This window comes from Mytilus edulis, chromosome 4 (assembly GCF_963676685.1).
Source record: "Mytilus edulis chromosome 4, xbMytEdul2.2, whole genome shotgun sequence".
Lineage (NCBI taxonomy): Eukaryota > Metazoa > Mollusca > Bivalvia > Mytilida > Mytilidae > Mytilus > Mytilus edulis.
Window position 1 is genome coordinate 43,872,539 of NC_092347.1, and position 72,089 is coordinate 43,944,627.

At 31.9% G+C, this 72,089-nt stretch overlaps 1 protein-coding gene across 1 annotated transcript; it reads right to left on the reverse strand.

Annotated features, from left to right (window-relative positions):
* Positions 1-2,801: 2,801 nt before the first annotated feature.
* On the reverse strand, positions 2,802-47,198 carry LOC139519739 (protein mono-ADP-ribosyltransferase PARP6-like). Its single transcript, XM_071311983.1, has 23 exons — positions 47,025-47,198; positions 37,550-37,645; positions 36,641-36,730; positions 35,404-35,564; positions 34,290-34,384; positions 33,005-33,068; positions 32,648-32,738; positions 32,163-32,232; positions 31,676-31,774; positions 30,839-30,988; positions 29,519-29,777; positions 28,452-28,547; positions 27,630-27,722; positions 25,214-25,339; positions 24,339-24,472; positions 23,115-23,163; positions 21,382-21,494; positions 19,971-20,043; positions 19,476-19,580; positions 17,868-17,931; positions 16,216-16,300; positions 15,083-15,199; positions 2,802-3,245 (listed from the first exon to the last, which is right to left on the reverse strand). The coding sequence occupies exons 1-22, from the start codon at positions 47,110-47,112 to the stop codon at positions 15,118-15,120; spliced, it is 2,283 nt and encodes a 760-aa protein (XP_071168084.1). The 5' UTR covers positions 47,113-47,198; the 3' UTR covers positions 2,802-3,245; positions 15,083-15,117.
* Between the last annotated feature and the right edge of the window lie 24,891 nt (positions 47,199-72,089).

Below are 72,089 nucleotides of genomic sequence, written 5' to 3' on the forward strand. Positions count from 1 at the left end.
CTCACCTTGCACCTGAAAACCAGTTCAATAGTTTGAAAAGGGATGTCACAAGATTTTGAATGTCTAACAAACTTAATTAGGTCATTCAAAACATGAGTTGACAATAGCTACTCATAGAATTACCATTATTTTTAAGAAGTTATCCATGTTTATAAAGGTAACAATTCTGTTAATATTTAAATTTTGTCAATTCAAGATTTCACTTTAAACAACCTTACAGAGAAACTTGAAATTGTCAAAGACAATATATAATACTTAAACATAACAATTCCAAATAAGTTCACCAGAAAAAAATACCCTATTTGAACTGTTTGCCAACTGTCTAAAATGATATCAAAAGAAGGTCAACTACGTTCACACTTATGATCTCACAAAAATACCAGCTCAATATCGTCAGAAATGAGTACAATAAATGTGAAAGCTGGCATTGATCTAATAACAACAATTAACACTACCCGTCTATGAGTCACTATATGAAGGTTTTTAGTGAATGACCTGACCACTTTAATTTAGTAAGATTATGTATAAAGTTCAAGAAGAAAATATGACCATGCATCACAGATGCCTCTATCAGAGGTGGATTTAGTTAGGGGCTGGGGGTAAGGGGTAGGGTGTCGGTCCCCCTTTTCTGGGAAAAATTTGGTTGATCATATAGGGAATCACTGAAGGTTGACTGGAAAGGGCCCCCTCTCAGACAGTCAGTGGGCCCCCATTTAAAGTTTTGACAAGGTGTACACTAATTTAGCTGAAGTAAAAGATACAAGGTACAAAACATCATAATCTCTATCAAAATTTGTAATTTGTCAAAAAATTAATAAATTAATGTTCCCTTTTTATTTTGATAGTTCAAATGACGTAACACTAAGATGATCCCTTTTTGCTACCAAAGAAATATGCAGTTGTAGGATGAACAAAATCTACAAAATTATATGATCAACTGTTAACAAAAGATCCAAATAATTTTATGACCTACTGTTAACAGAGATCTACAAAATTATATGATCAACTGTTAACAAGAGATCCAAATAATTCTATGACCAACTGTTAACAGAGATCTACAAAATTATATGATCAACTGTTAAAAGATCCAAATAATTTTATGACCAACTGTTAACAGAGATCTACAAAATTATATGATCAACTGTTAACAAGAGATCCAAATAAGTTTATGACCAACTGTTAACAGAGATCTACAAAATTATATGATCAACTGTTAACAAAAGATCCAAATAAGTTTATGACCAACTGTTAACAGAGATCTACAAAATTATATGATCAACTGTTAACAAAAGATCCAAATAATTTTATGACCAACTGTTAACAGAGATCTACAAAATTATATGATCAACTGTTAACAAGAGATCCAAATAATTTTATGACCAACTGTTAACAGAGATCTACAAAATTATATGATCAACTGTTAACAAAAGATCCAAATAAGTTTATGACCAACTGTTAACAGAGATCTACAAAATTATATGATCAACTGTTAACAAAAGATCCAAATAAGTTTATGCCCAACTGTTAACAGAGATCTACAAAATTATATGATCAACTATCAACAAGAGATCCAAATAATTTCAGGACTATGTGTTATTTAATTTATTATACTGAATGTCTAATCATTATTGTCTTTTACAGATTATTCTTATTTCAAAAGTATTTTCTATGACGTCATGTACATAACAACGTTGTTACAGGTAGAAAATATATTAGGAAAAACAACAAAAATTAAGCAAGATGTTTTATTTTTTTATTTTGACAGTCAAATAGGAAAATCTGAACCAAAACGTAGAACTTAAGCCTTGTTTTAATTACTTGATGTAAATTCAATTCATTTCTTTAAAATTATCGATTTTGTCTGGATGAGAGGGTAACATTAAAAAAAATAGTCACCCGCTCAGCCATGTGATAGAGTAAATTAACACCCTTGTATTAGCCAATCAAAATATGGCATTTTAACGTGAAAATAATATGTTCAACTGTTAACAGACATCAACACACTAATATGATCAATTGTTAACACGAGATCCAAATAATTTAATGACCAACTGTTAACAGAGATCCACACAATAATATGTTCCAGTGTTAACAGACATCAACACACTTATATGATCAATTGTTAACAAAGATCCTACAAATATATAAATAAATATATGACCTACCAAACTGTATAACTATAGAATATTATAGAAATGCTCTCAAAAATGAAAATTCATTTTTATAAACAAAATTGCTTAAAAGCTATTGCACACTTTACGAAAATTATGCCTAAAAGTTAAACATCATATTTCTTAGAACTAATAAATCTGTAAATTAACCAATTGATAAAAAAATTATAGTATCTTGCAGGGTATTTTTTTGGGGAAAAGGGGGGGGGGTAGTAGCTTATATTTATTTTGTATCTTAGAGTCTTCCTGATTAAGCATCATTTTCTCCTTAATCTAAAAAGTTTGAAGCCTAAGGAAAATATATCAGACAAGCTATTTACGTTAACACATTTGTCATTTAATGTATGTGGACATGTTGGTTAATCAACACGAAAAATATCAACTTTGATGGTTTCATGTGAATTCAAGCAGACTTTGAAAAAAGTCAGCAACAAAAATATCTTGCACTTTTATTTGGACCATTTTAGGTAGAAATTAATCAAACAATGTAGTGGTAAGGCAAAATAAAAAATATTTGTTTATGCCACATAATTTTTACATTTATAGTTCTGGCTTTTGGTTACAATATAAGGGCCCATCACTGGTATTGGTAAATTCTGTCACTTTTGTTTATTGTATAATTAATCAGTAGCAACTACTGATATGTGGGTGAAAAGTGTGTGGAAGAAATTGTCATAAAACATAAGATTCTGTCGGGGAAACCTTAAACACATATATATTTTGTTTTGTTTGGCCTTTTGTATATATCCTCATGGAGGAAGAAGGAAAAAAGGAACAAGCTTGTAACAATATTGTCAGTCTCTACTTGAATTTCTATTCATGCAAGAGTAGTTTTACTGTGACAGCACTACTTGTGAATCATTACAGAGACATTTCCTGCATAAATTAATACATTAAACTGAAACAATAATCCTGGTTTATTTGATTCACTGCTTTTGTTATATTCTCTATATTTGGCCTTAAAATCTGGTGCAACCTCATCACAAAACAATCGTTAGAAGCAACACCATGATGATGAATTTCTGCCAGCAGAGTACATTGTATCACTTACACACCAAACGTCCATTTTTAAACCTAGAAAATAATGAAAAACATCATGAAATACAAGATTTAATGACAATCTGTTCAATTATATGTAATTTAAAACTTAAATTTGCATTAAAATGTATTGACAGATAGTTTAAGTGTGATAAGTGGTGACTTTAATATCCTAAAGACTTTTACATAGGTTCAATGGCTGGTATAAACATAAAATTAGATGTTGATTGCCAAAGAGACAACTATCCAGCAGAGAATATAGCTATAAGTCTAGTAATAATCTGTATTTACAAATCCTATATGGGGGAAAATATACATTTACGTATATGGCAAACAAACAACACACACAATGTGATGAGGAAGGCTGTATATCACAGACATTGCCTCGTTATTAATAAAAGTGTAGGAGCTTTTGACTAATTTGTGCCTCTTTTTTACAACTTTTATGATCACTGCATAGAAAAAAAAACATTGACTTCTAATTTCCATATTTGCTGATATTTCATTTTATGTCACTGACATTTACCATACATCATCAGTCATGTTTCAGACCCTGCAGCATTTTGTTATTTAGATGAACAAATCTGCTATAATCCCAATGACTAATTCTCATTCTCATCCAACAGGCCCACAGAAATATTCAACTGAAGTCCAAGTCCAATGCATTATCATTTTCAAAATTTTAACAAGACCTTTGAGCAAACTGCAGGCTAGGTAAAAATGTTATATCGCATGTATTACCCTTAAGCAGTCTTCACTATTAACTTCTAGTCCAATATCCAAAACTAGTAAAATGCTATTTTGACTAAATTTGCAAAATTTATATAGACACATTAGACAAATGTTGGAATACTGGTCTCTGGACTTAGACGACTTATAGTTCGAAAAGATTTTGGTGTCAAATGCTTAAATTCAATAGACTATAAAGATGCTAAACACTTCTCAAGTAAGTATTTCTTGCTCTTTGACAGTATCTGATGCCCAACATTTAAATATTGGTAATTGTTATGAAGTTGTATTATAATCTTATCAACATTACTAATTATTTGTTTATTTCAAATCTAAAACTTAATGTTGTCCTTTGAAATAAACTATAACCTTTTTCTGAACATTTAAAATCGTCTGTGTTTAACAATACATTTAACAAGGATATTGCTAAGTGGAAAATTTTGCCTGGGGTTTATTTTCACTAATTTCATGAATAAGATAAAATCATAAAAAAAAAGTTTCTCCAATATTTTTGATTTATTGGGCAGATAAGATTACCAGGAAAAGATAAACATGAAAATAAAACCTGGCGAACAGGATTGGTACCTTTAATTCAAGAAATTGAATTTCTGTGAAAAAAAATATTTTAGAGTATGGAAGTTAAAAAAGATATACTGTGAATTCATTTATTTTCGTGGGTTTCAATTTTCTTGGATTGTTAAAAACTTGCATTTTTGTGGATATTTGATTTCGTCATATTGTCGATCTCTATACAAACTCATTGAAAATATGCTATTCGTTGAACATTTGAATTCGTGGTTCACATGTACCCACAGCAACCTAACAATACAATAAAATAGACAACACATTGTAAGGGATCACATGATCTTTTAAACCAATAGATAAGCACATAAATATTAAACCGTATTAGACCTTTCAGAAATGTTGAAATACCATTAACCAAGTAAGAGATCTGACATGTACCATTTTATGCCAATTTTTGACAATCATACCTCTTAAAAAATTTATCTTAGAAACTTGCCACTTCACTAAAAGTCAACAATTTTGTAATGAAATCTATAAGTTTCTTTCTGCAGAGAATGGAAACTGGTAATGTGTCCAAGAGACAAAAATCTGACCAAAGAGCAGAAAAGAGTCCAAGGCCACCAATGGGTCTAAGATGAATTAACCCTACAAGAAAATTACCCACCGAAGTAGGCTTCAGCGGGCCCTTAAACAATAATGCAAAATGGTTCAGCGAAAATAAACACCATGCACACTAAACTTCCAAACAGTATTTGTATTTGTAACTTTTTGACTGTACTGTATATGTAACTGTATTTAAGATTTATATAATTATTTACATAAACAAATATATTAACCTTAAAATATAAGTCCTGTTGATAATTATACCAGGGAAACAATGAAAACCTGTGAAAACAAACTGTAACCTTTCTCTTAAATATCTAAAAAAATATTTTTGTTAGATAAAACATTGGACAAGCTTATGCAGTGTATAGAAAACTTTGAAAAATTATATAACCTTTGGACTGCTGTAAATACCATTACCCTAAGCAACAACTTAAAAATAATTGAACTTGAACTTGGTATAATGCATAAAGTTACTACTAATTGAACTTAGTAATGTAAATGTCCAGTAAAGTGTACAGTAATGACTAATGTCAATGTCCACTATAAAGATATGAACAGTGACCTTGTTTAAATCGGTGAACGGGTAAGCTTATATAATTACAACTAATCCTCTTTTGTTGTATTATCAGAAATGCGGAATCAGGACAATATTCTAACATAGATTTTTAAAGGAACACATCAAAATTTTTCCTGTCTTTTTATCTTTTAAGGCACCCATATTGACTTAAAACAATTTCTATTTTTGATTTTGATTTTCTAAAAGATTGATATCCTGTACTTTTGAAAAACGATAAAAAAACTAGAAATCGAATAAAACTTTTAGGAAACAATTAAATATTAAAAAAAAATTATACAATAATTTGCATAATGTTTAAGAATTATGATAATTAAAATTAAAATAATTTCTTTATGCCAAACAATTTTCTCCCAACACTGAAATCATTTGAAAAAGATTCAAAGAATCAAATGTTTAAATGTAATGTTACTCTTATCAACAGGATCATGGCACTTATTAAAACAGCATTATTTAATATACAATTTAAATGATTTAAATGTAACAACCTGTAATCAAAAATAAATGTTTGTTTATTATTCAAAACATTTACAATCACTTCAAATTAAAGTTCATTCAGGTTCATTCTTCATTAGCCCTTAGTACCTAATATCTACCTTTAAGCTCCAAGGTTTATAAGCAAACACAATGTTGATTATGCTAAGCTGGCCATAATACAATTTGGTTATGTAATTTTATAGGATTAATAAAAAGAGTTTATTGAAGGGAAAGGTGTATCACTAAGCCTGGAGCTAGATTATAGGTCAAGTACAAATTACACTTATCTAGTACATAAGTCAAAATTCAACATATCTAAGAGAAAAATTGTTGTTTACAAACAACAAACAAATGTATATTTTATTGTTTAATAAACAGATTTGTGTGACAAAATAAATATAATACTGTGGATTCATTATTATTGGTGTGAAACCATTTTTTGTTGCTTTGTGGGTACAGATTAACAACAAAAAATGTTCTCTATTAGCTAAGTTTGTATGCAGAATTTTGCAAAACCACCAAATCAAATATCCACAGAAATGCAAGTTTTCCTCGATCCACGAAATCTACAGTTGATGACTGAAATAATCATAGCAACAACAAAACAAGAATGTGTCCCTAATACACCGATGCCCCATCTGCATTATCATTTTCTATATTCAGTGAAAATGGGGTAAAAACACTAATTTGGCATTAAAATTAGAAAGATCATATCATAAGGAACATGTATACTAAGTTTCAAGTTGATTGGACTTCAACTTCATCAAAAACTACCTCTACCAAAAACTTTAACCTGAAGCGGGACAGATGGACAAACGAACGGACAGACAAACAGACACACAAACCGGAAAACATAATGCTCATAAATATGGCATAAAAATGGGGCTTAAAAACTCAGAGAGAAGCTATAGTATAAAAGTTAAATAATTTATTTGTATAACAGCCCCCCTGTTTTCAGTTCTAATGCCTCTTTGATAAAGTGTCTGAAGCTTTCTACTTCTTTTGACTTTTACAGACTGTTATGACAGATCACTGAAGCATATCTCTCCTTTTGAAATATGTAGGTGTTTGTGTATTTATTGGGTCATATTTATTTACAACACAAGGTAAAAGAATTTACAAATTTCCTGTAAAGTTTTACAAATGTTTGTTTCAATACACTTAGTCATCTGACTAAAAATAACACTTTAATTTCCAGGTAACATGTACAATATATCTACTATTACATGTGATAGTATTTCGGTGGGTTTTAAAAGTACAGCAGATTTACCTGAAGAATATTTAATTTAATTGAATTTGGAGAAAGAATCTTGATATGAATAAAAGGAAATATGACGCCTACCTCGACGACAAAGCAACCCAATGCCACAAAAAACCAAAAGATGTTTTGAATATAAAAATAAGAAGATATGGTATGATGGAAAATAAGACTACTATATATCCAGCAGAATTTAAATGACATGGATATATTTAAAGCAATTACAGGTCAAAGTACGGCTTTAACATTGAGAAAAATCCATACCTATAGTCTGCTATAAAAGGCCCAGATATTAAAAATAACAAACAATTCAAACCAGAAACTAAATGGCCCAAATTTTACAACAACAAAAATATGACAGACATGAACCAATGACAACCACTTAATTACTCTACTTGGGACAGGTACATAAAGATAGAATGTGGCAGAGTTTAATATGTTTGCAAGTGCTCAACTGTACCCTTACCTGAGACAGAGGTGAAACAGCACAACAAAAGTCATTTGCAAATTATGCTCAATGTTACAGTGTTAAAATGTCTGCATACAAGTCTATTTGTTAAACCTCTACCCACCAAAACCACAAAAAATTAATTTTCTATATATTAATCCACAGAAGTCCATTATTTTCGATATTTCCGATGCCATTTTCAAAATGCTCCAAAAGACAGACCTTGGACTCTATTAATTACAATAGTACCTAAATATCTAACGTAAACAAGGAGAAGATGTTGAAGTTTGATACAATCTATGCAAGCATGCATACATTTTGTAAGAAAAACAATCCTAGGGGGCGTATAAAAACAATAGTGCAAAAGAGAAATACTTATACATTTTAACATTAACCACATATAAGATAACATTATACAACAAAATAAGATTTCCTGAGATAATTGTACTATTGTTAAACTAGGATGTAAAACTTGTAAACTGCAACTGACATATTGAGATAGAAAGCTTGCAATAGATTCTCATAAGAATATCTACAAAATAAATCGCACTGATCAAAAACATGTATGCAGAAAATTATTTTCCCTCCAAATAAGGTAGTGTTATTTCTTGAAACATTACTGATTGGGAGTAAGTTTCCCAGACTTTCTTTGATGTGCACATCAAAAGGGTATAATTATATTTATATTAACTTAAATGCATATCAGTCATTATTCAAGCTACCTTTTCATTGAAATGTTTACTTCTCATGTGCACTTTTAAATTTGATTGTTCTGAAGACCCAAAACATAAAATAGATTGGTGACAGACACTGGCAGAGGTTATTGCATCATTTATTTTGTTCCCTTATATAGTAAAGTGTACCATGACAAAAATACAGACAAATATGATAATGTTTTTTTAATAGTATTAATCTCAACAGGGGACAGTCTAAAATTATAAAACATCCCGATTTATTTGAACATGGTGTAACACGACATTTCAATACTGTTTGGTCACAAACTGTTCACACACATTTTCTCTAATTGTTTGATTGACTGTTGCTGTATGTCCAGTGGCAACTATTTCATGAATATTCAAATCATCAATATATATGTATGATATGAAAAGAAGCTAAATTAAAAGCAGGTGCAGATAATTTTAGCTGTCACTGTGAAGTGAGGTTGTACGTATCATGCAAGATCTGAAGTTTGATTTACAAGTAACCTTCATATCCCTCCTATGAGTAAGTCCAGTACCTCTTTTACAAGCAGCGACCACATGAGCATGGGCCCGACTTTCAGATGAAAGTATAAAAAGAGTCATATTTCTATATATAGTTTTGAGGTCTTCTCAGATTTCCTGATTTCTTTCCACAAATTATTTCTTTTTCCATAAAGGTTAAACATGACCAAGCTTTCCATCAACTTTGCAAAATATAATGTGGTGTCATTTACATTACATGTACATGTATAATAATAATATTGCAAAGGTGACAAAAGGACATTATTAATGATATGAGTATAATAATAATATTACAAAGGTTACTTTAATAAGTACATTATTAATGATAGGAGCTAGTCAAGGTCATGAAAAATATTTCAATATACATTTTCTAAATCAGAGACAATCTATATAAGAAACTGAAAAATCAGTTCTGATCATTTACTGATCCAGAACAATCTTTACAACTATGTCATGTTAAAATTTTTAAAATAAATTACATTATTTCATTAAACTTTTCACAAATATTTCTAGGAAAGACAAACACTATTGAAGAAAGATAAAATCACAAAAATTACTTGGCTTTCTTATGCAGGTAAAGCACGCATATGTTGACACTAAATCGTTATCACAGAATTGGTGATGATGTACATGTACATGTATCATGAAAGCAATCTCCTATCAGCATGTAATTCACTAATGACTTGGGGGCCTTCCATTAACTAGGTTCAACAATCTGGTACACATGGCCCCTTACCTGATCAATAACAGGAAATCAATAGATTCATGTACCAATTACAGTTGATTGTCCTTGTAAGTACCTTAGCGACACTTCTCCATTAAAACAAATAGGGAGTGTAGATAAGTGTACCCTCGCATCTCTAAAGGGGTGGTACAAATAATGAAGGAATCTACCAGTAGAGAAAGAGGTAAAAACAGATAGGGAGTGTAGTTCTTCTGTACCCTTGTAGCTCTAAAGGGGTGGTACAAAATGATAATGAAGGAATCTACCAGTACAGACAGAGGTACTTATATGGTTTGTATCAGATGACGAAAACTACCACAGTAACCAGATATTGTAAATAAGATTTAACAAACCCATAATTTCAAGTCAATTACAATCTAATTATTAATTTACAGTAAGATGAGGAATTAATCAATGAAACCTGCAGAAATTAGTTAAGGTCATACATGGTTACAGTTAGAGAATCATGTACAGAGGAAACACATATGACTAGAAAGGATCCCAATATATCACCTCAAACTCACGGATGAAAAAGTTACAACCATGTAAAACATAGTTTAAATTCAGTCAAATAATGAAGATAGATTGATATTTTAACAACATAAGTCTGTTTACAACTATATCATTATCACTGAACTGGTATATATTTGTTTAGGGGCCGCCTGAGGGACGACTCTGGGTGCGGGAATTTTTTGCTACATTGAAGACCTGTTGGTGACCTTCTGCTGTTGTTTTTTTCAATGGTCGGGTTGTTGTCTCTTTGGCACATTCTCCATTTCCATTCTCAATTTTATATCAGTTTTTTTCAGATTCTGGACTTCAAATATAGACTGATCAATTCATCTTTCAATAAAGATTGTATCAGTGTCACAGGAAGATAGAATCAGGACAAAAACACAGTGTGACTAAAACATTAAAGCCTGGATAGTTTTTATCAAACAAACTTCTACATCATATGGTCTCAAGGGGATAACTGTCTCCCTGACAATCAAACCACATCATCTTATTTTCATATTGTAGAAACGATTAAATATATCATGGTAGGAGAGAACTGCTGGAGACAATTAAACACACTTAGGAATATAAACCGTTTCTGATTGAAGGGATTGAAGGACAAAAAATATCGGGAATGATAAAATTTACCTGTTACATGAGTGATACATGCATATTTTAATCTGATTTAATCAATTATACAAACAAGTCAAAACTTGTACTAGCAGATACTATCAATATATGACTGAGCATAAAGCATACTCAAACTTTCATTTTTATACAAACAATATTGATTAATATTTGATTAAATCATATTTAGTCTGAAATTCATTATTAATCAGCCTATTAATTTGTCATCTGCATAATTTGTGGTCAAGATGATCTAAGGGCAATTACTCTAGATTTATTTTCTTTAAAGATACAGATATCTTAACATTGTGACAACCTCTAACAAGGATCCTGACTTAGACAAAGGTATATATATACATAAAAATAATAGGGCAGGGTTATACTATTATTATAAGACTGTAAGACTGTCTTTTTACATGGTCTTAATCAGTGGACTATCATGAACATCATCTTCTTAGATATTAAAGACCACATATCTTACTTTGCTTGATACCTTTCTTGAAAAGAGGTAAATGAGTCTTAAAGAAATAAAGTTCCTTTTTTAGTCAATCATAAAAATGATATGCATCCCAGTTTCTTATACTATTTGAACAGAAATAGAAATGTTATTACAAATGAACATCTCTTGTGGAGAGTTGTCTTATTGGCAATCATACCACATCTTCTTTTTAAGGTCTTTCCTCTACGCGAGGAAAGACCTTATTGTTTTTTTTTATATTTGTATTTCTATTTGTACCTGTCTTATCAGTTAAGCCTTTTTCCCCTGATTTTCATAGTTGGTAGCTTCAAACTAGTTTAACCCCGCCATTCTATATGTTGTACTGTTACACCACTGACCCGGTTTAGGGGAGGGTTGGTTGCTTCAAACTAGTTTAACCCCGCCATTTTATATGTTGTACTTTTACACCACTGTCCCAGGTTAGGGGAGGGTTTGTTGCTTCAAACTAGTTTAACCCCGCCATTCTATATGTGCCTGTCATGAAACCTGTAATTTAGTGGTTGTCATTTGTTGCTGTATGACATATTTGTTTTTCATTCATATTTTGTACATAAATTAGGCCGTAGGTTGTTTAGTTTGAATTGTTTATCATTTGTTATTTTGGGGCCTTTTAATGCAGACTATGAGGTATAGGGTTGGCTAATTGTTGAAGGCCATACTGTGACCTAGATGTTGATTTCTGTGGCATTTGTTCTTTCTTCTCACTGGCAATCATACCACATCTTTTTTTTTATATTTAAACCATTTTTGACCTCCCCCCCCCCAAAAAAAAAAAACAAAAAAAAAAAGAGAGACTTGGAATTATTTTTTATTATGGAATTCGCATAATTTCTTGTGTTTAAATTTTTTTTTAATTTCCATGTTTATTTTGTATTATGATCTTTTGAGCGGTTAATAACACTTTCCATAACATGTATTTTGGTTAGATAGTGTTGTGCACGGCACAGTACATTCTATTGAAAATATACTATTTTCTTTGTAATAGAAAGTGTTGTGTGCAGCAGTACAGAATAATCATGGAATTTATCAAAAATTTCAATAAAAAGAAATCAAGCAAATTCCAAAGTTAAAAATAATTCCAAGTTCAAATAATAGACTGTTATTTGTAAAAACAAATTCAATTTTACTGAAATCAGCTTAAATATCTTACCTTATAGTTGTATAAATTGTTCACTTTAATATCTGAGTTTAATTTTACTAAACTGGCCTTAATATCTTCAAATTAAACTCCTTTTAAGTTGTGCTAATTGTGCATTTTAAAATTAATATTTTAGTTCAATTTATTGCAGTGGTGGAATCAGACCCCACCTCTATAAAACCTCTTTCTCCTACTTCTAGGGAGTGCTCTCTAACAACAAATCTTGGCTCCACTCCTGGCTACAGTATGTATGACTATGTATCTCAGAATACTAGTGAATGTAGTAGTCCTGCAGCTGGAGCATGATAATCATTATATAAAAACATCAAATGATCAAAACAGAACAAGGAAAGTAACAGATGATGAAAGAAATACCAAGGAAATGCATGACTGCTGGTTTTAAAATGAAAATAAACTGGATAAAAGTTTACAAATAGATATATTTCTCTCCTCCATAACCTTAACACAAACTTTAACAATCATTGATGCCTTATAAACTGACCCTGATGCATATTTTATTTTAAATTCCCAAAATCATGACATGGATTTAAACAATCTATCACTTTAAATGGTAGCTCCAAGACCCAATCTAAGTAATATGCAAAGGTTTACTGTTTACAGTTTATTGCATAACAGTCTCCAAAACGTCAAAACGTCAAAACACCTGTTTACTATCATGTTATTTAAATATTCCTTCTCATGTACAAGGGTAAGTTCCTGTTAAATGTGGAGAGACCCCTGTGAGACGGGTTATATGTGTACAATATATGTCAATTATCCAATCAAAGTGAAAAAAAAAAGAACATGTTTAATTATTATATTTGCATGTACTACAAATTTTTATGCCTTGTGTTATGTTAATCACAGAGCTTGTGAGCATTGAAGGGTAAAGTTTGCATTCATTTTGCAGTGGGAATTAAACATCACATTGTATAAACACTGAAAGGCAATAAAACAACAACAATTATGAACCAAGGAAGATAACTCCAATTTTAAATATCATTTAAATAATAACAATGATATTTTTAGAACAGATACTAGTTGATGCACAATGCAGACTTTTGGTAATTTTGTTAAACAAATATGGTTTTACATATTCGTTCACATCATTTAGTAACTTGTATATCTGTGTATATATTTCATAGATAAATTTCTCGAAATTTTAATGATTAAGAGTATATTTAAACTCCTCATATAAACCAGGATTAAAATTTTGTAGCCCAACAGATGTTTCTTCTTTAATTTATCAGTGATTAGATATAAGAATATGTGGTATGAGTGCCAAACGAGACAACTCTCCATCCAAGTCACAATTTGTAAAAGGGAACCATTATAGGGTAAAGTACAGTCTTCAACACAGAGCATAGAGTCACACATAACAGTAAGATATTAAGGGCAACAAAATGACTACAAAGAGGAAAACCAAAGGTCTTATCAATAATAAAATCCAGAAACACTTCTTACTACAACAACAAACGACAAACACTGAACATCAGATTCCTGACTTAGGACAGGTGCAAACAAACGCAGCAGGTTTGGTACCAACCTTCACCCTTACCTGAAACAATAAGATGCCCAAATAATGCTGTGCTGAATGCACTATGTTTTGTTAATCTTAGTAGGTGTGATAAAGTTGAGAAAATTATTAACTATCAAGCTAGCCATATAAGGCTTTTGATAGCATGAATTCAGTTATCAGGAATTCTTTGGGAATAACAAAGCATGAATTCAGTGATGAGGACTACTCTTGGAATAACATAGCATGAATTTAGTGATTAGGACTTACTTGGGAATAACATAAAGTAAAAAAATAGTTCATATATTTTTCAAACATTAATTTTCTTCCAGAATACAACATTAAAGATTCTGTTGTTAAGATTTGATGACTGAAGTGCAAAAAACACCTAGATGTCAACATTTTTGGGGTCTTTAAAAGCAACTTCTAATTTCAATTAGTTTTTAGCCTAATTCTAATACTTTTTTGCCTCAAATAACATTTGCCATAAGCATGGACACCCATAAAAAATACAAATACATAAGAAGCTGTCAACGTTGTAAAAACAAACAGCAGAGAGAAAATGGGTGAATTTCACATAAATTTGAATTTCTAAGATTGTAAATATGTAAATATAGAATTTCCTAAATGATCTTACAAATTTTGATTTTAAGGTCAAATTTAGGCATTCATGGCCATACTCCTTTGGCCAGTGGTTTAAGAGGAGAAGATGAATTTTCTAAGGCCGAACATATGGGCTACAGACACAAGTTGATGACAAAAGCTCACATGGCCCTATAGGCAAGGTTAGCTAATATATAAGTACTGTAAATTTAGAAATTAAAAATGTTTGTATTAATTATTGTGAATCCTTGAAAAAGTGAAAAAAGTTTAAATTCAATAAATGTGAATGAAAAAGTTTTAAGAATGATCACTTCTGAAATTATGACTGCAAGTTTTTATTATTGCTGACCTGATACTACCATATTTTTTGGCATCAATAAAATCATTGCAATAATTTCTGAATTTACAGTACTTTTGTATACAAAACCTACTTGTCTGTATTTTCCAAGATGTCTATAAATAATTTTTATTTCAATGCCTTTAGTATAGCCTCGTTATACTGTTTCTGTTGTGTGTCTATATTTTCATGTCCTGTTGCTTCTTCGTATCTAAAAATAAAGAAAAATATAACTCCTTAACTTGACACAGAGAAATATATGTCTCACAAGTGTTATTTTGATAGTCAAATGCAAATGTTGATATTAAAAGAGGGGCACAAAGGGGAGTATCTGCACGGAAGAACACGAAATAAAATTGCTATTTCACGATGAACGTACAATTAAAAATTTCTTGCACATTGATCTTTTTTACCGATTTCACGTAATACACGTCAATAGACCATGAATGAAGGTTCAGGGCCAAATTTTGTTCTAGAATTATAGATTATCGTTGATCATCTCAACGAGATTGATATTCTCGCTTGAGCCGGGACGGCGAAAGCGAGAAAGGCAATCGAGTTGAGAAGATCAATGATAATCTGTTTATCGCTATTTTACCTATGACAAGGTTGTCAATTTCATGTCAATTTCGTTAGCAACGCCACGTGCCTGCTTAGTTTCTAGCAATAATTTTCCATCTCAAGGGAGGAGCATGATATGAAAATTATCACAAAAAAAGATCAAAGGAAAAATGCACAAAATAGCGATAAAATAAGATATACTACTGCTAATACAACTGTATATCAATTATCATTGACCTATATGATTCTCTTAAAACTGACCTAATTTCAAACTTCAACAAGTATTGACTTATCATTAGTGGTTTGGTACAAACTGACCTTATCAAAAACTTTAATTAAATTATGTAAAAATTTGCGAATCTGTAGTCCATAACTGAAGGAGGAAAGTTTAAATAATCCCTATGGATATGAGATGTGCTAATGCTTATTAAACTACATGCCAAATATCATTGACCTTATCAGAAACTTTAACATTTGTAAACTAAGCAAAACTTTAAGTCAATTGACAATATCTGCAAAGGAAGGTCAACTATTTTCCATGTAGTTGGGAAGTTACAATGCCATTCCAACTGCATACCAAAAATCAGTAACTTACAAGTTGATACTGCTGTGAACTTCATTTATAATAATTCAATTCTATTTCTGTCTTTTGATTGCTATACTTACACAAAGAAAAATCTTGTACAAACGTAATCACTCTCCGGACAAACCCAAATCTGACCTGATTTCTTCAACTGTGGCCATGTTATCACTGCAAATAAAATGCAATTTTTCTTTGATATACAATGCATTCAAATACTGTGAATTCATTTTTTTCTCCTCTTGGATTGAAGAGTGAATTTCAATGTTTAATGGAGCACAATTTGTTTACTTGTGCCAAAACCACAAAATCAGGCCTGTAAAAAAATTGCGCTCCATTAAACAATGAAATTCACGCTTTACCTTTCCCCATAAAATCCTAAACAACTGGTATTACAAGGATATTAATAATAAAACCATAATGTAGGTTTTGTGAAATTTTGTTGCTGTGCATTTCTGCTTTTAAACCATAAATTGTAAATGATATTGTTATACATATACAATATAAAAACAAATCTGCTGGACCATACTGCATAATTTGTGAAAGTGTTACAATGGACATGTAATGATATGACTGTATTATGTTTTTAAGGCTAGGCATTTTTTTCTATTTTGTTTTAAATCTGTTGGATGTGCATGTATTTTTTGCTTGGGGAAACATGATTTTATAATTATTTGTTGTAGTAATAATTGGTTTTTGACTAGGTCTTAGCATGGAAGTAATATTGGAAGGAATAACATCGTCGTCACTTCAAAGGTTTCATCTGCGTTACCGCCCATCTTTCAATAACTCGTTAATTGGTTCAATATCTGGCATGGAAGTTTATTCTCCGCATGTGATCGATCAAATCACTGACACTTATCGGTTCAATCTCGATTAACTTTGCACATTTCAACAGTAAAAAAATCTATGCCTACATTATTTTGTTAAACATCATGTGAAACCTGATCGATTCATCGGTATTTAACTGTTTAACTCGGGATCCGCTTTTAACCGGAAAATACTTTTAGAACAGTTTAAAACAAACGGTAAAAAGCAAAAATATGCTAAATTAAATACAATTTTCCATGTTAAACTGCTGTAGTTTGAACAATTCTCGTCCGTTTTTCAAGTTTTTTTCACCATTCGATTTCTTTCTAAAGGTAGATATTCTATGTGATACAGCGCTACCTTGTTATAAATAAACTAGGGATTTCCCACAGGTGCGCTATAATTACCGGACTCGATAAAACCACGTGACTGATAAGAAATTCCAGATGCCTTTTACAACCGCGGTAATGCAGATAGTAACCAAAGGCGTCTTACCGCTGAGACTATAATTGGATGAAATCGTATGACTTTAGTACAGAGCTCAGCATGCTATAAATACATGCTAATTAGTCGTTGTTATTCCTTCTAAATATTACTTCCATGGTCTTAGTAAATGTCTGTTATTTTGCATTTATATAGAAGTTGTGTTTTTTTGTCCTTGAGTTGATTTTTGTGTTTTAAGCAAATTTAATAAGTTAAGCAATTTAAAACTGACTTTTACAGAATTGTCTTATATTGTGCTCTTACACTACTGTCCAATGAAAAGGGGAGGGGTTGAGTACTTGCAATTATGTTAAACCCAGCACATTCTGTATGTGCCTGCACCAAGTCAAGACTGTAATTTAGTGGTTGCCATTGAATGATGTTTATCATAGTTCTATTGACAAATCTATTCGTATAAATATATGATTAAATACTAGAGACTCACCTTCACATAAAGCTATACAAAACAATGTGTTATTATCCCCTCTTAAAAATCTTTCTGATCTGTTCTGAAATAAAAAACATGCTATACTTGAAAATATCATTAATTTGTATATTTCTAACTTATTTGATTCATTCAGAATTTATATAATAGTCATATGTTAAACTTCCCCCTCAGTGAGCACTGAGTCAGTATACTTCTTTCAGGTCAATATATCCATATATATTGACCTCAAACATACTCTATAATGAATACAAAATATAACAGTTTGTCAAACTTATTATTGAACAATTTGTTATAAAATTAAAATTTCGGATTACCTATTCTTCTATCTTTACCCTTTAAGGAATGACTGTAATATCTTTTCTGTCTTTGAAGATATAACATAAACCAGATGCTCCGCAGGGCACAGCTTTATACAACCGCAGAGTTCGAACCCTGAACAGTTGGGGCAAGTAAAACCCTGAACAGTTGGGGCAAGTAAGGACACAACATTCAAGCTTGATACAGCTCTGAATTTGGATTGTGATTAAATAGTTGACACAACATAGGTTTCTGACACAGAATGAATGTGGTCTACGAACTTAAACTTAAAAACTTAAAAATTTTAAATAGCACATTTACCTTTTATGGTCCAATATCCAAAATCTAAATACATGGTTAGATTCAGCATATCAAAGAACCCCAAGAATTCCATTTATGATGAAATCAAATAAAGTTCAATTTTGGACCCTTTAGACCTCAATGTGGACCAATTTGATAACTGGGCCCAAATATCAAAAATCTGAATACATGGTAAGATTCAGCATATATCAAAGAGCCCCATATATTCAATTTTTGTTGAAATAAAACAAAGTTTAATTTTGGACCCCGATTTGGACCAACTTGGAAACTGGGCCTATAATAAAAAATCTAACTACATGTTTAGATTCAGCATATCAAAGAACCCCAAGGATTCAATTTTTGTTGAAATCAAACAATTTCAACAAAGTTTAATTTTGGACCCAGATTAGGACCAACTTGGAAACTGGGCCTATAATAAAAAATCTAACTACATGTTTAGATTCAGCATATCAAAGAACCCCAAGGATTCAATTTTTGTTGAAATCAAACAAAGTTTAATTTTGGACCCAGATTAGGACCAACTTGAAAACTGGGCCCATAATCAAAAATCTAAGTACATGTTTCGATTCAGCAAATCAAAGAACCCCAAGAATTAAATTTTTGTTGAAATCAAACAATGTTTAATTTTGGACCCTTTGGAAACCTTGTGTTTTTTTAAATTTCATAGATTTCTATTTACTTAAACTAAAGTTTATGTGCAAAAACCAAGAAAAATGCTTATTTGGGCCATTTTTGGCCACTAATTCCTAAACTGTTGGGACCAAAACTCCCAAAATCAATTCCAACCTTCCTTTTGTGGTCATAAACCTTGTGTTCAAATTTCATAGATTTCTATTTACTGAAACTAAAGTTATAGTGCGAAAACCAATGTGTCTTTGAAGGACGACAACGATGACGACGAAGACACCAACATCATACCAATATATGACTGCAAAATGTTTTAAAAACATTGTCTTGTTTCATCCATTACTAGTTTTTCTAACTTACCTCTTTCTTTTTGCCTCCCCCACTAGCATACATTCTAGAATAACCAAATGATGTCCCTGCATTAGGACTTAAGTAGATTCCTTTACCATAAGCTGCACCATTTACCTATAATAGTAATTTATACATAAACAAATATCATCTCATGAAATTTTAAAATATTCCCTAAAAGAACAAAAATAAACATATTGGCATTTTAGTTAACAGGAAGTATGTGTATGACTTTATGCGCTCATCTATAACAAATCATGGAGAATGTGCATCTAGAGAACCACTGACCCACAGTAGGAAAACTGTCAATCGGTAGTCAATTAAGATTGACTTCAAAATCTCAGTGTTTACAGGCTAGCAATACAATAGTTACACTAGTTAGACCACTTGGTCACAGAGGCCTCATTTATAGTACTATATTCATATTCATTCTTTTGATCTACATTAGGTTGTCCTGCATTAAGCAATGATTTCATGTTATAATTTATACATAATTGTCATACTAACCTGTTTACTGGTTCCAGATGCTACTATTAAACCCTGTCGAATTATAGAATGCCAGTTTTCTACAGCTGAACCACTGCAAAAATATACACAGATTTTATTACATGGTTTCTTTTTATCATAGGAAATCATGTCAATTTTTACATTCAGTATTACCCAAGAGCAACCATAGTAACTGGTATACAGAATGCAAATGCCAGTTATTTCTGTTACAGTTTCATTAGTTATCTTTACCAATACTCATATATATAACTTAATATTAAATTGTTTTTGAATTTTTGGTGCGAAGAATCATTTATACAAAATAGATACTCTTACTGTTTTGTACTTTTATAAAGCAAATATTCCAGCAATAAAAAAAATCTTCTTAATTTCATTTTATAATGTATCATCTATTCAAGAAGAGCAGACAAATTTCTGTTGAACTACCATCAAAAGTTTTCAATGTATTAATATGATATTAGCATGCCTTCCTATAGATGTGTTATGCTGAAAAGAAACAGTGTTAGGGGATTAGAATTTAACCTAATAAATTCCAGATTTATTATACTTCATGCATTTTAAGTATACTAACTTTTATAATACAAAGATGACAGAAAATACATCATAATATCCGCCATTACATCCATGTAATGTATAAATGTTTTATTCATTTAATTCTACAAAATTGTACTGAAATTAAATTTGAAAACAGACTGCATGGGACTCTTCATCTTTCATTGATTCAAATAAAAGTTGTCTCCCTTATAGTAAAATTATCACATTTGAATGTGTTTAGATTTCTAAGTTGATTTAAGATTTTCGGGCCAAGTTCTTCATCAAAGTTTAAACACATATCATTTTCTCATATAACATTTATCAGAAGTCATTCATATAAACACTTTTATTTCAAATTTTTCTTTCATTAAAATTCCATAATTCTTTTGGTTTTTTTTTTACTATTATTAAACAGATTGTATGGTTTTAAAAGACCCCAAACTTTAAAAGTAAAATTATTATAAATTTTATAGAACATCAAAAGTGAATTACTTTGACTTGAAAATTTGCCATAAGAAAGCAAAATTGGCAGTTACAATAGTTTTAGAATAAATATAGAACAGAGGTGACACCTGTTTGTATCGATCTGTTAGCTGACACCTATCTCACCAAATTATAAATAACTGTGCATTTGTTTGATTTTGTGTGTAATGACTTTTGTTGATCAAAGAATTTTTTTTTATTTTTATGCTTTCTTCAAAGTCTGCATATAGAAAATATATAGACTACCCATATTAATTTGAGAATGGAAATTGGGAATGTGCCAAAGAGACAGCAACCTGACCATAGAACATACCCATGCCCATTAAATCCATGAAGATGGGTACCCCACAAATAAAATAAATCTACAGAATACTACTAATGATAATCTACATACTGAAAAGCAAAAGTACTGCCATATTTTTCTTTAGCTTCTCTAAATGCAGCCTCTTTTGCAGGTGGACTGCTGAGTAACAAATACTGGAATGGTGTCTTCATAAATGGTATTCTCTAACAATAAGAAAAACAAAATAATTCTACAATATGACAGTGGATCTGAATTAACACATAAAACAATATAAAGTAAAACCTTTATCTATCTTATGATAACCTTTTCTTTATAATGTAATATAATTAATTTGATAAGTGTTGTTGTTTTTTTGTAAAAATCACAATACCTGCAGGATTGTGTAAATTACTTGCAAGAATGTTCATGATAATAAAGACTGAGGAGACGGGATCTTTTTATTCTAACATTTACCATACATTTATAATCTGGTTTTAATAATTCTAAAATGGACATATTAAAAAAACTATGCACAAATTCCCAGTACTGCCATTGTAAGTAAAGCATTTGCCTCATTCCACAACATACATTGATTTTTTTAAAACTTGCAAATGATTTTTAGGATATGTAAATATGTAAGACTCAGATCAACGTCCAGTTTCTTATCAACATCTGTTCCTTAAATCTACGTCCAAAGCTGACGTCACAATAAAATATGATTCCAAATCAACAGCCAATTGTATCCCTCTCTAATTGACGTCCAATTTTTAGCTTCTCTAATCAATGTCTGTTTTAATGGACCTATGGAAAGATCCAAACGCCGAGACATTTTGGGCTAAATGCCATTTAAAACTGAAAAACATCTAAAACAAATGAACAAAACTGCCGAAATGGGGACAAAAAAGTTTATAACAGAACTGAAACATGGATTGTCCGAGAGAGTTGTAAAGACAGTTCTAGGTCAATATTTTTACAACCTTAACATACTTTACATGGCAAATAAGATATATTATTTTTCTTTTTAATGTATTACCAATGTTTACAGGTTGTGATATCAATTTTTATATAATTAAAGAGCTTACAAAAAACAATGAGATTTGGTGTGATTGCTAACTTGACAACTATACATGGGAGTGCAAATGAAGTGAATGTAAGCAGTTATACATTGTATATTCCTTTATCTTTATAGCTTGCTGTGTGAGCCAAGGCTTAGTGTTTAATACTGTATTTTGACCTATAATGGTTTTCTTTTATAAATTGTGACTTGGATGAATTGTTCACTCATACCACATCTTCCTACATCTTATAGGCAACTGTACATCCTTCAACAACGATAAAGACTGAAGTTAAAGGCCACGATATCAAACATGTAAAACGATAGAAACTAAATTTTAACTTATAACAAAAGAAGTCCAAAAAACAAATATGCCAACGATAACCACTTGACTACAGGCAATTACATGTATAAGTGTAAGTGCAGCAATTTATTATTTTATCATTAATTGATATTGGATATCGATTAGAGAAGACTACAATCAATTGGACGTTGTTTTGAAAATACATGTCAGAATATTGGACGTCAATAAGAGGATAAAACAATTTGACTTAGATGTGTGAATGTGATGTCAGATTTTGACGTCGTTTTGAGGAATGGGCGTCGATTAGAGACAGGAAATCGATCTGAGTCTAACAAATATACATCTGAATTGTTATAGCACAAAGCTTGAAGTTGTAAATGTGCTCAAATACTGCAAATATTTTATCATGGTAGTGACAACTTGAAAGCTTAATTCAAACGCGACTTAAAGCTTAATTCAAATGCAAGTATAATTTATACATCTTACCTTTTCTGGGGTTAATTTTACAATATGAGACCTATTACTGGTAATAATCCTGAAAAAATAATACATATATTAGATCCATTTTATGTGATTTGTCATATAACAGAGTTTGGAGGGGATTAACAGAATATAGAACAATTAGCCAAACAAATTAACAGCATAACATTGGTTTTAGAATTTACAGAATAGAGAGTAATGGACAACAGAAATGAAGAATAAAGAACCCAGTGTCTTGCCTATTTTAAGAACCTAATAAATGTATTAGACCCTTGGTTTTGCTGTTTGAATGGTTTACACTAGTAATTTTGGGGCCCTTTATAGCTTGTTGTTCGGTGTGAGCCAAGGCTCCGTGTTGAAGGCCGTACATTGACCTATAATGGTTTAATCTTTTTAAAATTGTTATTTGGATGGAGAGTTGTCTCGTTGGCACTCACACCACATCTTCCCATATCTATTTAAGAACTTTAACTGCAGACTGTATGTAATGTTGCCTAATATTAACCAGAGTGAATATTTGAGCACGCTGTCAACAACAGAATGTAGGATCGCTATGTCTCGCTTTTGCAACAAAAGTAGCAGGCTCGACATAAAATATAACCCCATCCAGTCCCTCATATAAAGTTGTGACAGAAAGTTGAATTTACCTCATGTAAGTCTAAACTGAGGGCATGGTTGTTGCTTATGGTTTACCATAAAACAGATCATCAGCAACATTGTAAAAAAAAATTGTTGCTTGTTTTTAACCCATTTATGTTATACATGCTATAAATACATATTCTATAAATATTTATTTTTTAGTAAAAGTGAAAATATTAAATTAGAAATGAAAGGAAGTGGGGAATGAGTTAAAGAGACAACAACCGGACCAAAGAGCAAAAAACAAACGAAGGCCACCAATAGGTCTTCAACACAGCGTGAAAATCCCACATACAAAGACTTCTTCATCTGGCCCCTCAACAAAACTGTGCACTAGCTCAGTCATAATGGAGGCCATACTAAACTCCAAAACATATGTATTTATAGGTTACATAATGAATGAGAAGAGGATATCGCTTGATATCAATTTGAGTTATTCAATATCAATTTAATAGTAAACAAGTAAGTAAATCATTAAGGATATATTATATACTCAACACTGAAGTAAAAGATAACATAATTTATTTTCAGAATCTGTACTTACCATTGAAGTAAAGGATAACATAGTTTATTTTTAGAATCTGTACTCACCATTGAAGTAAAGGATAACATAATTTATTTTTAGAATCTAATGTTTTCTTGATATCACCAGAAGACAATGCTGTCATTTGTTCCATTGACATAACATGCTTCAATATTTTATCTACAGCATCATAATCTTTATGCTGCAAAATAAAGACAAAAAATCTCAATAAGTCTGATAAAGCCATAAAACAAATAAAAACTTGTTTGAAATATTTGAAACACTTAAGTTTGTCTACTCCCAGGCATATATTGCCTTAGCTGTACTCGACACAACTTTTCTGAATTTTTGGTTTTTGATGCTCTTTGATTTTGTTTTAAATTTAGAATTCTAACTGGTTTGATATAGTGCTACTGATGAGTATTATATGTAGAAGAAATGTATGTCTTGGCTCTCAGTCATAAAACTTTACTAATTACTCAGAGTATAAAATTTGATTGGTTGATTTCTGAATCTGAGTACAATAAACGTGCTCGAAAGTTTTATGACCACAAGGCCTGGAGTAAATAGTTATGAGCTTGGTATCTTTGATGAACTATCAGGTATAAATGTAAATTTAAAAAAAAAAAATTCTACAGATCTCCACAGGTTAGATATCGATTTATTCATCAGTACTTTTAGTTAAGCAATAAAATTGCAAAAATATATACCCACCCCTAAATTCCATCTGTTAAAGAATGATCACAAACAGAGACACAACAAACTGGAAAATATACCTACTGAACAGGTATGAACCTAGAAATCACAAAATTCAGACTCTACCAGAACCAACTTTTTTCAAACAAAGAAGTGTTTTTGCTTAATTTATAAAATTATTTCTGATTCAATCATAGATTGAAAATATATCAATAATTTCAATATTTTTAATTCAGCTATAACTTACTTTAGGATTTAAAGCTAGTTCATTAGGGTCACTTGGATCTACAACTGTTGGATATGGGTCAAATATTATGTTGCGTCTACTATGTTTACTTGCAGCCTTTGTCATGGTTAATAATAAATCTACTACCTGCAATGAAAAAACAAAAACAAAAATAATCATAACTTATTGTTTGGAAGGATTAAGTTTGGTAAGGGCTATATTTGGCCCCAATTATAAAATTGAATGGTATAAGATGAAATATGTTTTAAGTTGTCTTAAAGTCACGTGAGAAAGTAAAATAGAACTATTTGTATCAAATTTTATTCTTAAACGTTGATTTCTACATCAAAAATAGGTCAAAATAAGAGATTTTGACGAAGTTTGGAAAAATTTGCCGGATTTCAACCAAATTAAGGACCAGGAAACATAGAGCGCAGGCGTCGACAAACTAAATATTCAAGTAAAAATTGCAAAATGTCATTACAAACATTGTGTTCAAAGATCTTTTCTGTCGACATATGCGCTCTATGTTTCCTGTCCAATAATCAATGCAAAATTTACCAATTTTCATTGATTTTCTTGAAAATAAAAATGAGTACTGTTTGTGACATCATCAGTAGAACGCAGAAACATAAATTTTCAACAAAATGCTTGTTTCCTATCTCGTCAATGAATTAGCTAGGAATCATTGGGATATAAGTCAATAAATGCTACTTTGAATTTTAAGGTAAAAAAGAGGGCCATTTTAGGGCATTATCGAACCTACTCCTTTACATCACTCATGATTAAAGTAAAATTTTCGTCACCATTTTTCTGGCTTCTATGATCTTCTAAGGGGAAATGTTTAGTATTTCATCTGCAGCATAATAATATTAATTGTTGCAAGTTATCAATCTTTACATCAGGTGTGCATTCACTTCTTATTTGACAATAGTTTGAAACTTTACACCACACATTGTAACCATGAACAAACTTTTCTCAACTCCCATTGAAGAGAATTATCTAATATTTGGTCTGCAGCTTGTCTGGCAAAAAAGCTGTTGGACATCAGTGTAATCTCGGACTACTGATACAAATGTAGTTTAAAGGTTTACAGCAATAATTGTACAAGGTAAACTTTCTTTAAACTTGTTTGCTCGTACTGATTAAAAAAATATTTTTAGTCTACAGCTTGAAAATGTTCAGTTGTAACAAGTGAGCAATTTTCACATCTTCCACACAGCCTCTTCTCTTGTTGCTGATAGTATACTTATATAGTTTGATATTTTACAAAACTTTTTGTACAAGGAAAGTTTTCATCACAATTTTTTGTCTCTAATGAAAGGAAATAATCAGTTATGCTTCAGTATACATGTTTTCTAAATCAATTTGCCTTTTCAGTGTCTAAAGGACTATGAGTAATCCCATAGTTTGTAAACCAAAATGAAACTCAGTGTCTAAAGGACTATGGGTAATCTCATAGTTTGTAAACCAAAATGAAACTCAGTGTCTAAAGGACTATGGGTAATCTCATTGTTCGTACACCAAAATGAATCTCAATGTCTAAAGGACTATGGGTAATCTCATTGTTCGTACACCAAAATGAAACTCAGTGTCTAAAGGACTATGGGTAATCTCATAGTTCGTACACCAAAATGAAACTCAATGTCTAAAGGACTATGGGTAATCTCATTGTTCGTACACCAAAATGAAACTCAGTGTCTAAAGGACTATGAGTAATCTCATTGTTCGTACACCAAAATGAAACTCAGTGTCTAAAGGACTATGGGTAATCTCATTGTTCGTACACCAAAATGAAACTCAGTGTCTAAAGGACTATGGGTAATCTCATAGTTCGTACACCAAAATGAAACTCAGTGTCTAAAGGACTATGGGTAATCTCATAGTTCGTACACCAAAATGAAACTCAGTGTCTAAAGGACTATGGGTAATCTCATTGTTCGTACACCAAAATGAAACTCAGTGTCTAAAGGACTATGGGTAATCTCATAGTTCGTACACCAAAATGAAACTCAATGTCTAAAGGACTATGGGTAATCTCATTGTTCGTTCACCAAAATGAAACTCAGTGTCTAAAGGACTATGGGTAATCTCATTGTTCGTACACCAAAATGAAACTCAATGTCTAAAGGACTATGGGTAATCTCATAGTTCGTACACCAAAATGAAACACAGTGTCTAAAGGACTATGGGTAATCTCATTGTTCGTACACCAAAATGAAACTCAGTGTCTAAAGGACTATGGGTAATCTCATTGTTCGTACACCAAAATGAAAATAACATTACATCATTGGTTGAATTTGTATTGTTTAGAACGTTTAAACCCATCATAATGTTTCGGTATAAGCTTTTGAAAATATTACTCAGAATGCATAAGTTTCTGAAACAGCCAATTGCATGCATGATTTTCAGGTTACATAAAAAGAATAATACTTACCTCAGCACCAGTAGCAATATCTTCAGCAGCATCACTCATGACACCTAATGTTTGGAAGGCAAATATACATAACTCTCTGGAACATACTGCGGGCTAAAATTAAACACAGTATAGGTATGCATGTTTATAAATAGTTGGAAAATATAATGAAACTTCAAATCAAAAGCTTGAAGTATTAAACTTTAAAAGGGAACTTTACATTTTTCAAAAAATGTAAACTGTTTTGAAAAAATTGATTTATACTTTGCCCTTGCTTATTAAAATAATGACTTTTTAAAAACTAAATCTGGTCTATCTCTTCCTTTTTTCCTAATGATTAAAATATGAAATCACAAAAGTCAGTTATCTCTCATAAAAAAAACCCAAGCAAATAAAATAACTAGAATGATATAGTCTAAATATAGACCTTGTCCCACTTTTGATACAGGGCACACATGTGCTATCCTAGAATGAAAACAATCTAACAATAGCTGTATACCGATGAAAAATAATCTTATTCAAAGAATAAAAGAGTTCCTAACATTCAGAAAAGGTAATAAAAATAAATAAAAACAAAATAAACCAAAATGGGTATAAAAAAACTCACATGACAGTGTCAGGGAAAACACTTTAAAATCTGTACTATGGTGGGTGTTTAAATTCAGTAAGAGTGTTTGAGAAACTCTCAAATTGCTTCTAAAGATGGTTACCCAAAGTACCTTGTATATTTCAATAGAACCCCTCTAAATATTAAGAGCATTCAATGTTGAATTTGTTTATGATAAAGTAAAAATACATAATTATAAAGCATCAATAATAATTAATAAATGTTATATTTCTAACCTTAAGCATAGCTCCATTTTGAAAGACATGTGGTTCATCACATACAACACAATACTCATTTAAAGTTGGTAATCTCTGTCGGGAATACTGAAAAATCTATAAATAGACAATAGAGATCTCATTTAAAGTTGGTAATCTCTGTCAGGAATACTGAAAAATCTATAAATAGACAATAGAGATCTCATTTAAAGTTGGTAATCTCTGTCTGGAATACTGAAATATCTATAAATAGACAATAGAGATCTCATTTAAAGTTGGTAATCTCTGTCAGGAATACTGAAATATCTATAAATAAACAATGGAGGTCTCTTTAAAGTTGGTAATCTCTGTCAGAAATACTGGAATATCTATAAATAGACAATAAATTGGTAATTCTTGTCTGGAATACTGAAAAATCTATAAATAGACAATAGTGATCTCGTTTAAAGTTGGTAGTCTCTGTCTAGAATACTGAAATATCTATAAATAGATATAAGATAGTTAATGTTAGCATACTATATCTTATAAAATAGACATCATAACACTCATTCAATTTCAGTAACATATCTTTTTATCTACATATTTTTAAAATGTTCATAACCTCAGTTTGTCACACTTAAATATCCTTCATGACATCTGTTTTTCATTCAATGCAAGAAGCTTCAAGAAGGAAGCAAAATTGTAAGACAAAGTTCCAAAAAAATAAATACTGATATCTGAGAAAAGAAATTTTTGAGAACATCTGATATATTCATAATAATTTCAGATATTTTTACTGAAGATATTACATCTTGTTTTATAACAATCTTAAATATATTTCTTTCTGAAAGAATGAATGGGACTTGATTTTTACAAGAAATTTTGGTTTAACAGAAGACCTCAATCAGACTTTAAGATGACGAACAGCAATGAAAACACTGCTGATTTGCATATTGTTTTTTTTGCTGTGCATGTACTATTCATGCCCCATAATCCTTCTTTATTCTATAAACAGAGTTGTTTTATAAATTTTGTACCTACAACCTCATCTTCTAAGTGATCACAGATTTAATTAGGGTAGGAATTCTATAATCTATAATAAATCATACCTGGACTAGAAAGCCAAACTCAGGTTCAGGAATTCTTTTAGAATTTTTACCAAACCAGGTGGATGATGGTTTTAAATGTAAATCAGCTGTTTCTGAAAGTTCATGTGATTTTCTAGTAGCAGCACTGCCATGACTTATTTGTCTAAATATTTTTTTCTTCTTTCTATTTTCATGTGGCACAGAAATCTGTCTTTCTGTTGTTTTTAATTCTTTCACTTTCTTATCTTCTTTCTTTGTTATTGTAGTATCTGACTGTAAACTATAGATAAACAAAATTTGATCTTAATTTATGTTTACATAAATCTCATGAAATACACATCACTTTTCTATCAAATTTATTGTTTTAACATTCTTTAATCATATACTTAAAAAAAAAAAGTTAAAAAAAAGGTTGTAAGGGTTCCACAGAACCCAGTGTCTTGCCTACTTTTGCTGTTAATCACAGGCTCAACAAAAATGTGGAGAAAAAAAATCATAAAATATTCCACTCAATACTATCTCTCTGCTTGGTTATCTGCATTGTTTATGAATCTAATAAATGTTTTAATTTTTTTTACTGCAGACTGTATGTTATATTAACTGGAAGAAAAACTAAGTCCATTTATAAGTAAAATATGGATAAACAGGTACAAAATTTTTAACAAAATTTCCCTCTAGATACTAGCTTTTGATCATAAACAAGCTTCTGTCCAAGTTTGGTACAATCCAGGATAGTTTAAGAAAGTAATTAAAATTCTAAAAACTTAAACCACAGAGTGAATGTAATGTTTCCTGGCAGAAAAACTAAGTCCATATATAAGTAAAATACGAAAAAACAGGATTTTTTTTTCTTCAAAATTTATTTCTAGATACTATCTTATGATCATAAACCAGCTTCTATCCAAGTTTGGTACAAATCCAGGGTAATTTAAGAAAATTTCAAAAACTTTTACCAGAGATTATTTGTGGACGGCGCCGCCGCTAATGACAACGACAAAGGAAAGTAGGATCACTTTTTTAATAAAAGTTGAAGGCTCGACAAAAATGAATCCACAATATTTTAAAAATTTCACTGCACAGGTTTACTAAGTTTCAAGTTGAACTGACCTCAACTTCAAAGTTAACTTTGTCAGGAACATGTGAGAAATATTCATCACTGGACCTTGAAGTACGAACAATCAACCAATCATAGCTAACCAAAACCAGAACCCAAAACTTTAACTTGAATGGTATTAGACAAACAATCATTGGCAGAGCATAAAATACTCCCCCCCCCCTCCTTCCGCTAATTTCTGTAACTCATAAAACCAAACGTATGTACATGAAAATCTAAAAACTTACCTATCTTTATTAGCAAATAAATAATTTATAGCCTCTAAAAAATCTCCTCGACTAAGAATAAGGGCATCTCTAGCTTGTTCAGCAGAAAACCCAATCTCCATAATCCTGGCTAAATCTTTATCCTCAATCATTAAAGCTGCCTCTTCATCACTGTTACAAATATACAAATTATTAAAGGTGAAATAAACTCAAGTAAATTTTGTTCAATATCAAACAGGCCATACAAAATGCATTTTTAAATTAAAAAAAAAAGGAAAGTTTATGTCCATAAATACTATTAGAGATGGTTTTTGCTAATCTATTCAGATCCCTTTTGATTGTATTGATTCTCAAGTATTTACACATCCCATGCTTTCAATTTTTGTGTTTGAGCATTCCTGATGAAGAAAATTCCAGAAAAGTGCTTCAGATACATAAAATTTATAATGTTACTTTTTTCAATTTCAATAGGTAAACTGTCTAAACCATCATCTTTAGTTTAAACATATTTATTTATAGTGGATTGGGAAACAAGTTTTGCAACTTATATTAATCCCTTTCCACTTTCTGGGTGCGAGTGCTGCCTTGTAGCGGCATTAGCCTACTTTTTTTCGAAATCTACAAGGGTTTCTTTAATGTGCAAGAGATATGGCTCTCTCTTAGATCATCTTTGAGCAAGCATTATCCTAAAAACCACTCATCTGTTCTTTTTTGTCATTATAAATACAGGTAAATATATTTTCATATTTTTCAGAGTTTGTTTCTTAATGTTTTGATCATGATGTTGGAAGTATTAGTATCAGTTATATTTATCAATCTTTTAAGGAAATATTACCTTCATATTTTTCAAATACATACCTTACTTGGTTAAAAACAATTTCATGTCGCTTATGATATTCATCTATCATCCTGTTACTATTTTTAGGCCATTGATGAAATACAAAAGTCTCCATTACCCTGCAAAGACATCAATTTGTAAATTACTTATATACAATATAAAGATATCAATTTGTAAATTACTTATATACAATATTCAGACATCAATTTATAAATTACTACATACATTATGAAAGTTCTGTGAATAAAATTTCTATTAATATAAGATATCATAAACTTGTGTAACAAGTCTAAAAGTAATTGCTTTTTGAATAGTCTTGTTAGAACTGCTTCTTGCTACCTCATTTAAAAGTAAATTGTTGTAATATAAAGCAATAAATAAATGTAATTATTTATAAATAACTGCCAAATATAATTAATATATTCTAGTGAAAAATAAAAATAATTTATATATACACATGTAATAACTTTTTTCAATATACATTGTATGTACAAGACAGGAACTTACTTTTTCATCTGACTTGAAATCCCATTCTTTTCATTTCTAGATGTCTGAAAAACTTCCACTTTTGGAGGACCTTGCAAAATAAAGAATAAGTTAGTATGAACACGTGAATGTATCGTGAATGAATCGAAATGTAATTCTTATAAGCATGAGTCTTCAATGGAAAGTACCGGTATGTGCTATTTATACAGCAGCTTTTCATTAAATTGAAAAATTTATAGCCATACTAGGAAAAAGGCCACAAATGCCATAAAAAAGTATTGATACACTTCAGTTATACATAGAATTTGTGAAAACTTCAGTTTAGGAAGCAGAGTTGTAAATATGATGATGAAATGACCAAAACAAAATGTGCTACTTTATTTTCTTGGTTATACCGCTACCTATAGCTAATTATTTATATTCTTCAAGTAAAACATCTGTAAGCTAATGAAATAATGTAAGATAATTGATTTATATTTTTATTCAAATATGTTGATAAAACTTACTCGGTATGTCGAGATAATTTGTATATGACAGATGAAGACAAACACTTAATGGTTCTTCCTTATTAAGTTTCCATGCTTCTGCTACAGAGGCCTGCAAAAAATATAAAATATGTAAATGTTATCTGCAAGTCTAATAAAAAAAAGAAATATTGAAAAAATATTTTTGAAATTTTGCATTGAATAATGTCTTTTACTAAAATAAGAAGTTTCTGTCAAAGAGTTGTATGGAATAAAGGATCACTATATCTTGCTTCAAAGGCTTTTGATGCAGATGTTATCAAAATTTTTCCATCTGTCACAACCAGTTTAAATGATGTGAATATCAGAATAAATGAATCATCATAAAATGTTACTTACATCAATAATAGAACTAAGTGGTAGATTAATCTGTATATCTATCTCATCTATGGCATCTAGTAATCTGGAAATATATAGATAGAAATAATTCAATTTTTTTGCCAATGAGACAACTCTCCACAAGAGACCAAAATGACACAGAAAGTATATTAACAATAACATTAGCTAAGCATGCTAACTATATTTTTAAATTTGAGTGTTCATAGTGGGGAAAATGTCTAATTACAAGATAAAGGGTGATAAATCTGTGTTTCAATGTCATTTAGACAAAATGAGGACAAATTTGATCTTTCTTTTTCAATGATCTGCAAAAAAAGAGCATGTTCATCCTTTAAGATATCAAATAAGTTTTTATTATATATACTTTATAAATCGTTGAAAATAAGACAATTTATAGATGAAACATGAAGCATTAATCAATCAATTACTGTAAAAGTACTTTTATTTGTGGGGTACCAATTTTCGTGGATTTCGTGGATGACTTTATCCACGAATTTAAGTGTCCAACGAAATAAAACAACCATTGTCCATTGAATCAAGACATGGACAGATCCATCGGTAGGTTTGACTACTGATATGTAGAATATATTGAATAACGCCAAATCTGAGAATACTTTAATAGCAGTCACAGAACTACAACCACATGCAGGATTATACCGATTTAATCTTTAATAGCCTAAACTACAATTTTTTATCTTTTAATTGTCTCAAAAAATATTTTTGATCGATGAAAGTCAGATTTCCGATATTGATATGCTAGTATGATAAAGTGTTCATTTTATATCCTCATAGTTCTCGTACATATTGGAAATTATAATTTTATGCTGGGCTTGATTTTGATAAGAATTTTTTGACAATTTAAGATACGTTTATAGCATTTGTGTATGTTACTGTTTTCTTCAGGTGACATGTTTAAGGACTAATTAACACCTTTGATGGTCTGAAATCTGTTGATCACTTTTTCATGGGCTAATTAGTGTTATCACTACAATTTACGCAGGTCAATGTTTACTTTGCAATTTACTAAATCCAGAATATTTGTAATCTTTGTTTCTAAAGGCTTTAATTTTTCAATTATATTTTTTTAGAAAACTAAAATCCATGAAATTCAAAAACCCACGAACATGTAAATATTGCTCAAACCACGAAAATTGATACCCAAATATTAAAGTACTTTCACAGTACTCAAAATGTCTTGTGAATTATGTATGTCATACATCTATCAGCATTTAAACTACATAGTTTTGTTGACAAATTTTCATTAAGTCTTTTTAAGAATAATTACCTGTATGATATAGCTGCTTCTCCATACAATTCTACTAATTTTTCCATATCTTTTTCCAAAACAGGACTAATTTTCTGACCAACACTACCTTCTTCCTGTAACAAAAATACTTTGGTCTAAATCTAAATGAAATGCTACAAAACGGCGACCCTTCATGTATTATAAAATGATCTAACATTCTCAAAGCGGTCATGGGTGTTATCCTGGGGAAAAAAATACCTCCCTTGAAATTCTTTGTGATTGATTTCTCGTCTTACACTTTTCTCTTGCTCTCAATTGCTTAAAATGACAAAATGTATCTATGTATCATTTTATCAGGGGAAATGTTTACTTTTTTATAAGTTAACTCGTATATCTGAAATTGAAATATTGGCAAAATTTGACAATCTAAAAGTTATCAGTAAAAAAAGGTTGAACTGTAAACAATTGCTCTTATTTGGTAAGCAGGAAGTTAATGAGTTATGAACATGAAAACACATCATACAGTGATGCACACATGAAGCAAATTTTTCTAAAACAAAAAAAGACTGAATATGGAACTCTGAGAAAAATCCAATAAAAATTTCATGGAATAAATAGAAACACAGAAACACAGACAAAACAAACGTATAACAAGATTTTTCAAGTGAATATGAACAAATAACTTGTTCAATATATATATATTATGTGAATAAACAATTATGGTACACCATATACATGTAAGAGGTTCATATAACAAATAATAAATGAAGACTGGAAGTTATTAAAGTTAATAATAAGTGGACAAGGTAAATATGTGTAAAATTAAACTAAATTGATTCAAGAATTTTGATGTAAATGTGTACCAAATATCTATGTTCTACTGTTAGTATTTCTGGCCTTTCAGTCATAAAACTTTACTTAGTTCTTGAAGTACAAAATGCGTGCTCAACACACCAATTACAGAGTTTTTACTGGTTGAATTGCTAGACAGAGTACGAGAATTATACTGCAAATGATAAAGACCACAAGGCCACTTGGTAAACTCAACATTTCAAATCTTAAACATATGTGTTTAACGAAGTAAGGCTAAACGGTTTTGAGTGAAGAATGCATGACTACATGTATCATTCAGAGCAGAGATAAATCTACATACCTTATAATAGTAATCCATATCTTCTTCTTCCGATTCACTGGACACAGTAGATTTACAGTCCATATAACTAGAACCTGAAGACTCCATACTGATGGATCTCTGTGTAGAGGGAGGGACAGACAATGATGACTGACTCATCGTCTCCAGAGGGCTGGTTAAATCTAAATTTAAACAGAAGATCAATTTCATGGTTTATAATAGTACATTATACTCATTACAAAAAATAAAAATATCACAAGAAATGATATTTAAAAAGAATAATTACATCATATCTGAAACTTGAATTAAAATAACCCTATAAACCAACAATATTTTGTGATTTAGAAGATATGTAACTGATAATTATTAAAATAAAAGTTCATTAATTTTGTTCTTCAATCTGTAAAATTAGGTATCCTCAAAATTATAAATCCCCAGTTTAAGAGTACTAACCATTATGTAGTTTGACCCAGTTTAAGAGTACTAACCATTATGTAGTTTGACCCAGTTTAAGAATACTAACCATTATGTAGTTTGACCCAGTTTAAGAGTACTAACCATTATGTAGTTTGACCCAGTTTAAGGGTACTAACCATGATGTAGTTTGATCCAGATTAAGAGTACTAACCATTATGTAGTTTGACCCAGTTTAAGGGTACTAACCATGATGTAGTTTGATCCAGATTAAGAGTACTAACCATTATGTAGTTTGACCCAGTTTAAGAGTACTAACCATTATGTAGTTTGACCCACTTTAAGAGTACTAACCATGATGTAGTTTGACCCAGTTTTAGAGTACTAACCATTATGTAGTTTGACCTAGTTTAAGAGTACTAACCATTATGTAGTTTGACCTAGTTTAAGAGTACTAACCATCATGTAGTTTGACCCAGTTTAAGAGTACTAACCATTATGTAGTTTGACCCAGTTTAAGAGTACTAGTCATGATGTAGTTTGACCTAGTTTAAGAGTACTAACCATGATGTAGTTTGACCTAGTTTAAGAGTACTAACCATGATGTAGTTTGACCTAGTTTAAGAGTACTAACCATGATGTAGTTTGACCTAGTTTAAGAGTACTAACCATGATGTAGTTTGACCTAGTTTAAGAGTACTAACCATTATGTAGTTTGACCCAGTTTAAGAGTACTAACCATGATGTAGTTTGACCCAGTTTAAGAGTACTAACCATGATGTAGTTTGACCTAGTTTAAGAGTACTAACCATGATGTAGTTTGACCTAGTTTAAGAGTACTAACCATTATGTAGTTTGACAATTATTACTGGTATTGTGCTGTTTATTATCTCTGTCTCCTCTTTCTCTCCAAATTTACAAATAAAGGTATTTTCTGAAATATAAGTATGGTACATATTATTTAAATATTAGTGGTCAAATTGTCTACTAAATCATTTTCACCATGTTAAAAACAATGTGTCATTCTCTGTCTTTTCCTTTACACTGAGGGGTGGATGGACCTTTTTCTGAATGTTTGAATTGAGGCTGATTACGACTTGTGATTAAGGTCAAAATGAAGTTTCTAGTCATTCATAAGTTCTACTGTTTACTTTGATGTTACAGAGGTTAGAAAGAAATGAAACATTTGAATCCTTAGTACACTGTCTGGATATGAGCATGATGAACCAACTTCAGTGTTCTGCTACAGACCTTTAAGCATCAATATGATGCATGTATACATGTATATTGCTTGTAAATGATGCTATCTGAAATGATTTTTCCTTCTAGTGTAACGGACATTTTCCAAAATCCTATAGGAAAGTTAATAAAGGTTGAATTGTATATGACCGTATTTGCATTAAATGAAATTTTAACATAGACATGATAGACATGCATGTCATCTGAAGAACAGGAATATGTTCAAACATAATTGCTGTCCATATCACATTTCACGTTTCCCATTGTAGAAAATCGTGATAAATCGTTTATAGTGGGTCTCATTGGGGTCTAAGCGTGATGCAGGATTGCCGATTTTATGTAAGCGTGTCATGTGAAAGTCAAATTATTGTTCCGTGAAAATGGGAAATGAAGTCTAGCGGGACACAAGAAATTACAAAAAAAAATGAGAATTGCTCACTTACATGTCAAAACAGTAAGCTGGATCCGGGAGGATCCCCCATTGACCCCATTTAAAATGATGCTAATAATTTACCTGGATAGTCATCTGTTACGCAAATTGTACATTTTTCAAATCTAGGTGTTTCCAAGGTAACAGCAAATGAAATGGTGGATTCAGAGATGGAAAAATCTGAAAAATAACAGTATAAAGTTGAATCTATTAAATCAATTTTATCAAGAGTTACTTCCCTTTTGACACCATGTTAGAGGTATAATGCCACAACTTCCTTCATAAATCATCCAAATTCAACTTGTTCCACTGTTTGCTATATCATGTATATGTAAATGTATGAAGAGGAATTATTCAATTTTTATTATTTATGATGATACTGCTATCCACTATCATTCTGAAGAAGTGGAAAGCAGCTGCCTTATTCCTGACTAGGTACAGGATTTTTCTGACGAAAACGGTGGGCTAAACATGTACATGCTTTTGTAGATACATGTAGCTAATCTTCTTTCCTAGTTTATGACAGTTGTTAAAACTTCTGTACACTAACAATATTTGGTGAGCATTTAGTTTTCTCTTTTGAATTGTTTTACTTTGTCATTTCGTGGCCTTTTATAGCAGACTATTTCATAAAATTTTCTGTATGTAATTGTATGCTTTCACCCTGCAGGTTTTATATAATCATGGTTATTGGTGTTCAAAATTAGGGAACCCCCTGTTTAGGGAGTTCCAGAAATATAAAATAGCTGCCGATTTGACTAGATCTAGATTTAACCAGGTGTTGATTTGACTTTTTCTATGGGTGCCGATTTGACCGGGTGCTGATTTGACTTGTATCCACACCAGAGACTCCACTGTATACATATATTTTTTAAAATGTCACTTTATTTTAAAACAAAACAAAACCAGGTGCTCCGCAGGGCGCAGCTTTATACGACCGCAGAGGTCGAACCCTGAACAGTTGGGGCAAGTATGGACAAAACATTCAAGCATGATACAGCTCTGAATTTGGATTGTGATCAAATTTTTGACATTACATGGTTTTTTTTTACACAAAACAAATGCCAAGATTTTACAAATCAATTAAAGATTTCTTCTTCAAACTTTTTAAATCTAAAATTAAATAGTTGACACAGCATAGGTTTCTGACACAGAATGAATGTGGTCTAATGAACTTAAAAGGTTTTTTTTGCCTTTGAGCAATTCACTATGCTGTTGAATATTAATCCTCTCAAAAAAATGTTTGAAGAAATTTTCTTTTTATTTATGAAATCTGAAATGAGAAAAATTTAACCCCCCCCCTTTTTTTTCACATCCCCGTTTCCCTTTTTCAAAACTGATATCAATTCAAATTTCTAATGGAGTTTGCAACAATAACTACTCATTTAAATACATCATAAAATATTAAGATGTAAAAAAACTGCTTGTTATCACTGAATGGTAAAGATTATTTAAATTTATCAGTTGGTAGTAAAAAGTGTATATACATTGTATATTGTATATAACAAAGATTTAAGTTGATTCTGGACAAAGAAAGATAACTCCAATTAAAAAAAATTCTTGCTATTGCACAATATTGTGCAATAGGATATTTCTTGCTTACTATTCTGGACAAAGAAAGATAACTCTAATTAAAAAAAAATTTGCTATTTCACAATATTGTGCAATTAGATATTTCTTGCCATTGCACAATACTGTGCAATTGAAAAGACTTGCTATTGCACAATACTTAATATAATAATTTTAGATCCTGATTTGGACCAACTTGAAAACTGGGCCCATAATCAAAAATCTAAGTACATGTTTAGATTCAGCATATCAAAGAGGCCCAAGAATTCAATTTTTGTTAAAATCAAACTTAGTTTAATTTTGGACCCTTTGGACTTTAATGTAGAATTTGAAATTTGAAAACAGGACCAAAAATGAAGAATCTACATACACAGTTAGATTTGGCATATCAAAGAACCCCAAGGATTCAATTTTTGATGAAATCAAACAAAGTTTAATTTTGGACCCTTTGGACCTTAATGTAGACCAATTTGAAAACTGGACCAAAAAACTTCAATAATCAAGAATCTAAGTACATTTTTAGATTCAACATATCAAAGAACCCAACCGATTCATTTTTTGTCAAAATCAAACTAAGTTTAATTTTGGACCCTTTGGACCTTAATGTAGACCAATTTGAAAACGGGACCAAAAGTTGAGAATCTACATATACAGTTAGATTCGGCATATCAAAGAACCCCAATTATTCAATTTTGATGAAATCAAACAAAGTTTAATTTTGGACCCTTTGGGCCCCTTTTTCCTAAACTGTTGGGACCAAAACTCCCAAAATCAATACCAACCTTCCTTTTTTTGGTCATAAGCCTTGTGTTTAAATTTCATAGATTTGTATTTACTTATACTAACGTTATGGTGCGAAAACCAAGAAAAATGCTTATTTGGGTCCCTTTTTGGCCCCTAATTCCTAAACTGTTGGGTCCTAAACTCCCAAAATCAATACCAACCTTCCTTTTGTGGTCATAAACATTGTGTTTAAATTTCATAGATTTCTATTTACTTAACCTAAGGTTATTGTGCGAAAACCAAGAAAATGCTTATTTGGGCCCTTTTTGGCCCCTAATTCCTAAAATGTTGTGACCAAAACTCCCAAAATCAATACCAACCTTCCTTTTATGGTCATAAACCTTGTGTTAAAATTTCATAGATTTCTATTCACTTTTACTACAGTTAGAGTGCGAAAACTAAAAGTATTCGGACGACGGACGACGACGCCGACGCCGACGCCAACGTGATAGCAATATACGACGAAAATTTTTTCAAAATTTGCGGTCGTATAAAAATTAACTTACTTTAAAGATGATAAGAAATGTATTCAACAATAAACCATGTGAACATTTAGGGTGAAAACATAACAGGCGGCGAACATGGCTGGGAATGAACATGCATACATGTATGTTAGGGCAACAGTCATAGATTTTGTTTACAGATCAGATGAGGTGTTAATGGCAATCACTATCTTACAGGGTTCTCGCTAGGAATTTTTCATGGTGAGTCCTCATCACTTTTAGAAATGGTGAGTCCCAATAGTTTTTGATGAGTCTAGGATTCACAGGGATGATTCCAGGTGTTTTCAAATGGGTCCCATGAACATCAAATTGGGAATTTTATTCTAATTGGGAATTTTTTAAGCATAAAATCTAAGACGAAATAACATTATTTTCTTGTAAAAACGGAAAATGTATATTATTAAGTTGAACCTGTACACTGATGTTCATGTAAGTTGTAACATTTTGAATAATTATGGATGGGCTACTGTTATTACATGAATATCACCTTAGCCCAGGGCCGTAACTAGGGTTCGAATTCAGGGGAGGCAGGGGTTTGGGGGCCGCCGATTGAGTCCCCCTAGATCCGCCGATTTTTTTTCTCTCTCAGTAAAATGGTTAAAAACTACCTGCTTTCCTTCGATTTCCATACTTTAAGAAACATCAGTATTGCTTGAACCTGGAAGCAATTTTATGCAAAAACAATCATAGATTGCAGTTCGGGTTGAGCAAGGGCTACGTCTTGAATGCCGTACTTTGACCTATAATTATTAACATTAAATACAATGTGACCGCGGATATTTTTATGCCCCACCTACGATAGTAGAGGGGCATTATGTTTTCTGGTCTGTGCGCCCGTTCGTCCGTCCGTCTTTTCGTCCGTTCGTTCGTCCGTCTGTCCCGCTTCAGGTTAAAGTTTTTGGTCAAGGTAGTTTTTGATGAAGCTGAAGTCCAATCAACTTGAAACTTAGTACATATGTTCCTTATGATATGATCTTTCTAATTTTAAAGACAAATTAAACTTTTGACCCCTATTTCACGGTACTGAACATAGAAAATGAAAGTGCGAGTTTCAGGTTAAAGTTTTTGGTCAAGGTAGTTTTTGATGAAGTTGAAGTCCAATCAACTTGAAACTTAGTACAAATGTTCCCTATGATATGATCTTTTTAATTTTAATGCCTAATTATATTTTTTACCCATTTTCACGGTCCATTGAACATGGAAAATGATAGTGCGAGTGGGGCATCCGTGTACTTTGGACACATTCTTGTTCTTAATAAAATCGGTGGCCGTAAAAATAACCCGTTTTTCTTCGATTTCCTTTCTTTAAGAAACATCAGTATTGCTGGATCCTGGAAGCAATTTTTATGCAAACAATTATTAATATTTTTGTAAGAAATCGAACTGGTAAGTTAAAAAAACATATAAAGCAAGATCATAGAACGCAAGATATTTTTTTTTATTGAGGACCTTGAATTTCAATATTGTTGAAAGCTGGACAGACATGTATAAACTACAACCAGGGACTTTCTATACTAGTATATACTTAGTATAGAAAGTCCCTGCTACAACGAATGGGAGTGTTTAACTAAGTAACTAAGGCATTGACCATAATGTTCTAGTATGATCAGGAGATGTTAAAAAAATGATCCAACAGCTGATTCAGCCGGTAACGAATTTCCGATATCATAAAAGAATCACAATACAAAGTGAATTTCCTCTGCTTAATTGAGCCCCTAAATAAATGTGAATAGTTAGGTTTTATTCAAAATTGTCGAAAGCAAAGTTTCATATGTGTTCTCGTACGAATACTGAATAACAGACGGACGGCCACACGAAAAAATAAAAATAAAACAAATACTGAAACGGTTCACTATCAATCAAAAATCCAGACAATGACAGATATATTATGTATCATGATAACACTGTTCAAACTGTAAACTTGTGTTGTTTATGATATAAATTCAAGTTCTTCTTGTACATATTGTCAATATTTCATTTTATTACTTTAAAAAAAAAATGGTGCAGAAAATTCAGGGGAGGCAGTTGCCTCCCCTGCCTCATAGGTAGTTACGGCCCTGTTAGCTATAGTTACGTAGGCCTATTACAAAAAACATATATTTCAGCTAACATAAACCACTGGAAAAAATCATTCATCGGGTATCTTTTCAACAGCATGTCATCTCTATAAATTTACCTTGATTCAAATGGATTTAAAATTGAACTGGTCAATTGTCGAATTCAGAAAAGCAATTACAAAAGTTCATAATATACTTAATTGATAAGATATTTAAAGCATTGAACCAGTGTTCTTTAAAATTATTTGGATCATCTTTAAAACTTTTGAAATAGTTCCATAATGATGACATCGTATTTCATGAATGGTCTATCATCAACATTATTTTCACAAAACGCTCAAACTTTTGTCTTTCGAGGAAATAATTTCTTTTACAAAATAAGTTTTCATCATATCATATAAGCGGCTCTGCTGGGCGATCTGCTATTACGAGATCGGTGCCCAAACTTTATCCATCAATGTTATATCAAAATTTGAATTTGCTCTCTGTCGAGGTCTGCTTTGACACCCATTTTTATCAACCTGCTGGGAGATCTGCTTTTACAAGATCGAATACTACCAAAACATATTAATCATTTGAATTCGGCTGCTAAAATTGTTTGCCACATGTTGACATATTTAAATCGTTGTTAATAAAATGCTATCGTTCACAGCATTCTTATCCAGATTTTAAAACATTTTGACAACTAACTATGAGAAATTACAGTTGCCTTAATCGGTGACAGAAACTTTACCGGAAATATCGATTTTTATTTTATTTTCCTGAATTGGGAATTCATTTTCATGTACAATTTGTTGGGGCCGCTGGCCGATTTAAGGGCCGCTTAGCGGCCCTAAACTATATAGTGGAATCATCCTTGATTCATGTTATTTTTTGTATCTTGATATAAATAAGGAGGAAATAAAACTTAAGGGAGTTGGCTGCTCAGTTTCAAAATAATTAACTTTTCAAAACACTAGCATATATTGATAGTGGATTAATAAAGGAAGCAAAAAAGCAAAAAAAATATATAGGTCACCATGCTTTTTTTCGAGATATTAACCATTGAAATTTTGGCAGGAAAATGTTCTCTCTTGACTTTTCATAGCTTTATCATTGACAAGTTTAAGTGTTCAAAAACTATGAAAAAAAGACTTTAACAGACAGTTTAGCATTATACATGTTAAAGAATTATAAAAAGAAACAAGAGGGTCACCGGGCAAAATTTGTTAAGGCATTCAAATGGATAAAACCAGAGAATTCTGAAAAATCCGACCAAAATTCCAAAACATGACAAGCGAGCTTCCTTAAACGATGCATGTTGGATTGGTACTTTTTATCATATCAATAAAAATTATGATCTCTTAATCATGTTAATAGTTATTGTTCATTAAGAAATATCTAAGAGACTTCTTTCTGGGTCTTTCAATTCTTGGTGATTTTATTTAGTTATTGGGCATTTGATGCAGTAATGAAGATGATTTTATTTAATTATTAGGCATTCGATGCAGTAATGATTAAGATATTTCTAGATCAGCTCATTATTTTACTGGACCAAAATGGAAAAAAAATATAAAACATCAACTTTAAAAATTAAACTCTTCCCCTTTACAACCTTTTCCCAATGAGATTGTTGTAGATTGAATCATATATACCAAGTTTAACTATTTTCCTGGCACTCCTATTTCATCTGTTTATTGTAAATGTCTATAAACATACAGACAGGGTTGTCTGTGATATAGATTTGCATCATTTCATATGTGTGTGTTGTTGACTTTAATGCTCTAAGTTCACAAATTGATATAGATTTGCATCATTTCAGCGATCTGGAAGGAATTTTTCTCTATGGGCCAAGGGCCCCTCAAAAATAAATTCAATGGGCCATTTTAAAAAATAAAGGGCCATGTTGTCAAATGAGTGGGCCATTTGAATTGACTACAGAAAAAACAAGTGAAACTGTGAGCTGCGAACTGATGATACCCCCGCCGCAAGTGGATAATATTAATAGTGTAAAAATATGCAAGTGTTCGGTAAACAGGAAGTTGTCAAGTGATGAATCTGAAAATGCATCACACGGTATAGCTGACTTATATAAATCCTGAAACCAAATTTCAGAAATCCTTGTATTGTAGTTCCTGAGAAAAATGTGACGAAAATTTTCAACTTGGCTATCATGTGTAAAATCATACAAGTGTTCGGTAAACAGGAAGTTGTCAAGTGATCAATCTGAAAACACATCACAGGGTATAGCTGACTGAGATAAACCCTGAAACCAAATTTCAGAAATTCTTGTATTGTAGTTCCTGAGAAAAATGTGACGAAAAATATTCATGTGAAGGACGGACTGACGGAAGAACAGACAGAGGTAAAACAGTATACCCCCCCTTTTTTAAAGCGGGGGTATAAAAATAAAAGTGTATATTTCAGCAGAGGTGGTGGTACTTACGTTTATGATTTTAAACAATGTCATGGATATTGTTCATGTGATTTTGTAATTTCAATTTCAACGAATATACAATAACTTCTTCCAAACAGGACAATATTTAAGATAACCTTTATTTACAATGTTTAAACTGTTACTGTTGCCTTGTACTTGTATGTGTTTTTTTACATTAAATTTGGGTCTTCGTCGACACCATACTGTTTCCAGACGTTCAGTATTAGAGGACCGACGTTTCTGGCATTTCCTCTGCTTTTCTGTATTATTATTACTTCATCACAATGACAAGAATAATAGTAGAGAGTATCATCAGATCATGAATTGATAGAACAAAACAACAATTCACTGAAGTTATGTTCACAAAATGTCAAAACTAGCCAAAGACCAAAAAATGACAAGAACAGTTAAGTGCCTTTTATGGAGAAAAAAGTTTAGTCATAAAACAGCTATGGGGTTTTTCAATCAAAATAATAGCAAGCTAAACTAAGATTATAATTAGAGATAAATCTTGTTTGTAATAGCCAAATTTCACAAATTTAAAGTTGTTTATAAAAAATTATATCATGAACATGATGAATGATGGTCAATTACATTTTTCAGGTAATCAGATATACCACATGGTTCTTTTATTACCAAGGGAAAACACCCGAAACATCCCAAAAATATATAGATGCTCCTAGCATTGGAGGAACATTACACAGTTGGTTACATACACCATACCTGTCAACCTGTGATGATGAAAATGCAGGTCATGACCTGCATTAATGAAGAATCAAATCTCAGGTCATAACACGTACAAACTTTTTCGAGCTGAATTTTAGTATTTATGGTACATTTTCTTATAATGTATATCAAAGATACCAAAACATCAATGCACTTTCAGTTTGTTAAGTCATTTTAAATCTTATTAAATATTATTTCATTGCAATTTTAAAGATTTTTATTATTTTGTGTAACTCAGTCTTATGTGCTTTACTTTTTGAGAAAAAGTACTACAATCATCAAACACTAGAATTTAATATAATTCTTTAATGTTTGAGACTATTGACTATGTAGCCTTTATCCATATTATTTTTTCATTTAACAAGGAAATTAGACTATGATAAAATATAGTAATACAGTTAAAGGAAGTATAAATGTAAAAAATAATTTTCAACTTTTAAAAAAAAATTGTATAAAGGTATAAAAATAATGAAATATGTATTTGAATTTTATATTTTTATGATTTAATCTTTTTCACCCATAAAAAGTAAATATAAGGAATAATTTTGAATGGTGACAAATAAGGGGAAGTAACTCTAGTTCAGTTTGTAAACCACATGGTGCAATTTATTTACAACCTAAAGCTAAGGTAATTGGTGTTAATTAACAGTGTGTTTGACACCAAAGCTGTCAAGTGAAGCCATGCACTTAATTGGTCACTTAATTTGACAGTTTACATAGCTAGATGAACTTCCTGTTCATGGAAGAATTACGAATTTGCCGGTATTTCAAAGGAATATTACTTATGAAATCAATCTCAAGGCTAAGAAATACGGGTGAAATCGGGTCATCTTCTGAATTCCCGGGTTATTTCAATGACCCGGCGGGTGTTCCGGGTGATCCCTCAGAATTGTGAAAATCTCGGGTCACACCCGCAGAATACGGGTCAGTTGACAGGTATGCATACACATGGCGGCACGGAACATGATCGGAAATCCAATTGACAATATCTAAATGCTTCAAAACGAAGTGAAAAATATCCTGCGCCACGTGGGCGTTTACATTTGTTACTTTATGCGCCATTTCTGGTCGATATGCGCTATAGGCGCACGTCCTTCCTGATCACTGCATTTCATATGTGTGTGTTGTTGATTTTAAATGCTCTTAGATCAAAAATGTGAGATAATTTTTTAGGTTTAGATGTGGTAAATGGTGAGTGAAACTGATTTAAAGATAGAGACCATCATTCACAATAACACTATAAATCTGATTGTTAAACTAGCCACTGAGATTTAGTTTGAAAATCTTGTGAAAGTGGTTTAGTTTTTTTATTATAAAGTGTCATTTTTCAGGGCAACATAATCTCTTTCATCACACAGTTACTCATACAAGGAGCTACTCCCCATGTTTCGTGTTGTGTTAAACCTGTAGAAAATACAAACAATGAAATTAAAACGAAAGTAAGCTGGTAAACGACTTTGGGGAAAAGCTTTCATAATTTTCATCTGAGAATGTCATAGAAATACCTCCAAAGGGCAGAGAGTTTGTATTGCAAAGCTCTTTAGCTGCATTAGCATCTTCGACGAATTTCTGCTTTCTTGCAGATAAGGACATCCTCCTTAGATATAGATGATTCTTTACACCGAAATAAGTTGTGCAATGTAAATAAATTATAATCTCCCTTTGAAATGGGTACAGTAAAAGTCTCAATAGATTGGAATCTGGATCTAAGGAATAGTCTTGCTCGTACCTATAACTTTGTTCCAAAAATCGGCCTCCTGGGAACCAAAATATTTGATTTAAAAAAAAAATTAAAATTATCAGCAGACTGTTTTTTCAACACGATTTTAAAATATTTTCGTTTTGTGGATTAGCATTAGGTCAGCCTTTTTCTTTAAGGAGGTACCATTTGATATTTAGGGGGGATAGGATAAAAATAAATGTCCTGCTTTTTTCTGTTTAATTGTAGTCTCTGTCATGCCATTTTATTATTATTTTTTTTCAGTCCTGACCTTTATTTACAAAAATTATCTTATTTCCTTTTTATGACCCAAAACTCATGTCTTGTCTTGTTTTTAAAATACCTACTAGCCCCTAATCTTCAAATGGTAGCTTCCTTGTTGACAACACAAATGGCTGCTATAAACTGGGTAAGTATTTTCTTTACACATTTATATGAATTTTTAACTTTAATACCGAGAACGAGTTTAAAACACAAAAGATTATGAATGTTACGACCACTTTAAGATATATTTAGCGTACGACAATTAATTTTCTGGTGAGGGAATATCAGTTTTCTCTTCATCTTCAAATTGTTTACTAAATTACTATAAAAGTCGAGTAGACCGGTATGAATATATGCTGTAATTTAAAGTTTAAATCGATAATTGTGTAAAAAAAAAATTGTAGAACACACAATTTGCACCCACTCCACTCTGTAGAGATTATAATATTTTTTTTATTTATTTTATTTTATCTTTTATTTTATTCATGTTGAAAATACTATCACCAAGGATTTGTATATATAGTAAGTCTTACTAAACAAATCCTTGCTATCAGTCTATCACACACATGACATAGTTTAAATTACTTAATCTGAAAAATAAAAAAAAAATTAAAGTGTTGTTGAATTTCTAATAATATTTACTTTTTTGATTTGTGCAATGTGAAACCAAATAGATACCGCTGGGTTTTTATTGTTCTATTCACAGGCACTTGTTTCTGTCGATGTAAGATTTACAGTCGACATGATCCCTCCCAGACAGAAACAAGGGCCTGTGGTTCTATTAGTTTTTAATATCATTGTATAATATGTATGCCAAGCAATATGTGACACGATAATAAAATAGATTTTATGCCCCCTCCACAGAGGAGGGGGTATTTAATTATGTTTTAATCATGTCTTTTTCTGTATGTATGAACGTCTGTCCTTCCGTCCGTCAGTCTGTCCATCTCAAAGTTGGTTTCTGTTCTTCATGTTCTTTAACTTTATATTACTAAACTAAATGTTATCAAACTTGTACACAGTGGTCTGATTCAGATGCGGATTTAGGGGGGACCCGAGGCCCCCCCCTTTTTGTGAAAAAATTTGCTTGCTTATATAGGGAATCACTGAAGTGTGACTGGAGCGGCCCCCCTCTTAGGCAGTCAGTGGGCCCCACTTATGAAAATTTCTAGATCCGCCAGTGTGATTAATCATTTTAAAGTCTTAATTGAAAAAAAGGGGGTTGTATGCCCCCTATGCTCCCTTCTGGATCCGCTACTGAATAAAATGTTCTAAAAGGTGGTATTTTTTGTATAAAGTCAATGATAATGTAGACATTCTCTATTTTATTTTGATGCTCAAAATTTCTATCGCCTTAAATAAGCAGAAGAAAGTTCTGAAAACTATTCCAATACAGAGCAACAAGTTTGTTTTTTTAGAATAAAGCAAAACTTTTGTTTTACAAATTTTGTTCGTCATAGCAAAAAAAATTAACTTATCTGTCTTTTTTCCCTTAACCCAGTTAACCCCTACATGCCCTATTACTTATTATGATGTGGACCAGTTGAATTAAATATCTTACACAATTTGATTGAATTAAGCTATAATTAGTTTACTTTCAAACTGTTAATCAAGTTTTTTTCATACACATATACATGTACAATGTATATATTGATTAAATCAGAACATGCATGAATCAAACAAAAGTTTTTCTATTTTTAAATTAAAATAATTTAAATGGTCATTTGATAAATCTGAATGCAAAAAATTTGCTGCAACTAATTTAAAGCCTTCTTCTCTAATGAGAAATGTAAATATGCTAGATATTCTTACTGGAGGTGTCATGAGGTGATTGAAGCTGGTAATTTTCTCCTTGATAATATTTATGTATGTTTCAGCAACAAAGTTTATGGACAGGTTGTAGGCATTCCTTTGGGCACTTATTGTTCCCCTTTTATAGCAGACTTGTTTTTGTACTGTTATGAATCACAGTTTATAACCAAACTTGGTAAAGACCCATCTAAAATGCATTTAATTGATAAAGTCAACAACATTTACCGTTACATTGATGATATTTTTTTGTTAAATAATGAAGAATTTTCTCAATATACTGCGGAAATTTACCTAAGAAACTTACTTTAAATAAATCAAATATAATATTTCGATTTTAAACAGGAAACTCCACACTAAAATATATGCTAAAAGCAACGATTTTTCATTTCCTTTTGTTAATTTTCCCTTTTTGGATTGTGATGTTCATTTGGCGCCATCTTATGGTGTTTATATGTCACTACAAGTTCGCTATGCCTGTGTCTGTTTTGACATTTTTAGCTCACCTGGCCCGAAGGGCTAAGTGAGCTTATGCCATCACTTGGCGTCTGTCGTCGTCTGTCGTTGTAAACTATTTCAAGAATCTTCTCCTCTGAAACTACTAGGCAAAATACTTCCAAAATTTAACTGAATGTTCCTTAGGGTATCTGGTTTATAAATTGTATCAGAAGTTTTGATCTATCAACAAACATGGTCGTCATTGCTAAAAAAATAGAACATAGGGGTCAAATGCAGTTTTTGGCTTTTAACTAAAACTTTAGAGCAAATCTGACAGTGGTAAAATTGATTATCAGGTCAAGATCTATCTGCCCTGAAATTTTCAGATGAATCGGACAACCCGTTGTTGGGTTGCTGCCCCTGAATTGGAAATTTTAAGGAAATTTTGCTGTTTTTGGTTATTATCATGAATATTATTATAGGTAGAGATAAACTGTAAACAGCAAAAATGTTCAGCAAAGTAAGACCTAAAAATAAGTGAATATGACTGAAATGGTCAGTTGACCCCTTAAGGAGTTATTGCCCTTTAGAGTCAATTTTTAACCATTTTTCATAAATCTTAGTTATCTTTTACAAAAATCTTCTCCTCTGAAACTACTGGGCCAAATTGAACTAAACTTGGCCACAACCATCATTGGAGTATCTTGTTTGAAAATTGTGTCCGGTGACCTGACCAACCAACCAAAATGGCAGCCATGGCTAAAAATAGAACATAGGGGTAAAATGCAGTTTTTGGCTTATAACTCAAAAACCAAAGCATTTAGAGCAAATCTGACAGGGGTTAAATTGTTTATCAGGTAAAAATCTATCTGCTCTGAAATTTTCAGATGAATTGGACAACCCATTGTTGGGTTGCTGCCCCTGAATTGGTAATTTTAAGGAAATTTTGCTGTTTTGGTTATTATCTTGAATATTATTATGGATAGAGATAAACTGTAGACAGCAATAATGTTCAGCAAAGTTGGATTTACAAATAAGTCAACATGACCGAAATGGTCAGTTGACCCCTTTAGGAGTTATTGCCCTTTATAGTCAATTTTTAACCATTTTTCGTAAATCTTAGTAATCTTTTACAAAAATCTTCTCCTCTGAAACTACTTGGCCAAATTAATCCAAACTTGGCCACAATCATCTTTTGGGTATCTATTTTAATAAATGTGTCCGGTGACCCGGCCATCCAAACAAGATGGCTGCCACGACTAAAAGTAGAACATAGGGGTAAAATGTCAAAAACCAAAGCATTAAGATCAAATCTGACTGTGGTTGAATTGTTTATCAGGTCAAAATCTATCTGCCCTGAAATATTCAGATGGATCGGACGACATGTAGCTAGGTTGCTGCCCCTGAATTGGTAATTTTAAGGAAATTTTGCAGTTTTTTGTTATTATCTTGAATATTATTATACATTGAGATAAACTGTAAACAGCAATAATGTACAGCAAAGTAAGACCTTAAAATAGGTCAACATGACCAAAATGGTCAATTGACCCCTAAGGAGTTATTTTTTCCCCCTTTATAGTCAATTTTTAACCATTTTCACAAAAATTTGTAAATTTTTACTAACATTTTCCACTGAAACTACTGGACCAAGTTCATTATTGAAAGAGATAGTTGTAAGCAGCAACAATGTTCAGTAAACATGGTAAAGTAAGATGTACAAACACATCACTATCACCGAAACACAATTTTGTCATAAATCTATCTGTGTTCTTTGTTTAATATTCACATAGACCAAGGTGAGCGATACAGGCTCTTTTTACGGAAATGTTGTTTACCATGTGCCTGGAAATTTAGAAACGATCCTGGTAAACTTATGGATCCTTTAAACATGTTAAATAAACATATACTAAAACTTTACCAATTCAACACTGTAATAAGTTCACTGAATATTGTTTTTATTGGTATTTTGTTATCAGTAAATTAAAAGCAAACTAAATATTATTGTTATGTAACACATTGGTGGATCTACAATTTGTCAATATCTGTATCGTGGCATTGCTGCTTTGCACAAGTTAATTTTTTTATGCCCCACCTACAATAGTATAGGGGCATTATGTTTTCTGGTCTGTGACTCCGTTCGTTCGTCCGTCCGTTCGTCTGTGCGTCCACTCAGGTTAAAGTGTTTGGTCAAGGTAGTTTTTGATGAAGCTGAAGTCCAATCAACTTGAAAGTTAGTGCACTTGTTGCTTATGATATGATCTTTCTAATTTTAAAGCCAAATTAGACTTTTGCCCCCAATTTCACAGTCCACTGAACATAGAAAATTAAAGTGGGGGTTTCAGGTTAAAATTTTTGGTCAAGGTATTTTTTGATGAAATTGAAGTCCAATCAACTTGAAACTTAGTACATATGTTCCCTATAGTATAATCTTTCTAATTTTAATGCCAAATTAGATTATTGTCCAATTTCACGGTCCATGGAACATGGAAAAGGATAGTGCGAGTGGGGCATCTGTGTTCTGTGTCTGTTTATAATATAAACGTCTTTACAATAAATCCATTAGATGTTGGATGTGTACTGATTGATATTTTAGTGTTAGATGCAGGATTTTTTGTTGAGTCTGCGACTTTTTTAGCTGTGGCTATGTCAGCGGCTTCAGCTAACTTCTTGAAATCTTTATATTTTAGAAGGTGGAATACCTGGATGCTTGATTCTCTTTACATAGATGCCTCATGTTACGAAGATTTCATCTGTCAAATGTTTATTTCCTTGACCTCATTTTCATGGTTCAGTGACTACTTAAAAAAAAGTTGTTATTTTTTGTAATGCTAATCTCTCTCTCATGAGTAATAGGATAACTATATCTGGTATGTAATAAACATGCAAGGTCCTCACAAAGCCTCATGCCCGGCAGACAGTTTTCACTTGACCTCGATCTCATTTCATGGATCAGTGAACAAGTTTTAGTTTTAGTGGTCAAGTCCATATCTCAGATACTATACTGAGCCAAAAAAGTTTAGCAACAAAAATGTGAAATTTTATTTTATTACAAAATTATAACAAATTATAATTTTAATAATAAAAAACTGGAATTATGACATGTCAGAAGCAACATGGATATTTATCATTCACATTCATTAGCATTTTCTTTGTATGGAGAGCGCGAGGGTCAAAATGCAGAAATGAATATACTGTTATTCAAAATCAGTTTCTTAGCCATGCCCTTAGTGCACCACTGAAGGATTGGCAGGCACACCAGCAGCTGCCCTTAGTCAATGCACTACTTTTGTGGCCGGAAAAAAACTTATCACGTGTTGATGAAAAGTGACAGTAGCGCTCCTCCTTTGAAGATAGTTTTTTTTGGTCTACGGGATATCGACCTAGCCTGTGCAGTTGCAATTTGTCGATATCTGTTTGTTAGTCTCTAAACTGTTGCCGTATGCACATTGAATCGAGCCACAATGTCAGCAACACTCATTCCGACATCAACCGTTCCAAGACCTTTCTGACGGTCATTTTCAGGGAGCCCTGGTTGACACCCCATGCAATTTTTTCAAAGGTGTATGTGTTTTTCCTATCAATGGCAGGTTTCTAAACGTCATAAAAAAAGAAATTTTTACTATCGTTTTAAAAGTACAGGTACAGAAGGTAAAACGTCAATTACACGTGCAAAGCTGAAATGGCGCGAAATCAATCACCAGGAAAAAAGTACGTCTGTTTTAAATTACAGGTAAAAACTAAGGATTATATCAATGATGTTTGAATATTTTTTTTTCCAGAAACAACAAAAAAATATTTAAAAAATAAAAGTGTTGCTAAACTTTTTTGGTTCAGTATATAAGCAATAGGTCTAGTAATTGGAATGATTGTTTCATGTATATGTCCAACTGGCAGGTGTCATCTGACCTTGACCTCATTTTCATGTTTCAGTGGTTAAAGTTAAGTTTTTGTGTTTTTGTCTATTTTTCCTATACTGTATGCAATAGGTTTACTATATTTGGTGTATGGAATGATTGTAGGGTGTACATGTCCAACTGGCAGGTGTCATCTGACCTTGACCTTTTTTTATTGTTCAGTGCGATCAGTGGTCAAAGTTAAAGTTTTTGAGATTTGGTCTTTTTTCTAACACTATCATAACTATATGCAATAGGTCAAATATATTTGGTGTATGGATATATTTTATGATGTGCATGTCAGTCTCCCTGGTTTTATTTGACCTTGACCTTATTTTTACTGTTCATTGCTCATGCAGTGTTAAATTTTTGTGAATTGGGGTCTCTTTTTCTTAAACTATAAGCAATAGGTCAACTATATTTGTTGTATCATGTATGGAAGAATTATAAGCTGTATATGTCTGCCTGGCATGGTTCATCTGACCAGTTGACCTTATTTTCATGGTTTAATGGTCAGTGTTTAGTTTTCATGGTTAAGTCTGTTTCTTAGAAACTATAAGCAATAGGTCAACTGTATAGTGTATTGACTATTTGTAAGGTGTACATGTATTTGTTTATTGGTGTATTTGACCTTGACCTCATTTTTTTGGATCATGTTAAGTTTATGTGAAAGTTGTAGTGAAGCTTTATATCTAGGACTATCAACATAATATCAATGATCAGTAAAGAAGGTGAGACAGTTCAGTGTGTGCACTCTTGTTTTATTAGTTGTTAGATGCTTTTGAACTAGCTGTCAGTAACTGTGAGTACTCTCAAATCTTTACTTAGTCTTTTTGTTGTTAGAATGTACAAGTACCCAGCTGATGCCACTTGTATTTGTAGTACAAATGTATTTGTATTTTTATCCATTTGATGAGTTAAACCTTTTTGGCTTTTATAATTGCTTCTTATGTTTGTTACACTGTCCCAGGTTAGGGGAGGGTATGGATCCCGCTAACTTGTTTAACCCCGCCACATTCTCTATGTTTGTGCCTGTCCTAAGTTAGGAGCCTGTAATTCAGTGCGTGTCGTTTGTTTATGTGTTGCATATTTGTTTTTTGTTCATTTTATACATCCTTCCTCATTGTCGTCTGCATCATCCTAAGATATTTAGTTTAGGAACAATAACTTTAGTTTAAGGGAATGGATCTCTATGAATTTTTAACAACAAGGTATGAAACCATATGAAAGGAAGTTTGGGACTGATTTAAGGGGTTATGGTCCCAACAGGTACAGAATCAAGGGCCCAAAAAAGGGTTCAAAAAAGGATTTTTCTAGTTTCCAGACAATAACTTGTGTGTAATTATAAGTGTATGGATCTTTCTGAAAAATTTACCACAAGGTTTCATACCAAGTAAGGAAGGTTGGGATTGATTTTGTGGGTTATGGTCCGAACTATTTTGGAATTAGGGGCCAAAAAGGGGCAAAAAGAATACTTTTCTTATACTTTGTATAAATTGCTTATTTCTTTACAAATATCAATGGGGTTTCATTCCTGAATTCTTGGGGTTCTTTGATATGCTGAATCTAACCATGAATTAAGTTCTTTGATTTTTGGGGCCCATATTTAAATTGGTCAACTTTAAGGTCCAAAGGGTCCAAAATTAAACTTTGTTTGGTCTTATGAAAAACTGAATTATTTGAGGTTGTTTCTTATGCCATATCTAGCTGTGTATTTAGATTTTTAATTTTTATGCCCCACCTACGATAGTAGAGGGGCATTATGTTTTCTGGTCTGTGCCTCCGTTCATCCGTCAGGTTAAAGTTTTTGGTTGAGGTAGTTTTTGATGAATCTGAAGTCCAATCAACTTGAAACTTAATACACATGTTCCCCATGATATGATCTTTCTAATTTTAATGCCAAATTATAGTTTTGACCCCAATTTCATGGTCTTTCTAATTTTAATGCCAAATTATAGTTTTGACCCCAATTTCATGGTCCACTGAACATAGAAAATGATAGTGCAAAGTTCAGGTTAAAGTTTTTGGTCAAGGTAGTTTTTGATGAAGTTAAAGTTACATCAACTTGAAACTTAGTACACATGTTCCCTATGATATGATCTTTCTAATTTTAATTCCAAATTAAAGTTTTGACCCCAATTTCACGGTCCACTGAACATCGAAAATGATAATGCGAGTGGGGCATCCGTGTACTATGGACACATTCTTGTTGGTGCTGTTTTCAAATTGGTCTACATTAGGGTCTAAAGGATCCAATATTAAACTTAGTTTGAATTTAACAAAAAATGAATTCTTTGGGTTCTTTGATATGCTGAATTTAAACATGTTTTTAGACTTTTGATGATGGGCCCAGTTTTTAAGTTGGTCCAAATCAGGGTCCAAAATTAAATTTTGTTTGATTTTAACAAAAATTGAATTATTGGGGGTCTTTGATATGCTGAATATTAATCAAACCATGTATTAAGTGTTTTGATTTTGGGCCCTATTTTCTAATTGGTCCACATTGAGGTCCAAAGAGTCCGAAATAAAGCTTTGTTTGATTTCATCAATAGTTAAATTATTGGGTTTTTTTATATGTCAATCTAACCGGGTATTTAGATTTTTTATTTTTATGCCCCACCTACGATAGTAGAGGGGCATTATGTTTTCTGGTCTGTGCGTCCGTCCGTCTGTTCGTTCGTCCGTTCGTTCGTCCGTCTGTCCCGCTTCAGGTTAAAGTTTTTGGTCAAGGTAGTTTTTGATGAAGTTGAAGTCCAATCAACTTGAAACTTAGTATACATGTGCCCTATGATATGATCTTTCTAATTTAAATGCCAAATTATAGTTTTGACCCCAATTTTACGGTTCACTGAACATAGAAAATGATAGTGCAAATTTCAGGTTAAAGTTTTTGGTCAAGGTAGTTTTTGATAAAGTAGAAGTCCAATCAACTTGAAACTTAGTTTACATATTCCCTTTGATAAGATCATTCTAATTTTAATGCCAAATTAGAGAATTTATTCCAATTTCATGGTCCACTAAACATAGAATATGATAGTGTGAGTGGGGCATCCGTGTACTGTGGACACATTCTTGTTAGTCCTGTTTTCATATAGGTCTACATTAAGATCCAAAGCCAAGAGAAATTCCAAAAATACATTTTACATATATATGACCACACTAGATAAAATTGTTGTTTATCTAATGAAAGAAAACAATTTTCAATCTCATAATAATGTTATAATTACAATTAATTCCCCCAAATTGTCAGTCATAATTTAAAGTCAAAATATGTTCTATCTGCCTATTTTGGACATCAAAATTCAATACGATCGTTTTAAGATCAGTTTTGTCTCACAAAATCTTGTTAGGCACTATAGAGGTATGCTAGAGGTATGCTTGTACCCAAGAGAGCTGAAAGATTTCAAGACTCCCTTAATATAAAATTGTCTATATTTTGAGTTTAAGAGTCGATGCAGTTTTCTGTAATTTTGATATAATTTGTCCCAAAAGTAGTACATTTTACACACTGTAAAAATATTATTGAAAAAGCACATAGGCCCCTACCCTGTCTTTGAAACTATTTTACTAATACATACTCTATGTTTTTCTTTCAGATGCTGGACGGTAACCGTACAGAAGAAGAACATTAAAAGTTGAGTATATTTTTCTTTATATAGGCCCCTACCCTGTCTTTAAAACTATTTTACTAATTCATTCTCTTTTTTTTTCTTTCAGATTCCTGGGGAACGCGTACAGAAGAAGAACATTGAAAGTTGAGTATATTTTTCTTTACATAGGCCCCTACCCTGTCTTTGAAACTATTTTACTAATTCATACTCTTTTTTTTTCTTTCAGATTCCTGGGGAACGCGTACAGAAGAAGAACATTGAAAGTTGAGTAAATTTTTCTTTACATAGGCCCCTACCCTGTCTTTGAAACTATTTTACTAATTCATACTCTTTTGTTTCTTTCAGATGCCTGGGAAATGCGTACAGAAGAAGAACATTGAAAGTTGAGTATATTTTTCTTTACATAGGCCCCTACCCTGTCTTTGAAACTATTTTACTAATTCATACTCTTTTTTTTTTCTTTCAGATTCCTGGGGAACGCGTACAGAAGAAGAACATTGAAAGTTGAGTAAATTTTTCTTTACATAGGCCCCTACCCTGTCTTTGAAACTATTTTACTAATTCATACTCTTTTTTTTTCTTTCAGATTCCTGGGGAACGCGTACAGAAGAAGAACATTGAAAGTTGAGTAAATTTTTCTTTACATAGGCCCCTACCCTGTCTTTGAAACTATTTTACTAATTCATACTCTTTTTTTTTCTTTCAGATTCCTGGGGAACGCGTACAGAAGAAGAACATTGAAAGTTGAGTAAATTTTTCTTTACATAGGCCCCTACCCTGTCTTTGAAACTATTTTACTAATTCATACTCTTTTTTTTTCTTTCAGATTCCTGGGGAACGCGTACAGAAGAAGAACATTGAAAGTTGAGTAAATTTTTCTTTACATAGGCCCCTACCCTGTCTTTGAAACTATTTTACTAATTCATACTCTTTTTTTTTCTTTCAGATTCCTGGGAAAAGCGTACAGAAGAAGAACATTGAAAGTTGAGTATATTTTTCTTTACATAGGCCCCTACCCTGTCTTTGAAACTATTTTACTAATTCATACTCTTTTTTTTCTTTCAGATGCCTGGGAAATGCGTACAGAAGAAGAACATTGAAAGTTGAGTATATTTTTCTTTACATAGGCCCCTACCCTGTCTTTGAAACTATTTTACTAATTCATACTCTTTTTTTTCTTTCAGATGCCTGGGAAATGCGTACAGAAGAAGAACATTGAAAGTTGAGTAAATTTTTCTTTACATAGGCCCCTACCCTGTCTTTGAAACTATTTTACTAATTCATACTCTTTTTTTTCTTTCAGATGCCTGGGAAATGCGTACAGAAGAAGAACATTGAAAGTTGAGTATATTTTTCTTTACATAGGCCCCTACCCTGTCTTTGAAACTATTTTACTAATTCATACTCTTTTTTTTCTTTCAGATGCCTGGGAAATGCGTACAGAAGAAGAACATTGAAAGTTGAGTAAATTTTTCTTTACATAGGCCCCTACCCTGTCTTTGAAACTATTTTACTAATTCATACTCTTTTTTTTTCTTTCAGATTCCTGGGGAACGCGTACAGAAGAAGAACATTGAAAGTTGAGTAAATTTTTCTTTACACAGGCCCCTACCCTGTCTTTGAAACTATTTTACTAATTCATACTCTTTTTTTTTCTTTCAGATTCCTGGGGAACGCGTACAGAAGAAGAACATTGAAAGTTGAGTAAATTTTTCTTTACATAGGCCCCTACCCTGTCTTTGAAACTATTTTACTAATTCATACTCTTTTTTTTTCTTTCAGATTCCTGGGGAACGCGTACAGAAGAAGAACATTGAAAGTTGAGTAAATTTTTCTTTACATAGGCCCCTACCCTGTCTTTGAAACTATTTTACTAATTCATACTCTTTTTTTTTCTTTCAGATTCCTGGGAAAAGCGTACAGAAGAAGAACATTGAAAGTTGAGTATATTTTTCTTTACATAGGCCCCTACCCTGTCTTTGAAACTATTTTACTAATTCATACTCTTTTTTTTCTTTCAGATGCCTGGGAAATGCGTACAGAAGAAGAACATTGAAAGTTGAGTATATTTTTCTTTACATAGGCCCCTACCCTGTCTTTGAAACTATTTTACTAATTCATACTCTTTTTTTTCTTTCAGATGCCTGGGAAATGCGTACAGAAGAAGAACATTGAAAGTTGAGTAAATTTTTCTTTACATAGGCCCCTACCCTGTCTTTGAAACTATTTTACTAATTCATACTCTTTTTTTTCTTTCAGATGCCTGGGAAATGCGTACAGAAGAAGAACATTGAAAGTTGAGTATATTTTTCTTTACATAGGCCCCTACCCTGTCTTTGAAACTATTTTACTAATTCATACTCTTTTTTTTCTTTCAGATGCCTGGGAAATGCGTACAGAAGAAGAACATTGAAAGTTGAGTAAATTTTTCTTTACATAGGCCCCTACCCTGTCTTTGAAACTATTTTACTAATTCATACTCTTTTTTTTTCTTTCAGATTCCTGGGGAACGCGTACAGAAGAAGAACATTGAAAGTTGAGTAAATTTTTCTTTACACAGGCCCCTACCCTGTCTTTGAAACTATTTTACTAATTCATACTCTTTTTTTTTCTTTCAGATTCCTGGGGAACGCGTACAGAAGAAGAACATTGAAAGTTGAGTAAATTTTTCTTTACACAGGCCCCTACCCTGTCTTTGAAACTATTTTACTTTTTCATACTCTTTTTTTTTCTTTCAGATTCCTGGGGAACGCGTACAGAAGAAGAACATTGAAAGTTGAGTAAATTTTTCTTTACATAGGCCCCTACCCTGTCTTTGAAACTATTTTACTAATTCATACTCTTTTTTAGCTCACCTGGCCCGAAGGGCCAAGTGAGCTTTTCTCATCACTTGGCGTCCGTCGTCTGTCGTCGTCCGTCGTCGTCGTCCATCGTCGTCCTGCGTCCGGCGTTAACTTTTACAAAAATCTTCTCCTCTGAAACTACTGGGCCAAATTTAACCAAACTTGGCCACAATCATCATTGAGGTATCTAGTTTGAAAATTGTGTCCGGTGACCTTGCCAACCAACCAAGATGGCCGCCATGGCTAAAAATAGAACATAGGGGTAAAATGCAGTTTTTGGCTTATAACTCAAAAACCAAGGCATTTAGAGCAAATCTGACATGGGGTAAAATTGTTTATCAGGTTAAGATCTATATGCCTTGAAATTTTCAGATGAATCTGACATTCCGTTGTTAGGTTGCTGCCCCTGAATCAGTAATTTTAAGGAAATTTTGCTGTTTTTGGTTATTATCTTGAATATTATTATAGATAGAGAAAAACTGTAAACAGCAAAAATGTTCAGCAAAGTAAGATCTACAAATAAGTCAACATGACCAAAATGGTCAGTTGACCACTGTAGGAGTTATTGCCTTTTATAGTCAATTTTTAACCATTTTACGTAAATCTTAGTTATCTTTTAGAAAAATCTTCTCCTCTGAAACTACTGGGCCAAATTAATTGAAACTTGGCCACAATCATCTTTGGGGTATCTAGTATAAAAATTGTGTCCGGTAACTTGGCCAACCAACCAAGATGGCGGCCATGGCTAAAAATAGAACATGGGAGTAAAATGCAGTTTTTGGCTTATAACCCAAAAAACAAAGCATTAAGAGCAAATCTGACAGAGTTGAAATTGTTGATCAGGTCAAGATCTATCTGCCCAGGAATTTTCAGATGAATTGGATCATCGGTTGTTAGGTTGCTGCCCCTAAATTGGTAATTTTGAGGAAATTTTGCTGTTTTTTTGTTATTATCTTGAATATTATTATAGATAGAGATAAACTGTAAACAGCAATAATGTACAGTAAAGTAAGAACTAAAAATGAGTCAACATGACCAAAATAGTCAATTGACCCCCTGAGGAGTTATTGCCCTTCATAGTCATTTTTTAACAATTTTCACAAAATTTGTAGATTTTCACTAACATTTTCCACAGAAACTACTGTTATAGATAGAGATAATTGTAAGCAGCAAAAATGTTTAGTAAAGTAAGATCTTCAAACACATCACCATCACCAAAACACAATTTTGTCATGAATTCATTTGTGTACAATGTTTAATATTAACATAGACCAAGGTGAGCGACACAGGCTCTTTAGAGCCTCTAGTTTTTCTTTCAGATTCCTGGGGAACGCTTACAGAAGAAGAACATTGAAAGTTGAGTAAATTTTTCTTTACATAGGCCCCTACCCTGTCTTTGAAACTATTTTACTAATTCATACTCTTTTTTAGCTCACCTGGCCCAAAGGGCCAAGTGAGCTTTTCTCATCACTTGGCGTCCGGCGTCCGTCGTCGTCGTCGTCCGTCGTCGTCGTCCTGCGTCCGGCGTTAACTTTTACAAAAATCTTCTCCTCTGAAACTACTAGGCCAAATTTAACCAAACTTGGCCACAAGCATCATTGGGGTATCTAGTTTAAAAATTGTGTCCGGTGACCCCGCCAACTAACCAAGATGGCCGCCATGGCTATAAATAGAACATAGGGGTAAAATGCAGTTTTTGGCTTATAACTCAAAAACCAAAGCATTTAGGGCAAATCTGACATGGGGTAATATTGTTAATCAGGTTAAGATCTATCTGCCCTGAAATTTTCAGATGAATCTGACATTCCGTTGTTAGGTTGCTGCCCCTGAATTGGTAATTTTAAGGAAATTTTGTTGTTTTTGGTTATTTTCTTGAATATTATTTCAGATAGAGATAAACTGTAAAAGGCAATAATGTTCAGCAAAGTAAGATCTACAAATAAGTCAACATGACCAAAATGATCAGTTGACCACTTTAGGAGTTATTGCCCTTTATAGTCAATTTTTAACCATTTTTCGTAAATCTTAGTAATCTTTTAGAAAAATCTTCTCCTCTGAAACTGCTGGGCCAAATTATTTGAAACTTGGCCACAATCATCATTGGGGTATCTAGTTTAAAAATTGTGTCCGGTGACCCCGCCAACTAACCGAGATGACCGCCATGGCTATAAATAGAACATAGGGGTAAAATGCAGTTTTTGGCTTATAACTCAAAAACCAAAGCATTTAGAGCAAATCTGACATTGGGTAAAATTGTTAATCAGGTGAAGATCTATCTGCCCTGAAATTTTCAGATGAATTGGACAACCTGTTTTTGGGTTGCGGCCCCTGAATTGGTAATTTTAAGGAAATTTTGCTGTTTTTGGTTATTATATTGAATATTATTATAGATATAGGTAAACTGTAAACAGCAATAATGTTCAGCAAGGTCAGATTTACAAATAAGTCAACATGACCAAAATGGTCAGTTGACCTCTTTAGGAGTTATTGCCCTTTAAAGTCAATTTTTAACCATTTTTCGTAAATTTTATATATCTTTTACTAAAATCTTCTTCTCTGAAACTGCTGTGCCAAATTGATTCAAACTATGCCACAATCATCTTTGGGGTTTCTTGTTTAAAAAATGTGTCCGGTGACCTGGCCATCAAACCAAGATGGCTGCCACGGCTTAAAATAGAACATAGGGGTAAAATGCAGTTTTTGGCTTATAACTCAAAAACCAAATAATTTAGAGAAAATCTGACATGAAGTAAAATTGTTAATCAGGTGAAGATCTATCTGCCCTGAAATTTTCAGATGAATTGGACAACCTGTTTTTGGGTTGCGGCCCCTGAATTGGTAATTTTAGGGAAATTTTGCTGTTTTTGGTTATTATATTGAATATTATTATAAATATAGGTAAACTGTAAACAGCAATAATGTTCAGCAAAGTAAGATCTACAAATAAGTCAACATGAACGAAATGGTCAATTGACCCGTGTAGGAGTTATTGACCTTTGTAGTCAATTTTCAATCTGCTTCCTTTGTTTAATATTCACATAGACCAAGGTGAGCGACACAGGCTCTTTAGAGCCTCTAGTTTTTCTTTCAGATTCCTGGGGAACGCTTACAGAAGAAGAACATTGAAAGTTGAGTAAATTTTTCTTTACATAGGCCCCTACCCTGTCTTTGAAACTATTTTACTAATTCATACTCTTTTTTTTTCTTTCAGATTCCTGGGGAACGTGTACAGAAGAAGAACATTGAAAGTTGAGTAAATTTTTCTTTACATAGGTCCCTACCCTGTCTTTGAAACTATTTTACTAATTCATACTCTTTTTTTTTCTTTCAGATTCCTGGGGAATGCGTACAGAAGAAGAACATTGAAAGTTGAGTAAATTTTTCTTTACATAGGCCCCTACCCTGTCTTTGAAACTATTTTACTAATTCATACTCTTTTTTTTCTTTCAGATGCCTGGGAAATGCGTACAGAAGAAGAACATTGAAAGTTGAGTATATTTTTCTTTACATAGGCCCCTACCCTGTCTTTGAAACTATTTTACTAATTCATACTCTTTTTTTTTCCTTTCAGATGCCTGGGGAAAGCGTACAGAAGAAGTACATTGAAAGTTGAGTATATTTTTCTTTACATAGGCCCCTACCCTCTCTTTGAAACTATTTTACTAATTTATACTCTTTATTTTTCTTTCAGATGCCTGGGGAATGCCTACAGAAGAAGAACATTGAAAGTTGAGTATATTTTACTTTACATAGGCCCCTACCCTGTCTTTGAAAATATTTTACTAATTCAAACTCTTTATTTCTCTTTCAGATGCCGAATGGGAACCGTACAGAAGAAGAACATTGAAAGGTGAGTATATTTTTCTTTACATAGGCCCCTACCCTCTCTTTGAAACTATTTTACTAATTCATACTGGTTTTTTTTCTTTCAGATGCCTGGGGAACGCGTACAGAAGAAGAACATTGAAAGTTGAGTATATTTTTCTTTACATAGGCCCCTACCCTGTCTTTGAAACTATTTTACTAATTCATACTCTTTATTTTTCTTTCAGATGCCTGGGGAATGCCTACAGAAGAAGAACATTGAAAGTTGAGTATATTTTTCTTTACATAGGCCCCTACCCTGTCTTTGAAACTATTTTACTAATTCATACTCTTTTTTTTTCTTTCAGATGCCGGAATGGAACTGTACAGAAGAAGAACATTGAAAGTTGAGTATATTTTCTTTTACATAGGCCCCTACCCTGTCTTTGAAACTATTTTACTAATTCTTACTCTTTATTTTTCTTTCAGATGCCTGGGGAATGCGTACAGAAGAAGAACATTGAAAGTTGAGTATATTTTTCTTTACATAGGCCCCTACCCTGTCTTTGAAACTATTTTACTAATTCTTACTCTTTATTTTTCTTTCAGATGCCTGGGGAATGCGTACAGAAGAAGAACATTGAAAGTTGAGTATATTTTTCTTTTCATAGGCCCCTACCCTGTCTTTGAAACTATGTTACTAATTCATACTCTTTATTTTTCTTTCAGATGCCGGAAGGGAACTGTACAGAAGAAGAAAATTGAAAGTTGAGTATATTTTTCTTTACATAGGCCCCTACCCTGTCTTTGAAACTATTTTACTAATTCATACTCTTTATTTTTATTTCAGATGCCTGGGGAATGCCTACAGAAGAAGAACATTGAAAGTTGAGTAAATTTTTCTTTACATAGGCCCCTACCCTGTCTTTGAAACTATTTTACTAATTCATACTCTTTATTTTTATTTCAGATGCCTGGGGAATGCCTACAGAAGAAGAACATTGAAAGTTGAGTAAATTTTTCTTTACATAGGCCCCTACCCTGTCTTTGAAACTATGTTACTAATTCATACTCTTTATTTTTCTTTCAGATGCCGGAAGGGAACTGTACAGAAGAAGAAAATTGAAAGTTGAGTATATTTTTCTTTACATAGGCCCCTACCCTCTCTTTGAAACTATTTTACTAATTCATACTCTATTCTTTTCTTTTAGATGCCTTGGGAACGCGTACAGAAGAAGAACATTGAAAGTTGAGTATATTTTTCTTTACATAGGCCCCTACCCTGTCTTTGAAAATATTTTACTAATTCATACTCTTTTGTTTTCTTTCAGATGCCTGGGGAACGCGTACAGAAGAAGAACATTGAAAGTTGGGTATATTTTTCTTTACATAGGCCCCTACCCTGTCTTTGAAACTATTTTACTAATTCAAACTCTTTATTTCTCTTTCAGATGCCGAATGGGAACCGTACAGAAGAAGAACATTGAAAGTTGAGTATATATTTCTTTAAATAGGCCCCTACCCTGTCTTTGAAACTATTTTACTAATTCATACTCTTTTTTTTTCTCTTTCAGAGCATGGGGAACGCATACATAAGAAGAACATTGAAAGTTGAGTATATTTTTTCTTTAAATAGCCCATACCCTGTCTTTGAAACTATTTTACAGTTTCTACGGTACTTTACATTTTTTACATTTAGTCAATGGGAGATAACTCTGACCACATGATGTTTATTTTTATTTTTGTGGGATAAACAGTAAATTGACTGATTCTTCCAGATTAATTAGTAATCTTTATTTCAATTGATAAATTTGATATAGCTAGATACTGTAAATTCAGATATTATTGCATGCATTCATTTTTTTTTTACATAGGCCCCTACCCTGTCTTTGAAACTATTTTACTAATTCCTACTCTTTTTTTCTCTTTCAGATGCCTGGGGAATGCATACAGAAGAAGAACATTGAAAGTTGAGTATATATTTCTTTACATAGGCCCCTGCCCTGTCTTTGAAACTATTTTACAGTTTCTACGGTACTTTAAATTTTTTACATTTAGTCAATGGGAGATAACTCTGACCACATAATGTTTATTTTTATTTTTGTGGGATAAACAGTAAATTGACTGGTTCTTCCAGATTAATTAGTAATCTTTATTTTCAATTGATAAATTTGATATAGCTAGATACTGTAAATTCAGATATTATTGCATGCATTCATTTTTTTCTTTACATAGGCCCCTCCCTGTCTTTGAAAATATTTTACTAATTCATACTCTTTTTTCTCTCTTTCAGATGCCTGGGGAACGCATACAGAAGAAGAACACTGAAAGTTGAGTATATTTTTTCTTTAAATAGCCCATACCCTGTCTTTAAAACTATTTTACAGTTTCTACGGTACTTTAAATTTTTTACATTTAGTCAATGGGAGATAACTCTGACCACATGATGTTTATTTTTATTTTTGTGGAATAAACAGTAAATTGACTGATTCTTCCAAATTAATTAGTAATCTTTATTTCAATTGATAAGTTTGATATAGCTAGATACTGTAAATTCAGATATTATTGCATGCATTCATTTTTTCTTTACATAGGCCCCTACCCTGTCTTTGAAAATATTTTACTAATTCATACTCTTTTTTTTTTCTTTCAGATGACTGGGGAATGCATACAGAAGAAGAACATTGAAAGTTGAGTATATTTTTCTTTACATAGGCCCCTGCCCTGTCTTTGAAACTTTTACAGTTTCTACGGTACTTTAAATTTTTTACATTTAGTCGATGGGAGATAACTCTGACCACATGATATTTATTTTTATTTTTGTGGGATAAACAGTAAATTGAATGATTCTTCCAGATTAATAGTAATCTTTATTTTCAATTGATAAATTTGATATAGCTAGATACTGTAAATTCAGATATTATTGCATGCATTCATTTTTTTCTTTACATAGGCCCCTCCCTGTCTTTGAAAATACTTTACTAATTCATACTCTTTTTTTTCTCTTTCAGATGCCTGGGGAATGCATACAGAAGAAGAACATTGAAAGTTGAGTATCTTTTTCTTTACATAGGCCCCTGCCCTGTCTTTGAAACTTTTACAGTTTCTACGGTACTTTAAATTTTTTACATTTAGTCGATGGGAGATAACTCTGACCACATGATATTTATTTTTATTTTTGTGGGATAAACAGTAAATTGAATGATTCTTCCAGATTAATAGTAATCTTTATTTTCAATTGATAAATTTGATATAGCTAGATACTGTAAATTCAGATATTATTGCATGCATTCATTTTTTTTCTTTACATAGGCCCCTACCCTGTCTTTGAAAATATTTTACTAATTCATACTCTTTTTTTTTCTTTCAGATGCCTGGGGAATGCATACAGAAGAAGAACATTGAAAGTTGAGTATATTTTTCTTTACATAGGCCCCTGCCCTGTCTTTGAAACTATTTTACTAATTCATACTCTTTTTTCTTCTTTCAGATGCCTGGGGAATGCATACAGAAGAAGAACATTGAAAGTTGAGTATATTTTTTCTTTAAATAGCCCATACCCTGTCTTTGAAACTATTTTACAGTTTCTACGGTACTTTAAATTTTTTACATTTAGTCAATGGGAGATAACTCTGACCACATGATGTTTATTTTTATTTTTGTGGGATAATCAGTAAATTGACTAATTCTTCCAGATTAATTAGTAATCTTTATTTCAATTGATAAATTTGATATAGCTTGATACTGTAAATTCAGATATTATTGCATGCATTCATTTTTTTTTTACATAGGCCCCTACCCTGTCTTTGAAATATTTTACTAATTCATACTCTTTATTTTTCTTTCAGATGCCTGGGGAATGCAAACAGAAGAAGAACATTGAAAGTTGAGTATATATTTCTTTACATAGGCCCCTGCCCTGTCTTTGAAACTATTTTACAGTTTCTAAGGTACTTTAATTTTTTTACATGTAGTCAATGGGAGATAACTCTGACCACATGATGTTTATTTTTATTTTTGTGGGATAAACAGTAAATTGAATGATTCTTCCAGATTAATTAGTAATCTTTATTTCAATTGATAAATTTGATATAGCTAGATACTGTAAATTCAGATATTATTGCATGCATTCATTTTTTTCTTTTCATAGGCCCCTCCCTCTCTTTGAAAATATTTTACTAATTCATACTCTTTTTTTTCTCTTTCAGATGCCTGGGGAACGCGTACAGAAGAAGAACATTGAAAGTTGAGTATATTTTTTCTTTAAATAGCCCATACCCTGTCTTTGAAACTATTTTACAGTTTCTACGGTACTTTAAATTTTTTACATTTAGTCAATGGGAGATATCTCTGACCACTTGATGTTTTTTTTTATTTTTGTGGGATAAACAGTAAATTGACTGATGCTTCCAGATTAATTAGTAATCTTTATTTCAATTGATAAATTTGATATAGCTAGATACTGTAAATTCAGATATTATTGCATGGATTCATTTTTTCTTTACATTGGCCCCTACTCTGTCTTTGAAAATATTTTACTAATTCATACTCTTTTTTTTTTTTTCAGATGCCTGGGGAACGCATACAGAAGAAGAACATTGAAAGTTGAGTATATTTTTCTTTACATAGGCCCCTACCCTGTCTTTGAAACTATTTTACTAATTCATACTCTTTATTTTTCTTTCAGATGCCTGGGGAATGCCTACAGAAGAAGAACATTGAAAGTTGAGTGAATTTTTCTTTACATAGGCCCCTATCCTGTCTTTGAAACTATTTTACTAATTCATACTCTTTATTTTTCTTTCAGATGCTGGAAGGGAACTGAACAGAAGAAGAAAATTGAAAGTTGAGTATATTTTTCTTTACATAGGCCCCTACCCTCACTTTGAAACTATTTTACTAATTCATACTCTATTCTTTTCTTTCAGATGCCTGGGGAATGCGTACAGAAGAAGAACATTGAAAGTTGAGTATATTTTTCTTTACATAGGCCCCTACCCTGTCTTTGAAACTATTTTACTAATTCATACTTTTTATTTTTCTTTCAGATGCCTGGGGAATGCCTACAGAAGAAGAACATTGAAAGTTGAGTATATTTTTCTTTACACAGGCCCCTACCCTGTCTTTGAAACTATTTTACTAATTCATACTCTTTATTTTTCTTTCAGATGCCGGAAGTGAACTGTACAGAAGAAGAAAATTGAAAGTTGAGTATATTTTTCTTTTCATAGGCCCCTACCCTCTCTTTGAAACTGTTTTACTAATTCATTCTCTTTATTTTTCTTTCAGATGCCTGGGGAACACGTACAGAAGAAGAACATTGAAAGTTGAGTAAATTTTTCTTTACATAGGCCCCTACCCTGTCTTTGAAACTATTTTACTAATTCATACTCTTTATTTTTCATTCAGATGCCGAATAGGAACCGTACAGAAGAAGAACATTGAAAGTTGAGTATATATTTCTTTACATAGGCCCCTACCCTGTCTTTGAAACTATTTTACTAATTCATACTCTTTTTTTTCTCTTTCAGATGCCTGGGGAACGCATACAGAAGAAGAACATTGAAAGTTGAGTATATTTTTTCTTTAAATAGCCCATACCCTGTCTTTGAAACTATTTTACAGTTTCTACGGTACTTTAAATTTTTTACATTTAGTCAATGGGAGATAACTCTGACCACTTGATGTTTATTTTTATTTTTGTGGGATAAACAGTAAATTGACTGATTCCTCCAGATTAATTAGTAATCTTTATTTCAATTGATAAATTTAATATAGCTAGATACTGTAAATTCAGATATTATTGCATGCATTCATTTTTTTCTTTACATAGGACCTTACCCTGTCTTTGAAACTATTTTACTAATTCATACTCTTTTATTTTTCTTTCAGATGCCTGGGGAATGCCTACAGAAGAAGAACATTGAAAGTTATTATTACAGTTTCTACGGTACTTTAAATTTTTTACATTTAGTCGATGGGAGATAACTCTGACCACATGATGTTTATTTTTATTTTTGTGGGATAAACAGTAAATTGACTGGTTCTTCCAGATTAATTAGTAATCTTTATTTCAATTGATAAATTTGATATAGCTTGATACTGTAAATTCAGATATTATTGCATGCATTCATTTTTTTCTTTACATAGGCCCCTACCCTGTCTTTGAAAATATTTTACTAATTCATACTCTTTTTTTTTCTTTCAGATGCCTGGGGAACGCATACAGAAGAAGAACATTGAAAGTTGAGTATCTTTTTCTTTACATAGGACCCTACCCTGTCTTTGAAACTATTTTACAGTTTCTACGGTACTTTAAATTTTTTACATTTAGTCAATGGGAGATAACTCTGACCACATGATGTTTATTTTAATTTTTGTGGGATAAACAGTAAATTGACTGATTCTAAATTTGATATAGCTTGATACTGTAAATTCAGATATTATTGCATGCATTCATTTTTTCTTTACATTGGCCCCTACTCTGTCTTTGAAAATATTTTACTAATTCATACTCTTTTTTTTTTCTTTCAGATGCCTGGGGAACGCATATAGAAGAAGAACATTGAAAGTTGAGTATATTTTTCTTTACATAGGCCCCTACCCTGTCTTTGAAACTATTTTACAGTTTCTACGGTACTTTAAATTTTTTACATTTAGTCAATGGAAGATAACTCTGACCACATGATGTTTATTTTTATTTTTGTGGGATAAACAGTAAATTGACTGATTCTTCCAGATTAATTATAGTCGCCGTCAGCTGAAATTCGTAGCGGTTATCGGTAAAAATAATATAAACTATCAATCGCGTTCACTCGAGATATAGTTTTTCACATTCCATTCATAAATCGCAAAAAGAAAAACCACTACTGACCTACCTTTTAAGTGATCGCACTGTAATAATCCTGACCTTCACTTTTCATAGACGATTTTTAATGGTGGAATCAGCCATTGTTTTTACCGGAAGTGTTTCCGTGGAGTTCAATTTATTAAAATTTGCATAAAGCGCGGGAAACCTTATCACATCAATGAAAGGAACATTTCAGGAAACTGCGTACAGTGACGAATGTCATATGTAAACAAATGATCCTCATAGAAACGAAGATGGCGGAATTACAATGAAAAATATTCTGGAAAATGTGAAGGTCAGGATTATTACAGTGTGATCACTTAAAAGGTAGGTCAGTAGTGGTTTTTCTTTTTGCGATTTATGAATGGAATGTGAAAAACTATATCTCGAGTGAACGCGATTGATAGTTTAGATTATTTTTACCGATAACCGCTACGAATTTCAGCTGACGGCGACTATAGTAATCTTTATTTCAATTGATAAATTTGATATAGCTAGATACTGTAAATTCAGATATTATTGCATGCATTCATTTTTTTCTTTACATAGGCCCCTACCCTGTCTTTGAAAATATTTTACTAATTCATACTCTTTTTTTTTCTTTCAGATGCCTGGGGAATGCATATAGAAGAAGAACATTGAAAGTTGAGTATATTTTTCTTTACATAGGACCCTGCTCTGTCTTTGAAACTATTTTACAGTTTCTACAGTACTTTAAATTTATTACATTTAGTCGATGGGAAATAACTCTGACCACATGATGTTTATTTTTATTTTTGTGGGATAAACAGTAAATTGACTGGTTCTTCCAGATTAATTAGTAATCTTTATTTCAATTGATAAAGGAGTAGGTCCGGTAAGGGCTGATTTTGGCCCCAAATTTCAGTTTCACCTAACGAGATATTTAGGACACTTTTTTAACACTTAAGTGTCTATTTTAATTGATTCGATTAGTTTATGCTAAAGATTTTAACTGATTCAGTCATTAAAAACGCTCCTATTGAAGCTTATATATGAAAAATCTATCAAATATGCCAAAAAATGTCACTTTTCAAATGGTTTTTGTCAAAAATGAAAGTGGCCACATCCGTGTTCATCCTCAACTTTTATATATGTTATGTATTATCATCAAATACAACTTACATTTCAATATTATGAATGAACACGAATGCGGCCACTTTCATTTCAGACGGAAACCGTCTAAAATTTAAGTAAAATGCTATAATTGTGAAGATTTCAGTAATTTAGCATGACTTTATAATACTAGTACTCGATATATGTGCATTGTATTGTCAAAAACAGCACATATTTATGTAGCAGAAGCATTCTACTTTCCAA

Excerpts from the sequence above, each read along its gene's own strand:
- LOC139519739 (XM_071311983.1), bottom strand. The coding sequence starts at position 47,112 with ATGTCCTTATCTGCAAGAAAGCAGAAATTCGTCGAAGATGCTAATGCA. Across the intron at positions 29,778-30,838 it reads TTATTTGCTAATAAAGATAG|TTTACAGTCAGATACTACAA; the intron begins GTAAGTTTTTAG and ends GTTTATCTATAG. Across the intron at positions 27,723-28,451 it reads AAAATGGAGCTATGCTTAAG|CCCGCAGTATGTTCCAGAGA; the intron begins GTTAGAAATATA and ends GTTTAATTTTAG.